Source organism: Symsagittifera roscoffensis, chromosome 10 (genome assembly GCF_963678635.1).
Source record: "Symsagittifera roscoffensis chromosome 10, txSymRosc1.1, whole genome shotgun sequence".
Taxonomy (NCBI): Eukaryota; Metazoa; Xenacoelomorpha; order Acoela; family Convolutidae; genus Symsagittifera; species Symsagittifera roscoffensis.
Window position 1 is genome coordinate 20,875,859 of NC_087071.1, and position 72,089 is coordinate 20,947,947.

The window sequence follows — 72,089 nt, forward strand, 5'->3', positions numbered from 1 at the left end:
ACCAATGAGATTTTGTCCAGATTGGGGAAAACAATTCGAATTTTGGAGTGGGAAAATATATTTATAAGGCAGAACAAAAAATTATTTGGCGCACCATGTTTTCTATCAATAAAGTGAATATTTGCAGAGTGAATAGTTTTGGAGACAAGAAGCACATTTAGGTTAAGCTTATGAAATATCAAATTTATTAAAAAAACTCCAACCATTAGCTAAGTCTGAAACCGTAGATTAGTTATTATTAAAGCCGGGTTCAGTAGAAAAAGGGTAAGCGAGAAAACTGTTCGCACTACCTCTATATTGGAAATTTTAGGAAAACTAGAACCCAAGAAACTTGTGATTTCGGGTGAAACTTGTGCCCTGGAAAAATTATATGGGAGAACAATAACATCAGAAGCAAGGTTGCCGCACGTAGGTTTTTTACAAGCAGTAATGACATAACAACCTTCCTGGCTACTGATGATTGACAAAATCACACTGAGAATGTTGCAAGAATGAGTGGGATATCACCGCCGCGCAAAAAGTGTTCACGACAAAGAAGGTCTAAAAAATGTCTGCCATCGTTAAAACCAAATTTTTGATTGAACTAATATCAAAGTGGTTCACAGAAGTAGTGGACTTGAATCGAACAGGCATCTTAACATTAGGTTTCGGAAGCATCGTAGATTTTACTACCGTCGACTAACATCTAAAACCGTGTGGAGGCAAGATTTGAACTCATAGTTAACTTAAAATAGCATTGCTCACTTCACCAGTAATTTTAAGTTAGCAATGTTGGAAGCGCTGCCTAATCGCAAAAAGCAGCCAGTACTCAACACACTTAACAAATTTAGGAGCAAGGAGCTGCCTGTGAAACTAAATGTACAAACTCACAAACCCGTTTGTATTTTCATTCGATTTGATTTGTAAACAAGAAGTGTTTACCAAATCTAAACAAATAAAAAATGAAACGGTCCGTAAATAAGTTTAAACAAAAATGGTCATCTAACAGAAAAATATCTATTGATTTTTGACAATTACAAAAAACTAAATCTATCAATCATGTTCTTGTAAAATTAAAATTTGCTTCAAAAAATTATATTTTTAAATCTAATCTTGCTAAAAATCCAATACCTTCAATTACTTTCATTGTTTTTTGCCTAAAAAAATTTCGATATGACCCAAAATTTTTGTTCCGAAGGGTAAACCCATTTGTCTTCTCTGGGGCTTTAGGACGCACTGGGAATAGTTTAAACATCTCTTTCTGTCGACAGAGGACCTGTTTGACCGGATGCTGGCAGCTGATTTGGAAGCGGCATCATGCTCCAGGTATCAAGAGAATTCAATTGTCTCGTCCACCACGCAGCTGAATTAGATAGAACCTCTTTCGGAGACTGATCAGACAAAAACCAATGGGACAAGAAGCTTTATTTTCACTACCCGAACCAATTGAGTTTGAATGTGATTTGCCCGAAGCACCACTCATTGCTAACTTTGCAAAAGAGGAGGAAAATCACATGAATTAGCTTAAAGAAGAAAAAGAAATACTTTATCCAATAAAAATCGAAGAAATTGAAATGTATGAACATTTGCTAAAACAAGAATAAGTTTTTTTTATCAAATAACATCTTACAATAAATTGAATTAAATGAACAATCCTATTTGTTTTTTAAATTTAAAATTATTCCACCCAATCTTTCTATAGACTGCCACTGTTTCATATTCAAGGTACATTTATGAAAGAAAATTTTTTTTTAGTCTGAACTCGCGAGTATATATCATGTTCTTGTATATTGTTCCAATTTCGTAGATCTCTCATAAAAATTAATTTTTCAAAAAATTTAGTTTTTTGTTGCTGTTTCAAGATGAAATTTTGGTTCGATAGGGTTCACTTATTTGATTATTAGGACAATCCAGATTGAAATAGGCTGGTAATGAGTTTTTCGAATTTTCCAGGAAGGGCATGGCAATTTCCAATCTGGAAAAACATCATTGGCAACAGTTTACACAGAGAAGCCAATAGTCAATACACGCAACGAGTTAAGAAGCAGGGAGCTACCTAGGAAATTGTATTTTCAAATTTAATTTTTTTTTGTATTTTCAACCGATTTGATTTGTAAGCAAGGAGTTTTTAACCAAACACAAAATCAAATGGCCGGTAAATAAGTTTAAGCAATATTGGTCAACTAAGATAATAAATCAATTGATTTTTGACAATTACAAAAAACTAAATCTATCAATCATGTTTTTGTAAATTTAAAAATTGATTCTACAAATTAAACTTTGCTTATCTAACCGTAATAAAATTCTGTTACCTTCATTTATTTTGATTGTTTATTGATTTTAAAAATTTCGATATGTCCCAATTTCCGTTAAGGGAACATGTCGTTTCTCCATTTCCATTTTTTTAAAACCAAACAGTAATTTCAGTGACAGAAACACTGTCAAACTGTAAACAATAAAACTATACTCCAAACTTGATTATTTTTTTTGAAACAAAAGTTAAACAAAACTGAAATGAAAATTTGATAAGTTTCTTAAATTTAAAACTAGACAAGTTATAAAGTTTTAAAAAATACAGAAACCTAAATTAGGTTAATCAACTTTGATTAATAATGACAATTAATCCAGTTTTGCAAAAAAGGTTGTTTTTAAAAACTGTTACCTGCTCATTAAATGTCTCAGATATTTTTATGATCAATAATAATAAGTTTGTAAATATTTACTTTTTTTGAGGCTGATGATGTGACAAAATTGCAAAACCATTGGAGTATTTTCGTTTTGATTCGTTATTTTTCGATTTAAAAAATTGCGTCAGAAAATGTCGTAGCAATTAGCAAAAGTTTTAAGCCAGCGCCGCCTCAATTAAGAACCAATAAGACGTTTACATACAAAAGTACATGATTTTGTGCAGAATTTTTTTATGTTAATCAAATTGTCAATGTTATGGTTTTTTTATTACATTTTACAATCTAATCTTGTTTTTTTTTTGTTTTATTTAATACATTTTAACATCTAGTTTTCTACAAGTTTAGAAAATAGAAAAACTGCAGAAAATAGGGTTTTTTCAAACCTTGTGAATGCTATTCTGAGGGCTATCACTCATCATAAACAACCAATTTTGGGAGATCTTCAAATTTTTTTCCTAATTACCAACCCCCTACACACAGATGAAGACTTTTTTGTGGAATGATACTATCAGCATTTCGATCACTACCCACAGATCTAAAAATTACCGACCATTTGTGCCTCCTGAATAAAACTAAAAGCAAAGAGTGAGCAAATCAGCGCGATGGTGAATTAAATGGAAAAAGCATGCCCGATATCGAAAAAACATTGAAGAGTTAGGGATAATTTGTGATTCGCATCAAACATTACCTTGTATCAAAGAGGATGTGACAGCTTCAGCCAGGGCTGCTAAAAATCATCCGGAGCTTCCTCAAAATAGGTCCTGCAGTTGAAGTCGCTCAGGCTGGTAGTGGAGAACCAGAGCAAAATAACATGACTGATCGGGAAGACAAGATCAACAAAGAACAGCTAGATAAGATGACAGAAGAGGAGAGTAATCAAGTTGAATTTACTCAAAATTTTGGTTTTGAATACCAGTTTCCTTTGAGTATTTTTGAAAAGTTGCCCAGAAACCAAAAATGTACACGACATTTTGTAACTCAGGGTACGCGATGATGTTTTTGAGGATGATGCGGTCCACATTTTCAGTGAATTTTTTTTCAAAAATAAAAAAAAATCGGCTACCAGCAGCCCAAACAAGGAAATCATGAATATTCACCCCAAGACCTATGCTTGTAGTGCAGCATCGGGACAACGCAAGTCAGATGTTTGCAAATATGGTGCGGAGCATAAACAATTCAATCAGTTTTTAACACCAAAAGATGAAATTTCATCATCTTTTTTTTGCGAACCAGAATCAAATGAGTTATAAAAGTTTTCAATTTGTGATATAAATTCACCTGTGATTCGACATCTCACCACTAGGACAGAAGAAAACCCGAGATAGGACATATCCGAGGTCATGTCATTACCTGGTGCAGATTGGAAATGAGAGTACGAGCGCATGATTGTCATAGGAGATTGTAGATGATTAGCATGGGAGCTAACAATAGTTTTAGGCTAACGGCAATTGAAGTAATTCGAATCTCAAGAAAGAGACCGAGACGAAGCATGGGCAACAAAAAATACTTGTTCGCAAGGATGGTGCCTCGTGGTTGCAAGGTAATAAACTTCAAAGTTCTCTACCTTCCATAATACGATGGGTATTTTCAACGCTAGTGATAGGCTCGTAAAAATGAATGTCCTAAACTCAAAACTAATTTCGATAAAACAAAATTTTCGACAAAGATTGCTCGAAAACGAAAGAATGATTTTGGAACTCCAGGTAACACATGGACGGACACCTTTGGATGAAGTGATTCATAATTTTAGCAAAAATTACTCAAAAAAAGAAATACTTAAGACTAGGACTGACGAGAAGATTATTATGCTTAATTGTCGTCGGATATTGTAGACTGAGCTAACACAAGCCTCAAGCTACTGACATTGGAAACACTTCAAATCTGAAGGAAAAGACCGAGAAGAAACACAAATATTATAGTTCCGAAATCCAAAATTCGACTCAAAAGAAAAACTAATAAAATGTTTTATTAATCGAGGATGAAAAACAAAACAGAAAAAAGAATGTCTTAAATTTTATATCTTTTGATAAATTTCATTTCTATAAATAAAATCATTGCAGAAAAACTGATAACGGATTTTCAAAGTCACGGTTCTCAAAAACAATTCTCGTTAAGCATGAGTTCGAAAAATTCAGCTAAAATTGGATTTGAGAAATTTAGGGCAATTGTCAAGAAGAAAAAAGTATAAACTGATATTACAAAAAGTCCAATCGTTCATAAATCAATGAAGATTTCGGTTAAGTTAAAAAACAATGAACTCTTTAGGACATACTTTTCTATTTTCTGCAAAGTTAGGTTGCTTTGAAAATAAAAAGCATCAAAAATCCATTGAAAAAAAACAGTCACCACAGAGAAAGTGACATTTGGGAGGAACGATAAATCGGTAAGGTGTTTTATGTTATTGATCTGCTTAAGTGAGTGGATGAAAAATGGTCAAAATGTGCAAAGAATCTAATTTGTGGCAATTTTAGCAACTCATCATTTTTTAGCAGACATCGATGTTTTTCTAAAACAGCGAAAACCAACGAAAACAGTGGGGGAAGCTTTATGTAACATAGAAAGCGCAGCAACAGCCTATACAGAGAAAGTATGTCATACAACATAAAATAACATTGGATCACTTGTTTTTGTTATTTTTTCACAAGAGAATTTTTAAATAAGGAAGAAAAAACTTGATGAAGTAAGCCAGGTATTGTTTTCAAGCTTTGCTCATTTTTTTTTCAAACCAGAGGCACTTGCTGTCGAGATAATACGAAAATAAAGAACAATTTGTTGCATTTTTTGGCCATGATCAAATAAAACGAGATAAGTGGGTAAAAATTTTTTAGAATAAGGTCAAAGAATGGACATTCTAATTGTTAGTAAACTTAAGCTGGAAACACAAGGCTGAGAAACGCCTAAAATCTGTTGTATCACCTCTAGGCAACTCGCTTGCTAAATTTTTTGACAAGATTGATTGATAGAGCCAATTTGAAACCAATAAAACCCAAGATAACTAAGAACTGATTGAAAACCTTGTATCAGGTACTGATATAGCTATAATATCTTTTAGGTGAAATTTTTTTAATCCATTTTTCCCCTGATGAATGCCATAAAAAATTGCAATACAAAAATTAAGAACTACAAGGAAAAAACCTCTGATATCTGCGGTCAGGAATGCATGTTTCAAGTGTAATTTTCATGTTGTTTCCGGAATGTTGGCTTACCCGTTGGCACTTTCCTTGCAGTAAATCTTGCAAACATCTGGCTAAAGTTGTTGTGAATTGATTTTGAAACACGCAATGATTGGGGATTCACATCCAGTGGCGATCATCAACGGTTTGTGCTCACGTTGCAAAAACAAAGTCACAGACCGAAACAGGCGCCATCTCAAATAGTGAAAATGATCCGATGAAAAATATGCCGCAGAAAAAACAAGAATTTTGGTTTTGTGAAAGTTGCTGCCGCGCAAAGAACAAAAACAGGATAATTCATAATTTTCAAATGAAGTAATGTTTTTTTTTCTACGGTCGCAGGTAAGTTAACTCGATATACTTCAGGCAACTGATTCTGCTCAGTAGAGTTTTCATAAAATTTAAGAAAACGTACTCAAAACGCATTTTTGCTGTTCCTGGTTTATAAATGTTACATAATGGTATAAATGGTATAAATGGTATTTACATAAAGGTATCAAATGGCAAAACTAACATGCTCATGGAACCAAAAACCAACAAGCATAGGATTTAAACTGAAGCATAGGAGCTGCTCTTCAACTGATGTTTACAATCAAAGTGTTATCCAAGGCACAGAAGCAGTGTTTTGTTGGAGTCTTTGAGATTACATTCAAATGGGAACTTATTGATAAAGCTGAGGGTGCAGCTGTTGACATTTCAGAAAAGTGAAATTTGGTCCACTAATTTCACAAAAAAGACATGAAGCAAAACCCTGCAAAATAAAGTTAAGTCAAAGGAATGTGAGAAGAGTTCTGTAACTCGACCAAAAAATTGATGAGAAACTTTGAAAGCTGAAACTTTGAAAGCTGATGAAAATCAAGGTAACCGAGAAAAAAATTGTGACGAAGCTGCAAATTGATTGGTGTCAAAATTGTTTTCTGCGAAATACAACCAAGAAACACAATCATGCTTATTTGCGCTGAAGTCATCTTTTTAATTGACCTCAAGTCCAGATTGGTTTATAAAAAGTGGGTCAAATAAAGTGTTCGGCAATTGAACACTTGAACTGGAGAACATAAAAAACGGACTCACCAGCAGATGTAAACCTTCAGCACTATAAATTTGGGGGAATTAGCGCAGGATTTTGTTGGAAACGAATAGATAGGTCATAAAATTACTGACAAAACACTGGAAAAAAGAAACCGGCTATGATGACTGGCAATTATTTTTTGACAGTAGAAAAACAAAACTGAAACTGTGGTAGTGCCAAAACAGTTCGTATTGGTCTAAAATGAAAATAAAGACTTAAATGAAGCATCACTTGCGCAGTTTTCATGTTCAAATTTTTAATTCAAGACTCCCATGTCCAGACTTAGTTCTTTTTATGATTTTCAGCATAAATCAACTTGTTTATTTCAGCTTTCGCTCAATTCCAAAAACCTTGTCATCAAATAATTTGAAAAGAAAATTTTGCCATTCCAAATCAAACTAGTTTTTAAAATTCCATAGAAATTTGGTAGAATTGATTGGTGCCTACAAGAGGACAAATTATTATGATGAGCTGTAGTTCCCATCCTTCATTGATAATGCGAAGAAATTAAGTCCAGAAGGAAAAGCAAACCTGTCTCAGTGAACAAGAAGGAGATGCAATCTCGGCAATTATCAATACTGTTTTGCAAGATAATGCTTTGCAAGAATTTATACTATTGTGGACCGTAATTCTCGCAAGTAGTAAAAAAAAAAAAATTTGCCATCAGTAAAACTTTTATGACAAGCATGCTACAAAAGAAGACGAGTATGTCTCATTGGCTAGTTGATGCGCTGAAAAGGAGTTTTTGCCATTCCAAATCAAACTAGTTGTTGAAAAATCCATAAAAATTTGGTAGAATGGATTGGTACCTACAGGAGGAAAAATTATTATGGTGAGCAGTGGTTCCTATCCTTCATTGATAATGCGAAAAGACAAATCCAAAAAGAAAAACAAACCTGTCTCAGTGAACAAGAATTAGATGCAATTTGGGCAATTATCAGCACTGTTTCGCTAGTTAATGCTTTAACGACTTTTTCTTTTGTGGACATAATTCTCGCAAGTAGTCAAAAGTAGATCAAAAATTTGCCATCAGTAAATTTTTTACGACAAGCATGCTAAAAAAGAAGACGAGTATGTCTCACAACCAAGAAAAACAGAACCATAAAAGCCCTACCCTACATGCAGATTAGTCTATTCACTGCAAAAAAGAATGAAGCTAACAAACAATTTTCCATGTTAATTGAATTTGGATTGGATTCAAGAAATTGACTCAAAACCTTAGTGACTCTAAATTTGTGGAAGTATTCAAAGTTTCATAAATACTACATTTTTGTTAGATTTGTTTTTTTAATTATTTTATTATTTTTTATTAAACTAACGTTTATTAATTTCTGCAGTAAAAGCTGGAAAAATTATTTTTTAAAGGTCAACAGTGAAGTTTAACTTAATTTTTTTGGTCAAAATAATTTCAAGTTTCAAGTGATTGTAGTGTTTTCATTGAAAAATAGAATTTGATGTTTGTATCAAAAACAAAGACTGAAAAAGTAGAAGAATCAGAACAGTAAGTTTTCTTACATTTTTTTTGCTGAACAGTCAGTTCAAGTTTCAATTGTTTTTAGAGTTTTAATTTATAAAATAGAATCAAAAAACGTATAAAATGTTATATTTCTTGAATTTTATCTACATATCAGAACGTTTTTTACGGTTAAGTCAAAGTTATGATGGATAATTTTCTTAAATTAACGAAAACTCAACCTATTTGTCTAACGGTTTCATTCTTTAGTGCTGTTCTGAATTTAACCTACAGTTTTTCCCTTCTAACTTTGAGACAGGGTTGGCTGCTTCAGTTTTCTCAAACAATCTACCGATTCAGCAAATTGAATTTGGGGGAATAAGCGCAGAGTTTTGTTGGCAACGTATAGATAGGTCATAAAACCTCTGACAAAACACTATAAAAAAGAAACAGGCTATGATGACTAGCATTTATTTTGAGAGTAAAAAATTGACACTGAAACTGTGGTAGTATCAAAACATTTTTATTTTTTCTTTCAATTCGCATTATTCTAAAAATAACTTATAATTAACAGAGTATCACTTACGCAGTTTTTTTGCTTAAGTTTTCAATTCAGGACTCGCATGTCCAGATTTAGTTCCTCTTATTGTTTTCAAGATGATTCAATTTGTTTATTTCAGCTGTTGCTCAATTTCAAATCCTTTTAACTATTTCATTTACTTGATCATTTGCTTTGTTTTTCAAAAACGCGCTGAAAAGACAATTTTGCCAGTCCAAATCAAACTGTTTTTTCAAAAATCCATTAGAATTAAGTAGAAATGATTGCTGCCTACAAGGGGACAAATTATTATGAGGGGCTGTGATTCCCATTTTCCATGGCTAATAAGATAGGACAAATCCAGAAAAAAAAACCTGTCACAGTGAACAAGAAGTAGATGCAATTTGGGCAATTATCAACACTGTTTCGCTAGATAATACTTTAACGACTTTTTCTTTTTGGGGAATATAATTCTCGCAAGTAGTGAAAAGAAGATCAAAAATTTGCCATCAGTAAAACTTTTACGACAAGCATGCTAAAAAAGAAGACGAGTATGTCTCACAACCAAGAAAAACAGAACCATAAAAGCCCTACCCTACATTCAGATTAGTCCTTCACTGCAAAAAAGAATGAAACTAACAAACAATTTTCCATGTTAATTGAACTTGGATTGGATTCAAGAAATTGACTCAAAACCTTAGTGACTCTAAAGTTGTGGAAGTATTCAAAGTTTCATAAATACTACATTTTTGTTAGATTTGTTTTTGTAATTATTTTATTATTTCTTTTTAAACTAACTTTTATTAATTTCTGCAGCAAAAGCTGAAACATTGATTTTTTAAAAGTCAACAGTGAAGTTTAATTTTAATTTTTTTGGTCAAAATAAGTTCAAGTTTCGAGTGATTGTAGTGTTTTCATTGAAAAATAGAATTTGATATTTGTATCGAAAACAAAGACTGAAAAAGTAGAAGAATCAAAACAGTAATTTTTCTTACATTTTTTTGCTGAACAGTCAGTTCAAGTTTCAATTGTTTTTACAGTTTTAATTTATAAAAATAGATTGAAAAAACTTATGAAATGCTATATTTCTTGAATTTTATCTACATATCAGAACCTTTTTTAGGGTTAAGTCAAAGTTATGATGGATAGTTTTCTTAAGCTAACGAAAACTCCACCTATTTTTCTAACGGTTTCATTCTTTAGTGCTGTTCTGAATTTAATCTACAGTTTTTCCCTTCTAACTTTGAGACAGGATTGGCTGCTTCAGTTTTCTCAAACAATCTACCGACTCAGCAAATTGAATTTGGGGGAATAAGCGCAGAGTTTTGTTGGCAACGTATAGATAGGTCATAAAACCTCTGACAAAACACTATAAAAAAGAAACAGGCTATGATGACTAGCATTTATTTTGAGAGTAAAAAATTGACACTGAAACTGTGGTAGTATCAAAACATTTTTATTTTTTCTTTCAGTTCGCATTATTCTAAAAAAAACTTATAATAAGGACAAATCCAGAAAAAAAAACAAACCTGTCTCAGTGAACAAGAAGTAGATGCAATTTGGGCAATTATCAACACTGTTTTGCTAGATAATGCTTTAACGACTTTTTCTTTTTGGGGAATATAATTCTCGCAAGTAGTGAAAAGAAGATCAAAATTTTGCCATCAGTAAAACTTTTATGACATGCATTCTACACAAGAAGACGAGTATGTCTCTCAATCAAGAAAAAAAAAACCAACAAAAACCCTACCCAACATTCAGATTAGTCTAATAATTGTAAAAAAGAAAGAAGCTAAAAAACAAATTTTCCAGGTTAATTCGACTTAGATTGGGTTCAGGAAACTGACTTAAACCCTAGAGACTCTAAAATTGTTGAGCTTTTTCATTTTTCATAAATATTACGTTTTTGCTAGATTTGTTTTTGTAGTTATTTTATAATTTTTTCCAAATTAATTTTAATTGATTTCCGCAATAAAAGCTGCGAAACTGATTTTTTAAAGGTCAACAGTAAAATTCATCTCAAATTTCATTGTAAAAATGAAAGTTCAAGTTTCAATGGGTTGTGGTGTTTATTGAAAAAATTGAACTTGATGTTTTCAGTAAAAAAATGAAAGTGTAGAAAAAACAGAACGGTAAGTGTTTTTCCTTTTTTTGCTTAAATGTTTCATTTCTTGATTTTTATCTACATAGAACTTTTTTTACGGTTTAGATAAAGGTATGATGGATAGTTTTCTTAAGTTAACAAAAACTCCAACATTCTGTCTAACGGTTTCGTTCTTTAGTGCTGATCTGAAATTAACCTACAGTTTTTCCCTTCTAACTTTGAGACATGAATGGCTGCTTCAATTTTCTCAAACAATCTACACCTTCAACAAAGTGAATTTGGAGAATAAGCGCAGACTTTTGTTGGGAACGTATAGATATGTCATAAAATCATTGACAAAAACACAAGAAAAAAGAAACCGATAAGGATGACTAGCACGTTTTTGAGAGTAGAAAGCTGACGTTGACACTTAAACTGTGATAGTGCCAAAAAAGTTTTAGTTTTTTTACGTTCGCATTATTCTTAAATAAAAGTTTATCTAAAAGAATATCACTTACGCAGTTTTCTTGTTTACATTTAAGGCTCTTGGGTTGAAGAAGGGTTATATGTTTGGACAAAATTGTTTATTCCAGATTTGATTGGTTTTAAAAGTTTTGCTCTGGCACAATAATGTTTCTTTAAAAACGAAAGTGCTTCTCATCTCTCAATGCCCGAGTCGGATAATCAACAGATTTAAAAAGAACTATAAACAAAAAAGGAGTAGTTGTTATTTGACGTTGATTGAATACTAATTTTGATTGTGTAAAATAACAATTCACTCAAATTTTTGTTTAAAAATGCAGACCAGAATGCAAAGAAAAATTTTACCTGTTTTTATCACTAATGTATTTTTTACGAGACCTGTCTCAAATTGATTGATCGATCAAAATATCAAAATGCTATCAAAAAAATGAAAAAAGAACATCTTTTCGGTTACTGTTTCAATTTGTTTCTGATACATTCAATTTGTTACTGACTCTTGAATTGTAAGAATGATTACCGATTGATTTTCTAAAATTAGAAGGTTTCCAGTTTTGTTTATTACAATATATCAGAAAAATAGATGATTTTATTTTGCAAAATTGTTTTTCACAGATTCAATCTGGAAAAAAACAGATGCATTTTTATTGAAAATTATAGTTTTGCCCCAAAATTCGAAGCTGCCATGTAAGTAGCTTAGCTTGACAGTCCTATTTATCAAAAATTTCAGGTCCATCTCGTCGCTTTTAAATAGGCATGTGAATTTTAGTGTTTTATAACTACTTGAAATCTTCTAATGGTTTTTATATTTTGAAATTTCAAGCTTTTAAATTTTAACCCAGTTTTTTCAAAAAGTTTTTGAAACAGAAGAATTATTAGTTTTGAAGATTTGTATCTGATTGATTAAAAACAAAATTGTAAAAGATTTTATTTTTTGGAAAACTTAATTCCGGTTAAATCATCATATCAAAATTTTTTGAAACTCCCCATTGAACGATGCTCGATACTGATTAGTCGATTTATCATTAAGCTACCATAAAAGGAAATATATCTATTTCGTTTTCGTTTTTTAATTCAATAAGTGTTTCCATCCACTAAAATTGTTTGTTTGTTTTTATTTTGCCTATAAGTTTTTCTGGTCTAATTTTGCCTACGATTAATGGTTAATTGTCCCAATTATACATTTTTTAAGAAAATGCAAAGTTTATTTAAAACAGAGAAAGCTTTCCAAGCATTGTTGAAAGTGAAAACTAGTAGAAAAGTTGAGCAAATAACAAATTTGCTTTGACTCTAACTGCAAATAAAGTCTTAACTCATTTTCAAAAATGATTGTTTCAAAGATACAGTTAACTCACCACACTTTTTTAGAGGCGATGTTTTTGCAAAAGAATTTTTTCGGATCAAATTAGACAAACCAGAAACCACAAGTCTGCGTTCAATACGTACACTAAATTAAAATAAAATATCAAAAAACACGAACATAACAATCTTCCTCCGTCAAACACAAACAGCCACACTTCTTCTTTCTCCAAGTCAAGGCTCGCAACTTCAAAAAGAAACTACATCACCCTTCCTTCACTACATCAAACAATTAAAAACTAAAAATTCTTTAAACCCCGGATGGGTGGAACCAGTTCTAAACTAGTATTTATAGACCAATTAAATTTATGTTGGAGGAAACCCATCAAAGTTTTGAGAGTGTTGATAGATTTTCGCTCAAAACGCTAAGAAAAAGTACGCAAATAACTTCTCATTGCCATCATGTTTTTACATAACAAGAGTCTATTCGAAAAAATTTAAATTAATAAATTTTGGTTATCTTCAGTATTTTCATCTTTTGAAAAAATAAGTGGAATCTGAAAAATTTACAGGAAATATATTTTTATAAAAATTATTGTTTAGGATTTAAAGTTTCAGTTTTTTTCATACAATTTGTTACTTATGTTCTGTATTCTGAACCAGTTTTCATTGAAACAAAGTTCTATTTGAAGATTTTGGACAAAGCCAGTACATTGCTTACATCTACTAGCATTTTAGTGAAGAACCCAACAATAAGTACTCTCGTAAAAGCAATTAAAACGTTTTTCAGATGTCAGTTAGGTTTGCTCTAATTTTGATCACAAACAAACCGGAAAAAAATTAGACTTGAAAATTACACTTTGACATAAATATACATCGGATTTTGAGCGTTGTACTAGCCCCAATACTCTCTAAGTCAAGCAGTTTTGATGAAAACTTGTTAGTTTATCTCCAGAAGAATTTCAATAAAAGCTTGATCAAAGGATTTTTATCTTCCGTGTTTAGTTGAGTGTTTATACAGAGGCTTACAGCACTAAATTTTCATTTGGCTGCTTATTTATGGTTCAAATTGTACATTTAGCCTAACATTTTCAATTCTGACTAATTTTTATGGAACGTGCGATTCGCAAGATGCTTTCGAGACATTTAGCGAAACCGCAAGCTCGAAGTAGTTCTTAAAATACATGAAAAAACGGAAAAATGGATCAAAAAAATGTAATACTACGATTGTAATTTAATCTAATTTAATTGATATATAAGCATATATTTAACAAACTATGTTTTTTTTTCACAATTTATTCTTTTTAATTCGAGTACTCGGGAGTTTAGCTACGTATCAGCTAGATTTCAGCATAACTTCAGCATTAATTTTTCATTAAGCTGCAATTGTTTTCTTCAAATTGTACATTTTTTTGCCTTAAACGTTTAATTCTGACTAAACGTTCATGCAAGATGGTATAAATATCAAGATGAGTTCGAACCTTTTGCGAAACAAAGCTGGAATTAGCTCTTAAACTATAAAATAAACTATAAACTATATAAACTATAAACTGAAAATTGCCTGATAATTTTGTAGTAATACATTTGAAATGTAATACTAATACAATTGATATGTACATATAATTTTTAGAATATATGGTTACTTTCGCAATCTATACGAGTACTCGGAAGTTGAGCTACAATTCAGCTAGATTTCAGCATAACTTAAGCAAATTTCAGCTCGCAAACTAACAAACGGTAGCTCGCTTCGTTCTAACAATTTTTAGTTCAAAGTAGTACAAATCTTGTTGTCTTTGTTGAAAATGTTGAAAAAGCTCAATTTTGGGACAAAAAACCGTAAATACTCGAAACAAGATGTTTTTGAGATATTTAGCAAAACCGGCTCGAATTAGTTCTTAAAATACATGAAAAACTTAAAAAGGCAAAAAGCAAATTTTTGCAAATGACAATTCAAATTTGCAAATGACAAATTTTTTGATGAAGATATTTTCGTTCTGAATGGTATAAGGGCAAATTAAAAGTTTTTATGAAGGGGCTTTCAATTACACTATCAAGTACCCAATTCAAATTTGCAAATGACAAACTTTTGATGAAGAGATTCTCGTTCTGAATGGTATAAGGGCAGATGAAAGTTTTTCATGAAGGGACTAACAAAAACAAAAAAAGTGCCCAAAACCAATCTTTTAACAATGCGCCTTGACAATATTGAAAAATGAAATAAGAGGACGCTAACTCTAAAAAAGTTGCAAAATATCCAGTGGTATATCAGCCTATATTATCTATTTATGTTCTAACCAAAACGAGGAGCTGCCCAAAAATTGAAGCCAAAAAAATCGGTATTCAACTTTGGTATGTTATAATTTAGCTTTCCATGCTTATATAACATCCCAGGAATTCGATCAATATATCAGGCAGGAAAAATTATTTTTCAATTTTTTAGTCCTTGGCGATTCATATTTCATGGAAAAGAGCAATGAAAGCAAGGACATTGAAAAAAAACTGACTGGTTCTTTTAAAAACCTATTTTTGAGTTTCAAAGAAAAAAATAGGTCTTTAGAGCTTTTTTGAATTTGTAGATCAATTTATGATGGAACCTTTGTAAAATTTGACCCAATTTGAGAAAATTGGATTAAAATGTATAAATTTTATTTCGCTGGGAAATCTGATTAACAATTTCCTTTTTCAAAATCAGAAGTAGATCTGGTTTATCGTAAGCTAAGCAATTTTGCTTTGCGATAGTGGAGTTTGCCTTCCTTTTAGCACTGGAAATGCAGCAATGCACTGACTGAAAAAAATCACAAGTCAAACCGCGAAAAATCAAAAATTGAGCGTGAACAAACTTCAATACTTTTTCTTGAAAAAAAAATCACCAAGACCTATATTAGAATACTCACTGCGTTCATTACTATAAATCAGAAAAATTTTAGATTTCCTTTCAAAATTTAGAAAGACTCAATTGACAATTTCAATCCAATAAAAAAACTAACACGGAGGATGAGCAAAGGGATTACACTGCGCATCACTTGCGATACAGCGCAAGCGCAGCATTGAAAGATAGCATATACAACAAAAGACTGAATTCACCAAGTTGAAAAACTTAAATTTTTTGTTCAAACGAAAAGTGTTTCAGAAAAACAGTCAAAAACACAACTACCAGGTATCAGTCAAGAATCATAACCATCACCACTTGTAGTATTACCGGTCTGTTTCATGCGCAAACAAAAAAAAAAATCCAAAAAAAAACTTGTCGAAAAAATTTGAGCGATTACGTTTTAAAACTCTAAGCAACCGACCTGCATTATTTTTGAGAATGATATTTAAATTTTGACGATCAAGAGCCACATCATAAGTTGAATAAGCCGATAAAACAAGCGTAAAATACTATTGTCGAATGAAGCTTAAAAGCGAAAAAAGTCAGGGGTGGTGGTAAACTTAGAAGTTACCGGAGTAAACCAATAACACTTGCAAACACAATCAAAATTAATGGCAGGTCCAGAAACATCTGCGGCATGGCAACTATGTCGTCAAAACATGAGCAGGCAAACGAAAGTCCGACTGATCAAATTTTACCGAAAAATAATTTTGATTTTCCCGGAAACCGACCCAGAAAATGCATAATAAAAAGGAACCATGAGTCTGGATGATGTTAAGATTCAAAATTAAAGCATTAGGACTCTTTCTTAAATTGGTAAATTTTGCTTGCCGTGAAAATATCTGGTTTCCGATTTTCAGACGCCTGATTTTGCAAGTTTCAAAATTTCGTGTATTTTCCTATTTTGAGACAAATATTAATGATTTTTTTTGCAGGAATGGAACCCACTCGAAATCAGCACTGTAATTTACATGTGACAAAAATATAGCTTTGAGAGTGTTTAACTTGTTTTAACATAAAACTCAAGTGAGTCTATCGATAAATTGTTGTCAAAAAAGATTTTGAACGAAAGATGAATTAATCAGAAGCTTCATTAATTTATCTCACGAAGTCAGGCACCAATTCAAATAAATTTGCACATATTTTTAAATTTAAACTGCCTTTTTCTTTACATAACATAAAAAATTATTCTGCAACAGAAGATATTTTCAACAATAACGGTACTGCTTTAGCGCTTTCTACTAAAATTTTACATCCAGATTAAAATTAGGTATTTTCCTCATAAACAGCAAGTTTTAAAGCAAAAGGTCAATTCCATAAAACCTATTGAATTCTTCAATATCTGAAAGAGTTGGGCATTGTAAGCATTCATCGGCGGATAAACTTTTGAAAATGAATTAAACAATGATACGATGACATATTGCTCGTATATTAACAATATAATTTGTTCATTGGGTTCGCAGCTCATTAAACCACCCATAACCTGAGCAACCCCCTCCTCCCGCCCCACCAGCAAACTTCCCCACTTAATCATTTCGTCAAGAAATCAAAAACTATATTTAATTTGCAAGCGCATTTATCTGTAAAAACAAATGCATTCCCATTACCAATTCGCATAACACATTTAGCCTTAGCTGCCATTAGGAAAACGAGCGTTCAAGATTTTGAGAGCAAGATAATTTACCAACGTAAGCAAAATCGATCTTTGAGTTTCTTAACCACTGTAAGTCAAGTCCATTTTTCAGGGTATAGTTTCTCCTTTTACACTTATCCTTTGATGCTGCTTTTGTGTATGTTGTTGTTCCTTTTGTTTACTTTCCTCCGCCCCACCAGCCTCTGAAGTACCCACCCAATCCTCCTTTATTCTGACTAGACGCATTGACTTTCTCCTGAACTGCTGTCGGCAAACTCAAATGATTCGACGCAATGTCAAAGAACAAAGGCTTCGCAGGCACTGCAACATATTCGGGAGGCATACTTGTTATTTTCAGATTTTTCAAGCTAGCTGGTGATAATTTAACCCACTGGTTTAGGTTTTTGTCAAGCGGCTGCGTTGTAGATGCGTTCGAAACTGCTGAACTCGACCCTTGCGGAGGAATTTCTTTTGCAAATTGATTCGATATACACAACGTATACGCACTATAAATCTCAGTATCAATACACGCGAGTAAATCATGTACCAATAGCTCAATAAGAGTCCCGTCCATTTCTGGAGCATTTAAACTTTTTAAGTCCACAGAATTTGCTAAATCTTTCGACCTACTAAAGAGTGATAACGAACTTTTCCATTCATTTTGCGCACTATAGCACCTCGCTAGCTCGTATATGCTAAACGCCGAAAACGCTGATTGTTGCATCCGCAAACTCTTCTCGAAGCTATCGAAGCTTCCGAACGACTGTACGTATTCTATACTAAGAATTTCGTCTATGAACTCCGAACACGACTCGAAGAACTTCAGGAATGTTTGGGGTTTCAGTCTTTTCGCGGCTTCGCCAAAAAGACTTTTCCCTGATTCTTTTGACACCAAGTTGTAGAGAAATAGCAGATTCTTTTGCACACTATTGGCTAGTTTGATGAATGTTACGTAACCCAGAAGGAACATGATTGGGTTTTCAACCGATGTAGTTCCGTTGGGCTTCGAAACTGAGTCGCCTTTGTAGTCTTTTTGTTGTTTCACTTCAGCTTTCAACTTAGCTTGAACTTGACGAGTCTCATCTAAATATGAAACATTTTAACAGCACATACTTATTAATCAGAAATGATTAAATTTAGTTATATTGATATAAATTCTAAAAGTAAGACCATCCTACGAGAAAAAGAGCATTAATAAAAATATGTTCAGCTCTAAGTGCAGAATCGCTGTTGTACCCATGATTAACATCTATTTGCAATTTTGGTAACTTTTCTGGGCAGCAAAAAGGTAGCCTCTGCCTGTAAAAACAACCACGAATCATTTTACTACGCCTTCAATAACTGAGAGGCAGAGAATTTAGTCGCCGCCTCCCAAGAAAGTGAGCATGCTTTTTAGATTTTTCCAAGTTAAACCATTTTTAGAAATCGACAAAAATAGGATATACCAACTTTTGATTAAAACTTTATGAGTCGAAATATATACTCAAACCCTCATCTTTTTAAAATCATTAAAAACGACTAACCCAGCAAACTATCCAACAGCCCAATCTTTGCCTCATCATTCAGGGCCTTGCTTATCTCCTGTTTGTAATTTCCGATCGAAGTCAAGAACGTACTCCAAAACGGGAGCTTAACTTGCACCGTTTGACCTAACCATGCAAAACTCGTCGCTTTGACGTCGCCTTCGTTCACAACGTTACTTTTCGACATCATTTTCAATTTATCTTCAAAGTCCAGCTCTAACTCTGTAACTGTAGTTGGATTTTCGTCCAAAGATTCGCCCAAATTGTACGCACAGAAGTTGATCAAAGGCTTCACCTCGGAAATTTGTGCGTCATAAGCCTCACGTTTTTCCTCAGTCACGAGTTCTTTAATTCGCTCATACAAAGCGAGCGCACTTTTGAAACTCTTCAGCGCGTCCGACCAATTTCGTTTATTCTGGGCTAGAACTCCCAACATGTACTCATGATAAGCTTTCGCTTCGATCGAAGTCCGCGCATCCACTTTGCATTTTCCACCTTCTGCAGAGCATATTCTGAGCAGCACTCCTGATATTTCGCACGCGTGCATTAGTTTGCGCATTGAATGGTGCACTCGACGGGGTTCCAGTTCGGATTCGTCTTTCAGTTGCATGGCATGAGCCCAGGCGCGTTCTGCGTTCAACAGCAGGATCTCCAGGTACCTCAGGTCCCTATGAAACAAAACTTCCATCTTTAAGTAAGTTTAAGTAGGTATAAGTGTGTAACTAAGTATAAGTTTATGATTACATTTTAAAACAAAGAGTCCACACATAAGAAAGATAAAAAAGGATCTGTTCTTCTTTTTCTTCATTTAAGTCTAAATTTTTAATGAGTTTATTGTTGTAGAATTATTTTAGAATTCAAACCACGGCTGAAAGAGCTTTAATATAATACCACACGTGATCCCCTTCCACTTACCAGCTTTTTTGAGGTAGTCAAAATCGACTGAAAAACCAGCGCTGTAGTCCCTCTCACTTCGTGAAGTGATCGGGACAAAAAATATCGTCGAAGACATATAAAAAATGTTCTTGTTAAAACGCCGTGTTCATTGCTCAGGAACAGATATACTATAGCTAGTCTTACTGAAAGTAACTAAATCATCATGGGCTGAAAACAAAATTCCCATCATACACTTTCGGGGACCGACCTTTTATCAGACCGAATTTTTACCAGAAAAGTTATAACATGGACCTTTTACCAGACTCGATAAACAAATTTGATTGACAGATGTAATGACGCCGTTTAGTCTGGTTAAAGACAATAATTTCGCGGTTTTTCACCGAAGTTTTGTTTGTTCTAACCGCTTCCTTTTCTAATGGTTACATGTCAGTATTTAGACAGCCGCGTATTCATACTGGTCAGTATTTAGACAAATACTGTTTCAACCAATCAGAATCGAGACAAAGAAGAAATTAATAAATAATTATTATTTATTTTGGATTATTTATGTTTTTTCTCGATTCTGATTGGTTCATACAGTATTTGTCTAAATACTGACCAGTATGAATACGCGGCTGTCTAAATACTGGCTGCACTCCTTTTCTAATCTTCCACTAATTTAAACTAATCTTAATTAAATTATTGCATTGTGATCTGGTAAACGGTCGGTATGGTAAAAGGCCAATCGCCAACAATTTCATAGCATGGAACGCCAAAGCAATTTTAGTATCAATATCGCAAGTGTCACTCACTTGATATTGTCTTCGTTCACCTGTCGCTTCTGGAAATGCTTCTTGTGACTCGACTGTGTGAACTTCAGAGCCTTCCTTATATGTTTCAGCCTCCGCGAACAGTATCCTCTATACCTAAAACAGTTTTAAAAATGGTTCACCTCATGATCAAATAGTCAAATCTCCAAATTAATTTGTTCTCGTATTATGTTTTATATCACCGGAGATGATTGCATTAAAACAACAGACGAGAACAAAATAATTTCGCAAGAAAAAATAACTTCACGATAATAATTAGGGAAACGACTTTCTCATTTAGCACCACTTACAAAAAAAAATCAAGCCCCCAAAAGACTCAATATTATTTGCACTAGTTGCTCAATTTTTCTTGCAGCAATTTAGCTTGTTTTTTTTTCGAACCTGAAGAAATCTTGGTGACGTAATCCATGCTTCATATGGTACTCATGAACCACAGTTTGAATTGGCAGAGATAGTTTCTTGGAACCCGTGTTGTGCTGGTGGCTTGCAGCTGCTTTCGGGTGCGATTCGCCAGCGGTTCCGTTAGGAATAGTGGCAGATTCTTTTTCAAGGGTAGCCATTTTAACCTGAAAAAAAAACATTATAATCAAAAGCATTTGTATAGACACCATCATGTAAATAACTCCTGGCTTATAGTTCTTGGAAACCCGTTATAAATTGAAAATTTGTACATATTCATCTGAGCAGATCAAAGACTAGAGTTCAATAAAAGAGTGGTTCTAGGATCATTGGAACGGAGGTTAATTGTCAAAAACTAATTCTGCTGATATTTTTTTTACTCTCAATAAATCCGCCCCAGGACTTACAAACAAGCGGCTTTGATTGAATGTTTGATGTTCGCCCCGTTGATTCTGTTTAGCAATTAATTTCATCAATTCTGATAAACTGACCTTAGGAGACGAGTGCTTTCCCTTCATTTAAACGTCTTGGCGTATTTTTTGTTACAAAAGTGTTTAGGCTAGACTTTGACTTCTTCAAATTTCGAATGCGTAATTTGACTTCTAGCACGAATTCCGAAAAAACAAAGCAAAATCACATATAGCTTAAGTAGTAGTTTCGCAACTGTTTTTTCCGCAAGAGGGAATGAATTCATTATCAGAGGTGCGTGAAAAAACAGTTGCGAAAATGCTTTAATTAACAAAAACTTTAAGTGTTCATGCGTGTTTATCACATGCTAAAACAGCTGTTCTCTCACTCTAAAACATGTTCTCAAACAACCTCTACAGCTCATTTGCAGAATTTTTTCACGCCGATTGAACGCACGCTGCAGATTAACTTGTTTTGATCATACAACAAATTTCACATACTGATCTTTGCATGAACGCACGCAAGGCCGGTTAAATTATGCAACATTTTTTGCACTAAGCATGTGCATCTCATTAAAAGTTAAAATATTTTTAAATCAAGTTACACACAGAGGAGAAGCTGAGCTTCGCCTCAATTCCGATACAGAAAAAAATAGCACCGCTGAAAGCACAAAATAATGGACGGGACACGATTTTCTGATCAGAAAGAAATATTGATCTGTTACTTTTGCCCGGAATGCGGTTCCGGCAAAGCAACAAAACTGAGAAGCGGATTTAACCAATTTAACTCTGACAATTTTGTGAAAAAAATGTATATTCCGATGTATCCGAAGCACAAATAAATTTTAAAAAATTTGGTCCTTCAAAAGACAAATTATGGGTCAACTAAGCAGATGTAACATCAATCGAAACCATTTCAACCGAAAAAACACTTAAAGTGGAAAAAACAATCAGCGAAAAATGAAATTAAAACGAAAACTAAAGGCGAAGTTGAGGGTAGCACGACTGGCGATAAAACTAGATCTGTCAAAATGAATGCCGATAGTTGTAAAAAAACATGCCCGAACAATGGAATGCGAAATCAGCATTGCAACAAAATTAATCAAGCAGTAACAAAGCCAAAAATATCTCTGCTGAAGCTCTTCAAGCCTATTTTTATAAATTCAAAACTAATTCAACTATTTTACGTCCCATTTCCCTTCATGACGCGCACACATGAACACAAAAAACTCTTTTGAGCATCAAAAAATGCAAAAAAGAGGCTATTAAGAAAATAAAAAGCAAGTCAGATTTCGTTATCAAGGGAAACAAAAAAAAGCGAAAATTTACAAGTGAATCAAACAATTCTAGTTCCCGATTGCAAGACCATTGCTTATCGCAAGGGAAATAAAAGTTGATTTACAATGAACAAGGAAAACTCGAAAGGAACGGCCATTTAGAATGACATGCTCAGAAAAATTATGTTTCCAGACAATCTGTTGTGCCGATATCATGACACTAACTGGTTCAATTGATTTTGTTTAACTAGTTGTTAGGCCGAAAAAATTCTATATTCCGATTTGATAACGCTTGCTAATCGCAAGCGTTATGATTTAACAACTACGGACGTGTTTAACTTGGAACTAGATTTCGATACGTATAATCTGACGCAGTCAAAAATTTTTATTTCCAGCAACAAGTGTAACAAAATTTTTGTCAAGGCTTAATTTATTTGAATTTTATATTCCACCTAGCTTGATTTTTTACGCAGCACACAAAACAGACCTGTTATTCGGTGCAGATTTTGGCTTGAACCGCGCACCTGGATACTAATTAGTTGAAGGTTTAACACCTATTATAGCATAGATCTCCAGCTAACTAGCTCGAGACTATGCACTAGAGACTAGATTCACGTTTAAGCAATGTACTAGATAAAAACAGAAACAAAAATAATCTAAAAAAAAAGAAAACCAAAGTAAATAGTGCCAAATTTACGGCAAATAATCAAACTAAAAACTGATCAACCTCCAATTGTATCCCTAAATTTTGTATCCCCGAATCTATGATTAAGGCAAATAATCAAACTAAAAACTGATCAACGTCCAATTGTATCCCCAAATTTTGTATCCCCGAATCAAAATTGGTTTTTTATAGTCTGCGCGGAAACCTTCAGCATTGAACCAACTTCAGAAAAATTTAAGCGCTTTTCCGCTGTAGAGACTACGGGGTTTCTACAGCAGACCTCCCGCCAAAGATTCAATTGTCGTCTTGATCATTCATCTACTGCTGGCTGGATAAATTACTGCACACATACTCTATTAGTTTTTCCCCGCAGCAGAAAAAGTCCAACAGACAGTTGGAAAAGTGTCAGTGACCTTAAAAAAACATTTGATTTTTTTAACACTTCTGAATTTTTTTAAATGATTTATGACTACTGTTTAATTATTTCAATTGAATATTTACACAAAGGCGAAGTTGCACTTCGCATTTAAAAGCAAAAATATGACCGAACACGCTATAGGGAAAAACTGAATGAGTAAATTTTGAGTCTACAAAATTTCTTAAGTGACGCACGCCAATTATGACGAATTAGCAGTACCAGTCAATTTGAAAAAAAAAAAGAAAATTATCAACTAACATGCCTCCATTTATAGTCTATGGTGCTGTAATAACATGAAATAATTAAATGTAATTAAAATGCAAAAAAATTTTATTCGAAATTATTTGTGAAAATCTTCCCCCACACGCGCCATATTAAGTACAAAGTGATAAATTTCGCTCCTAATAACAAATCAATTCTGACAAATGAGCTTCCTTCAACCAATTTGGAACCATTTCTATGACGGATTAAATCTCTGCTTACGCGTTAATAGCTCGAATTATATCGCGCGTTAATTGTCCCAAATGGGTCAAAATGGCAATCTTTAAACCCTCATAACTTTACGAAAAATGATCACAGGTAAAAAATCTTTTCAAATTTAAGCTCACGACAACAATAGCTTTCGAATGATGTAAAAAATTTCCGTCAAAAATGGCTAGTTAAAAAGTCGAAATTTGTCTGAAGAAAAAAAACCCACCCCGAGCACAAATATTCCGTTACTTTCGTATCGAAAGTCGGAACAAAAACCCTATCAAGTTATATCTCTTGAGTTTCCTATCACGCATATTTTTTTGCTGTGAAATCAATTGAATACTTTTCATTACATTGGTCGTATGAGCAGCCCTCATAGAAGAAAAGAAGCAGAATTATACGACCCAAATACGTGATTGTCCATTAACACATAAAAAGTGGATGTAGCTTATACTTATTGAGCTACCAAAAAACATCGCAAACGACAGTAAGAAAAGTGTCAATGAACGCAAGTTAACATAAAATATTTAAATTGTTCTGAAATAATTCAATCTTTTCAATCTGAAATAATTCAATGAAAAAACAGCCCACAGAGATTTGGAAAAGAGCAACGAACCTAAGGAAGCAGAAAATAAAAACTGACTTGCATTTTTAAAAATTTCAATTTTAGTTTCAAAATAAAAAATATATGGCTTTTGAGCTCTTTGAAATTCAAAAACAATTCATGCTTGACATTTCTCTGATAGAATTAACTCAATTTGAATAAACTGGATCAATAGGTTATTTCTCTAATCCGCAGGGAAACCATGAAACTAAAATCCACTTTCGAAACTAGAAGTCGGTCACGCTTTTCTATAACATTTGTAAATTCTTAAACTTAATAAAAAATTAGTTAATAAAAAATTCAAAACAAACTAAAATTTGAGCGTTAACAAATTTCGAACAGACAGTAAGAAAAAGACTCAAAGAACGCAAGTAAACAAAAAAAACTGACTTGTTTATTGAAAACTCAACTTTCGAATTCCAAAGAAAAAGAATATATGGCCTTAAGGCTCTTGAAATTTCTAGAACATCTTATGATTGACACTTTTTAAATAAAATTAACCCTATTTGAGAAAATTGGACTAATAGGTAACATTTTTTATTTTTGGAGTCTCACGTTCTGCCCGCTCGGCCACGAACGCTTAACAACCGACAAAAACTAGTCAAAAACAAATCAGCTAAATATGCTAACAAATTGCCAATTCCATGCAGCAAAAGTTACACCAAATACAAATAGACAGAATTTCGCATGTTAGATGTAACAAACTGAAGGCATCCACGATAACTTAGCATGTAATAAATTCGAAAGCATACACCCAAATTGTCTAAATTAACCATTTCAATAAATTGCATGTTATAATGTGTTGAAAAACTTCTGAAATCGAGTTTTTATTATCGTACTGGTATTTGCAGCAAATAGCTTTTTTCGGTTCTTTCGAACAATGAGAAAACATTATTTGTGTTCACTTATTACTAATCGAATGTCAAAGCACATGCTATAAAAAAAGCTGTAAGGTGCCCCAAAAATGGCACCAATTTTTGTTACTTAGGTTAGAAAAAAAAGAATAGACCTACTATTACACTACGCTCACAAAAATTCGCTAGCGAAATGAACTGAACTCATAAAGAATCATAAGTCAAACCGCGAAAAAGTAAAGTTAAGCCTGAAAATGAAAAAAAAATCATCGCGACCTAGATAAGAAACTATGTTCATCGACTCTTAATAGATTTTACTAACAAAACAGCAAAAAAAAATTATCACGAACTATATCAGTGTCCTCGTTACTTTCATTGACACTTAAAAACTAAACTGTATAAAAATTGAGCACCGAAGTTTGCTACTTAGGCTCAAACAAAAAACAAATTGATCGGATCTTTTAACACAAGCGTTACTTTTCTTGAAACTGTTAATATTATTTCAATTCAAACTACGCTTGCACAACCCTGAGAAGGTTATCAAGAGAAAACGATTCAAACACGGCTCATAGTTTCTGCCTTAAAGGCTTTGCCTAGTGGATACTTGTATGGATCGGAACAGTATGTTTCACAACAACTGGATTAAGCTGTAAGACATAAACTTGTACGAAAAACGATCATGTTAAATTGATACATTTAAATTAAGCACATTTAACTTCTTTCAATTATATATACACAATGATGAGATAAAACTTAATTATATTTAGCAACCTGACATATGTCTAAGTTTAAAATGAACAACAAAAATAGTTTAGGCAATCCAAAGGCTCTTTTTAACGTAAAATCCTTCCACGCTTCCTCCACCACAATGGAACAAAATCATTAATGTAGTCGTAATCAACCGGGTTGACCTCCATACACGAAAAATGCTTACCATACAATTCAATACACCAAAAATTTTATCATACAATTCCATTAATTAAAAGTATGGAAAAAAAGGCTTATCATACAATTTCCATATACGCAAAATGTATGACAAGTATTTTTTCCATGAACACTTCATATCATTTTTTTCAAATAGTCTAAGAATGAACCTAGTAATGGCAGAAAAAGCAGACAAAGTTACTGAACTTCGAAATAGTTGATAGCATCGATTTTTGATTTTTTTTGGAAAAACTGCTTATCATACACATTTCATATACGGAAATTGTATGACAAGCATTTCTTCCATAAACAATACTTACATCATAAATATTTTCAAATAGTCTCCTATTTGCCTATTTGGGTGCCATCGTTATTTGAGTGCCAACTAATGATGGAAAAGTTGTCCAAGATAAATTAAAAGAGCGCGCCTGATAAACGGAAGCGCAGCCCGATATTGTTTTTAAAAACGTCAGTTTTATTGAGTAAATATATTTTAACGTTGATTTTCAACTTGAAAAAAAGTGAAAAACAAAATCAAATAACATTACGTTTCAAAATTAGTGATTTTTTTATTGGCCCGGGGAACGTGATTCTAACAACGAGAATGTTACAAGTGAATGCACACAAGAGCATGTCAGTTTAGCATCTTTTGATGAAGCGTTGACATTGGGTACCACCAAAAGAGAAGAGAGGCCGAAATCAATTCAGAGGACAATGAAATGCCCATAATCAACCTGCTAGAAGATTCAGTACCTATTCAGCGGGCTTGTATCCGGAAAATTTGATTAGGATTTGCCAACTTGCTAAACTTTTTTTGAGAAGGGCGATCAAGTTTACTTTGTTGATTGGTCAAACTTTTGAAACGATAAATGGTGGATAAAATGACTTTAATTAGTCAGTGTTTATCAGCAGATAATAAATAGTGTCAGTGCTCGGATACAAATAAAATGGTTGAAATAGTATTGACAAAACTCATCGAAACAAAAAAGTCAACGCAGATCGCAGCTAAAATGTCTGCCGCAGCCAAAAAAAATTAAAAGATAGAGTTGCCGCGACACTAAAACAGTAAACCTTCTTCATCCGCAAAAAAACGTGAAAAAAGGCCTTTGTCACAACGTGAAAACAAAGAACCCGTATGATTTGGCAAAGGAAGTTATGCTTTAGACTTGATGAAAACCGACCCTAGTGAGGGAGCCTCAATATGCGAAAAGAAATTAGACTCCGCGGTTTTCTCCGAGGACAAGTTTCAGCTAATAAATCAACGATTACAAATGAAAATAATTGAGAGAAGATCAAGAAAACGAACCTCAGCAGAGTTGAAAAACTTGTCCATAGAGGACGTAAAACGGAAATTTGAGGTGGGAACACAAGAAGCAATACAAAATTCAAATAGAGGCTGCAACCATTACGGTAGCGAAACTGTGAAGATTACCCTGAACTGGTCACCAAAAGAAATTGAAAATGGATGTTCCATTCATTGTCGTATTATTTTAATATTGAGTGTATCGTAACAGCCAGTTTGTTGTAATCAATTCTGATGTGAACTAGTCAATTAATTTTGAAGGGAGTTTTTTGTTTCATTTGATTTAATAAGACTAGTTGCAGTGACGATAAAATTGAACTAATTAAAAAAATGACTTCAATAACGCCAAAAGAAGGTTCAAATGTAGCTAAACCGTCTGCTATTAGGGGATCAAACCAACTTAATGTCACCCCAATGCACCCAAGTTTCACCGTCTACGCAGATGCTTCCGATGGGATTGTCCAATGATGCAACAGTGGTTGCGTCCACTGCTCTCGAAACTCAAAGCAAGAAACATTTGGCAGACAAACTCGAATAAAAAATAAGCGAAAAATCGAAACCACATGAAAAAACGTAGATCGACTCGCTTTCAGGAAAAAGACAACAACTTGGAGTTTATGAGGAGTAAATGTCGATTGAGCTGATTGGTGAGAAAATATTGCCTTCTTTACGAATCGGAAAAAAGCTTTGTGGTTCAAAGAGACGGAGAACGGAACAACCTTTTGTCTATCTACGCGGTCCCTCAACCCAGCAAATTCAGGCGACATCTAGCTACAAAGATGTTCGGAAAACACGAGGATTTTCAGTTAAAAATGAATAACAGGGCAGCCGTGGTGGCCCTCTAATTCTAACTACTGATTATCACTACACCAAATTCAACAAACCTGGTCTCTGGGAAAACAGCTTCTTCCTTCTTTTCTCCATCTCCAGTAACAGCTGAGTTCTTTTCTTATTTCCTCATTTTTATCTCTGTTAGAAATCATAGCCGCAAGTTCCCTTTCTCACTCAATCGAACAAGGTCTAACCCCTGAACAGAAAAATATAGCAAAGCAAATTGTCTACGCCGAGGGGGGATTTAACCTGAACCCAAGGACGAACTTTAAATTTAAAAACGTTACCGATTATATACGAGCAACGAGCAAATCTATTATACTGTGGCACGATCAAACCCCTTATGACTCAGCAACTCCTGGATACTCTCAGAAGCTTTAACAATCTGTTTGCTATTGTCTACTGTCAGCGTACGGGAACAGAAAATATATTCGACGAGCTACGAACTCTTGACACGATTGTCATCGACGTTACAAAACATCTTATCAGTAAATCAGAGAGTCTAGACGAAAACATCACAGGACTTTATCGCGAGCTTCACCAGTCATCTGATCTAGAACTACGATCTCTCTCGGTTGTCTTGCACTACTATCCGAACCTTCACGCGATCTTCAAAACCCGCTCCACGAAAAGCAAACCATCGAAGAATCGACGAAGAGCCAAGAAGAGGCAACGCTCAGCAACCCCACAATAAAACGGTTATTAAAACTCGTACTGGTTGTACTCTTTGAGTCCTTTGACTCGGAGTCCCCTTTCTAGTTTTACTACATTAGTATATAACTGAGTGTACTCTTTGAGTCTTTTGACTCACCAAACAAATATGACACGAAATCGTGAAATGACCACTGATTCCGTATGCGAAACTTGCCAACAAAAAATCAAAAAGAATGAAGATACTTTCTGTTGCATCGTGTGTAATTGCAAAATGCACCTGACGAAAAGCTGTACCAGCCTAAGCGATACAGCAATCAATGGTATTACGACACTGGGAAAAAACATTGCTCTACTCTGCAACAAATGTGTGGATTCCAACGGATATGAGAGACTCCGAAAAGCAGTCAGTGACGCTGAACAAACCTCGCCGAAGCAATTCAAGAAGATTGAAGAGGACATGGACGAACTCAGAAAGAACGTACAGGAGATTAAAACGCTGTTCTCCCAAACCACAATGAAGCCAAATGAGATCAAATCAGAAGCAAAAACCAAGGTACCGATAAACGCAACGCCGAAACAAGAAAATCAAAACGGAATCCGCATCCGCGGCATCCCTGAACTAAACGACAAAGATCAAAGAAAAAGACAAGAAAATGACCTCCAACAAGTAAAGGAAATCTTGGAGCACATGCAAATTGTGCCAGAGATAGTTGATCTGTTCCGGATGGGTCAACGACAGGAAGGCAAGGACCGAACCATACTGGTAAAAGTCGCAATTTGGCAGAAACGACTAATACTATCATCCGCTTGCCGCCTAAAAACATATGACAAACCTGTGTATGTCAGCCGCGAGCTATCAGTGGATGAAGCAAAAATCGAAAATCAAGCACTGCAAAAACGGCGGGAGCTCATAAACGAAAACATCGATAAACAAAACCTGCGCATCCGCGATGGAAAACTCTACCAGAAAATAGAAAACAGATGGACAGCAGTTGCAACCGAAAAAACGGAGAACTCAATGTCCAATTGACTAGAACTCTTTCCTAGCCTACTCATCTACAACGTCCGAAGCATACTCGACTACAATCGAAGATCAAACTTCGCAAATGCGATAAACACAAGCTGTCAATACCAACTACTTTGCCTAACCGAAACATGGTTAACCAACGACATAACAGACAACTCCATATTCTTGCCTCAATTTGAACTCTATCGATCTGAAAGAAATTCAAAAGCCGGTCTATCAAAACACGGAGGAGTTCTAATTGGCATCAACGCCAACATGCCACATAACCGCATTGATACAGGCATGCAAGACTGCGTAATGGTTCAACTCAAGATATCTGTACCAATACTTGTCTGCTGTATATATTGTGCCCCTGTGTATAGCCCATACCGATGGTCGCTAGATCAACTTAACTCATTGCTGAACTTAATAAAAGCAACACAACGCGAGCAAGGCATATAAAACCTTGTCATTGTTGGAGATATCAACTTCTCGTGTACAAATTGGAAATCACTCTCATCAAAATGCGAGTACGAACAAAGCATCCTAGACAACTTCCAGGAATTAAACCTGGAACAATTCATCATAACCGATACTGGAAAGAGCCTGGATATCCTGCTCTACAACAATCCTGATATCATACTAGACGTATACATGGACAATCGGCTCAAAAACGACTTCACCTCAGATCACCCACCTTACGGCTCAAAGTTACATATGAATCACAAAATAAATCACGAAATGGTCCCTCTACCCTCCCAAAAGTACGACTTTTCAGGCTTTGCCTTCAAAAAAGCCAACTGGAACGAAATCAACGAATATGTGCGAGAGCACCACTTCAACCCATACTGCTACAGCAACGTTGATCTCCTGGTTAAATAACAGTTAATGGAAGCCACGTAGTCAGTCTCATGGGTGATCTATGAATGTGAGTTCAATGAATACCAGTAACTGGTCAAATTTGGCTGAAGCTCTCCTCTCTTTCTGTGTTCGGACTTGTATTTTGTTCGAAGTTCCCGTTTACTACCCCCATTGACGAGCAAACTGATGTCCGTCTGGATAAGGCTTTCGGTGTCGGACAGGCTTCCAATTCTCCTTGGGTCAGGACCATATACTTTTCACGAATCTTTGATCCGTGTTCCACAAATTCATTTCGATGCGCTGCTGCTACTGACAGAACCGGTTTCAGCTGTATGTTTCCGGCATTGGACTTCAAGAATTTTGGAGTCAGTCTTCTGAAGATCGCAAACCGATGATATAGGTACCTGATGAGTGCATGCAGGACAAGATTCCCCAAAAAGACAATTGCTGTCAATGTAAGGGAAAGCCGTAATGGTATATACTGTTCCATTTTGTCCACAAGGCTAAGTTTGAGCAATCGCATATTGTGTGCTATGGGTTTTGCAATCTCGTTCAGCTGATCGACTTTTGTCAGGTGTGGACTGTCTATGAGCTTCGCTTTAACTTCTCTGAGTAATTCTACTCCGGCGTCAGTTTTGGGTTCGTAGTATGGTAGGTCTGATAAGTCTGACAGTTCTGAAGTCAAGTGTGCTGAAGGGTCCGGTAGGGATACGCTGATTCGTTTGGCAGGGATTTTGTCCAGCTATCTAAATCTAAATCTGATCTTTATGTATTTGCTTATTAACTGTAACCCACAGTCCAATGTTATTAAGCAGATATTACAGCCGGGGTGGTCTTCTCGTTTGAGAGTATTCAGTTCGTCAAGACTGTACTCCCGCAAGGAGAACGCAGCACTGGCTGAGGCAATTAACCAAATTCCATATCCAAGGTTGGTCGCTTTCTCCGGCGTTGGGAGGAGGATCTTTTCAGTCTCGCAAACCGTCAGCGCTGTCATCGTGGAGTGGAAATATAGCGTTGCCAGGCATGATGATTGTCCCAAGTGTGTCTCCATTGTCTGGTGACAGATCCGGTACGTCGAGGTTCCAAGGCAATTAGCGTACTGCTCTTCTGTCAGAACTGTTGTTTCCATGGAGTCCTCCAATATGGCCGGATAGGATCCTTCAGTGACCCATTTTATGGCTTCGGTTGGATCGGCTTGTGGCATAGGTATTACCTGTGCCCGGTACATCTGGAAAGCTGTTTGACTCGATGCATATGGTATTGCCAGATTGAGCAGAAGTCCTGCCTCAATTGTCGTGACATCGCGAAGCAGTTTCGCGTCATAATATGAGTGGATATCGCTTGGCGGTATTGCAAGGGTCAAACGGTGGTGTTCTTCTTTTTGACTTTTATATACAGCGTCTATATACAGTCCCCTTTCTAGTTTTACTACATTAGTATATAACTGAGTGTACTCTTTGAGTCTTTTGACTCACCAAACAAATATGACACGAAATCGTGAAATGACCACTGATTCCGTATGCGAAACTTGCCAACAAAAAATCAAAAAGAATGAAGATACTTTCTGTTGCATCGTGTGTAATTGCAAAATGCACCTGACGAAAAGCTGTACCAGCCTAAGCGATACAGCAATCAATGGTATTACGACACTGGGAAAAAACATTGCTCTACTCTGCAACAAATGTGTGGATTCCAACGGATATGAGAGACTCCGAAAAGCAGTCAGTGACGCTGAACAAACCTCGCCGAAGCAATTCAAGAAGATTGAAGAGGACATGGACGAACTCAGAAAGAACGTACAGGAGATTAAAACGCTGTTCTCCCAAACCACAATGAAGCCAAATGAGATCAAATCAGAAGCAAAAACCAAGGTACCGATAAACGCAACGCCGAAACAAGAAAATCAAAACGGAATCCGCATCCGCGGCATCCCTGAACTAAACGACAAAGATCAAAGAAAAAGACAAGAAAATGACCTCCAACAAGTAAAGGAAATCTTGGAGCACATGCAAATTGTGCCAGAGATAGTTGATCTGTTCCGGATGGGTCAACGACAGGAAGGCAAGGACCGAACCATACTGGTAAAAGTCGCAATTTGGCAGAAACGACTAATACTATCATCCGCTTGCCGCCTAAAAACATATGACAAACCTGTGTATGTCAGCCGCGAGCTATCAGTGGATGAAGCAAAAATCGAAAATCAAGCACTGCAAAAACGGCGGGAGCTCATAAACGAAAACATCGATAAACAAAACCTGCGCATCCGCGATGGAAAACTCTACCAGAAAATAGAAAACAGATGGACAGCAGTTGCAACCGAAAAAACGGAGAACTCAATGTCCAATTGACTAGAACTCTTTCCTAGCCTACTCATCTACAACGTCCGAAGCATACTCGACTACAATCGAAGATCAAACTTCGCAAATGCGATAAACACAAGCTGTCAATACCAACTACTTTGCCTAACCGAAACATGGTTAACCAACGACATAACAGACAACTCCATATTCTTGCCTCAATTTGAACTCTATCGATCTGAAAGAAATTCAAAAGCCGGTCTATCAAAACACGGAGGAGTTCTAATTGGCATCAACGCCAACATGCCACATAACCGCATTGATACAGGCATGCAAGACTGCGTAATGGTTCAACTCAAGATATCTGTACCAATACTTGTCTGCTGTATATATTGTGCCCCTGTGTATAGCCCATACCGATGGTCGCTAGATCAACTTAACTCATTGCTGAACTTAATAAAAGCAACACAACGCGAGCAAGGCATATAAAACCTTGTCATTGTTGGAGATATCAACTTCTCGTGTACAAATTGGAAATCACTCTCATCAAAATGCGAGTACGAACAAAGCATCCTAGACAACTTCCAGGAATTAAACCTGGAACAATTCATCATAACCGATACTGGAAAGAGCCTGGATATCCTGCTCTACAACAATCCTGATATCATACTAGACGTATACATGGACAATCGGCTCAAAAACGACTTCACCTCAGATCACCCACCTTACGGCTCAAAGTTACATATGAATCACAAAATAAATCACGAAATGGTCCCTCTACCCTCCCAAAAGTACGACTTTTCAGGCTTTGCCTTCAAAAAAGCCAACTGGAACGAAATCAACGAATATGTGCGAGAGCACCACTTCAACCCATACTGCTACAGCAACGTTGATCTCCTGGTTAAATAACAGTTAATGGAAGCCACGTAGTCAGTCTCATGGGTGATCTATGAATGTGAGTTCAATGAATACCAGTAACTGGTCAAATTTGGCTGAAGCTCTCCTCTCTTTCTGTGTTCGGACTTGTATTTTGTTCGAAGTTCCCGTTTACTACCCCCATTGACGAGCAAACTGATGTCCGTCTGGATAAGGCTTTCGGTGTCGGACAGGCTTCCAATTCTCCTTGGGTCAGGACCATATACTTTTCACGAATCTTTGATCCGTGTTCCACAAATTCATTTCGATGCGCTGCTGCTACTGACAGAACCGGTTTCAGCTGTATGTTTCCGGCATTGGACTTCAAGAATTTTGGAGTCAGTCTTCTGAAGATCGCAAACCGATGATATAGGTACCTGATGAGTGCATGCAGGACAAGATTCCCCAAAAAGACAATTGCTGTCAATGTAAGGGAAAGCCGTAATGGTATATACTGTTCCATTTTGTCCACAAGGCTAAGTTTGAGCAATCGCATATTGTGTGCTATGGGTTTTGCAATCTCGTTCAGCTGATCGACTTTTGTCAGGTGTGGACTGTCTATGAGCTTCGCTTTAACTTCTCTGAGTAATTCTACTCCGGCGTCAGTTTTGGGTTCGTAGTATGGTAGGTCTGATAAGTCTGACAGTTCTGAAGTCAAGTGTGCTGAAGGGTCCGGTAGGGATACGCTGATTCGTTTGGCAGGGATTTTGTCCAGCTATCTAAATCTAAATCTGATCTTTATGTATTTGCTTATTAACTGTAACCCACAGTCCAATGTTATTAAGCAGATATTACAGCCGGGTTGGTCTTCTCGTTTGAGAGTATTCAGTTCGTCAAGACTGTACTCCCGCAAGGAGAACGCAGCACTGGCTGAGGCAATTAACCAAATTCCATATCCAAGGTTGGTCGCTTTCTCCGGCGTTGGGAGGAGGATCTTTTCAGTCTCGCAAACCGTCAGCGCTGTCATCGTGGAGTGGAAATATAGCGTTGCCAGGCATGATGATTGTCCCAAGTGTGTCTCCATTGTCTGGTGACAGATCCGGTACGTCGAGGTTCCAAGGCAATTAGCGTACTGCTCTTCTGTCAGAACTGTTGTTTCCATGGAGTCCTCCAATATGGCCGGATAGGATCCTTCAGTGACCCATTTTATGGCTTCGGTTGGATCGGCTTGTGGCATAGGTATTACCTGTGCCCGGTACATCTGGAAAGCTGTTTGACTCGATGCATATGGTATTGCCAGATTGAGCAGAAGTCCTGCCTCAATTGTCGTGACATCGCGAAGCAGTTTCGCGTCATAATATGAGTGGATATCGCTTGGCGGTATTGCAAGGGTCAAACGGTGGTGTTCTTCTTTTTGACTTTTATATACAGCGTCTATGACCGCCAACAGTGATTCTCGAGGTACTAGAGACGTCGGTAATCGTTGATCCAGCAGAGTTGGGATCGAATTTAATACATTTGTCTTAAAGGCATAGAGGGCAGTTTTATAGCTTGCTATATCTGCATAGACTACGTTTAGTAGTGATGCTGCCGTATCAAAGTTGAAATTTATTTGCTGATTTGAGAATAGCGTTTGTGTGCAGTCTCGCAGAATGTGGAAATTTCGTTGAATTGTAGCAAACTGTTTTTCGATTATTTTCCAGTTCCTATTTTGATTTTCTATGGTTTGTTGTTGAATCGCTCTGATTTCAGACAACTCATTGGAAATCATAAAGAAATTCTCATTGCTTGATGATTCAATTTCAGACACATAGTCAGTGAGTGCCATTGAGTACTGTTCCAAAGTCTCGATGTTCTTTGCATTGGCTTGGGCCTGGTCCTGGAATGATCCAAAAATTCCCATAATTCCGCATCCTCCTGAATTGCCCATCATTACTCCAGAGCCAAATAGGCCAATTCCGGCGATGGCCGCTGCTGCAATTAGTGGAGCTTCTCGGCGGGTATGTGTGGAATCTGGCTGGTTTTTGTTGAGGAAGCGGGACGTGTCCGTTCTAATGGCCTGAGCTTCTTGCTTTGCTGCTTCAGCCTTATCCTCGATCATGTCCAGTAGCCAGTCGAGATTGAATGGGTCTGTCGTTGAATTGAAGTTTGTGGAAAAATCTAGAGGGCACTCTATAGAGGGTGTTCGCCATTTCTCCGAAAGTTTGACGAGGTACTTCCTCATTGCTGTCTTCAGCGTGAAATTGTACTTTGGAAAAGGGATAAGGAACTGGACATTTACAAACTTCTCTGCCAGTATGATCTTACTTTCCTTGTGGAAGATTATCCCAGATGAAAGAACATCGTCGTAGGATGCCAAAGTACTGCCTATTTGTAGGAAGAGTAGCAATAATTGCATTAACCCTTCGTGGTGTAGAGTAATGCTCCTAGTTAGTTTTGGCAATGTGACCTTTGTCTATGGGGTCTCGTAGATGGTTGAGTAATTGGTGTCGTGGTGTCCGCACCAGACGTTCGATTGTAGTTCTGAGATTTGTGAAAAAGGCTACTGTGGTAGTTCGAAAATTACAGAGTAGTTGATGTCATCGAGATCGAAGTAGGCGCTTGTCTGCAAGGTGAAAATCGTTTTCTTGAGTTCTGCGGTCGTATTGAAACGACAGGTAACTATCATGCGCAGATCACTACCCAACAAATATGCGATTATGATCAGAACTGTTGGATCTTCACTAGAAAAAACAGAGTACACTTCTCCGCATATGTGATTCACGTTGATCTCGCCAAAACCGATTAGGTCAATATTATATGGGATTGCAGAAAGTAGATCTGAGTTTTCGATTGACTGCAATAGATTTTGGAATTGCTCGCTATTCATGAGCAAGGTTTCTGTTAGTGTAGACGGGAAGTTTGTTCGTTGGTTGTCAAGTTTGATTTGAATGCTTATTTCACTCTGTGGGCGTCGTGACATTTACGTTTGTATAGGTTAAACAGGATGTTCAAAGAGCAGGTTTCAAGTTTGAGTCGAGTTGGCATTTAAGTTGGTGAAAATTTTCGGTGACCTTTGTTGTTTGAAACGAATTGTCATTCAGGTTCAGTTTTTCTATTTAATCATTAAATTCAAGCTACTGAAGAAATAATGCAACTCGAAAATGTCTTGCTGTTGGGATTTGCCAGCATAATGGAGTTTTGGGCCGACACTCTGCCTGACAATGTTACTCAAAATGAATTGCACGTGGTCTTAGATGAAATTAGAATTTTTGAGGGGCATTTGGAGGATATGCTTGCCATATATTTAGGCCGGGATGTGCTTTATGTATGCCTGGCAGTCCGCGGGGTGGGGTATGGGCCCTCCTTCTTCGATGACTTGAATGAGTCGCTGATTCGAGCTGTTGCTCCGATTCTGCCGGCTGATACGCTGAGTCAGCTGGAGACTGAACTAGAGGAATACCTCTACATCGCGGATGTAGTTTCAGAATTGTACGGCGTACGTGCGCGACAATTAGAATAACTCAAAACTCTTTAAACTTCATTTAACTTTTAATCTGGATTTGGTACATAGTCTTCAATTTTAATTTATCTTCTATTTCTCATGTTTTTTGTTTCTGTTGAGTCAGAATAGACGATGGTATAGCTTAAAGTGTTTTAATAATATCCATGATTAACATTTAAACAAAATTAACTCGAATTACGTAAAATTCAGCAGCTAAATGAATTGGGCTAAAGTTCTGTTTGTTAAAACGAAGGTTCGCGTATGTTTCCGTAATCAAGTGTTTTTTTTCCGGTGTTTCTTTTTAAATTGAGTTTCGACAGGTAAAACGTTCTTTTTACAGTTCTTACAAAAAAAAGAGTTGAGTAAGACAGTGAACAACCTCTTCTTTTTCAGTTTGTGATATGTTTTGCAGTTGCATTTGGCAACACATCGGTGTTTTGTTGCCAAAATGGCAGTTTCGTTGAGTCTGTTGCTGGGCCTGTATGGTCGCAGCGGTCTGCTGTGTGTCCTCCCTTAGGAGAAGAATCTTTCTCGTGGAAGATGTGCTTCGTCGCTATCTTTGGAGGCAGTCTTCTGCTGCGGTGTTTGCTATGCTTTGTGGCTAGCGTTGTGCTTTATCTACTAGATGAGTAGATTGAACTTGTTTACTTGAACTAGATTGAACTGGTCTACTTGAATTAGTACAGTTGTAGAGTTAAAATTAGCCGTTATGTTAAATCTTTGTGGTAAAATGTTTTGAATTTTAAATTTGTTAAGGCGTGCCTATTAACTTTGTTTAATTTTCTTGCAGTTACTTTACCGTTTACTGTTAATTCAAATTTGTACTTTTTCAGATTGATTTGTTTCGAAGATGTTGACACGAAAGCGGAGTGTTCCTTTGAAGGAAAAAATTATGAAGTTTTTGAATGTTCATCGGAGAGAGCGGCTTGGGTTGGAGAGAAGTACCTTTTCTTCATGCGAATGGTGTCACGTCCTGGGACCAGCTGAAGATCGTGGCCAATTCGGAAGGAATGGAAAATGTTTTTTCGGAAAGTGGATGGTGTAACAATCCCGTTGCAGTTGCCGATTCAAAGCTCTGCGAAGTGGATGAACATTTCCTTGAGTGCGTTGCTGGTATTAGAGAGAACTGATTGCTTTCCTCTGGAGGATAGGAGTTCCAGGAAGTATCAGGATCTTCATTGCATTGCTACAGATTTAAATACAGATTCTGCCGCATGTAGTTTAACTCTCAGGGATTTAATGTCATTTACTGCCCCCAAAAATCTTATCGTCGTCAAACAGGACGCCATTGTGAGTAATGGTTGCTGGTGGACCGACGGACATATTGAGGTGGGAGGAGGAGACGGTATTTCGTATACGCCTCTGGGTTCGAAATTATTTCTGATTTGCCGGCGTGGTCATTTTTCTGCCAAATTCGAGCGATTGATGCGTGATCCCTGGTATTTCATGCATTACATAGAGACTGGACCTCAAAAGAACAATATTCCACATGTTTGGTTTTATATCCCATCGAAAAACCATTTTCTGTGCCAACCTGCCTGTTGTAGCCACGCTGTGTTAACTTCTGACTCTCCCGCGATTGTAACTGGCTGGGAGGCCCTGGACTTAGATGACAGCGCACGGATCAATACCGTTTTGAGTTGTTACGGACAGGGGCTGAAGAGAGGGACTTGGAAGAGTCTGATTACCAAGTTTGGCTTGGAGAAGATGTTAACTGAATTGAGGACCCTCATGAAGTCAAACACGAACGTCTTTGAACATCTCGAGTATTTGAATTCGTTGCAGATCGATGTTGGTACAGCAGCTGATGAAGCGTCTTCGAGCTCTGGAATTTCAAAGCGAGGCAGGCCTTCCGGCCCATCAAAGAAAGTCAAACGTGCATTCAACCTTACCGGAAGAGAGGAAAGTTATTCAAAGAAACAGAATCCGTTATGAAATTGTTATGTGATGTTGAACAGTAACTTGTCAGACGTAGAAGAGTGTTCTGTATTGTTTTTGTTACCATTTTTGGCAGTGCTTAACTTATAATGTCATCATGATGTTTCATAAATTGGTCAGTAAACGTGAGAGTACTTTGGTTAAAATTGATTGTTAATGTGCATTTAAAGTAAAATTGCTTATTAGTTTACTTTATTAGTTTACTTATTAGCTTGCTTTAAAGTAAAATTGCTGCAGCAGTTTATCGTAAGAGTGATATCGCAAAAGCAAAGATCGTCATCAGTGAGCCGCAGGAAAAAACCAAAAAGAAAGTAAACGCGAGTAGAAGTCTACACGGCGACGAACCCAAAACAAAGTCAAAGAAGAAGGAAGTGGAGATTCAACCAGAGAGTAGTGACTCAGACGATCTTCCAGAATCACCAGAACTATCCAATTTGAAGAATGTGGAAACGCCATTTCAGGACAGTCAGTACTATGTCACATCAAAAGACACAGAAATGAACGGGGGCATAAACCTTGCAGGAAAACGCGCGAAACCAAACAACGCGGGTCCAGTGCTCGAAAACTCGAAAAATTTGGGTAACAAAGGAGCTAAACAAGGCACTAAGAAACAAACTGGTCAAGAGGCGAGGAAGAAAAAAGCTGTTGAAACAGCCCAAGAAGCAACACTGTCACGTGACAATGACTTAGACTTTTTGCCACCCACTGTAGAAACAGGACTTCCTAGTACGTCCACACCGAAAGAATCTTCGAATGAAAGTAAAGACATCACGAGACACAGACCAGATGATAAAATCCTAGAAACGTTCCAAAGCCGAGATCTTACTACTAAGGATTGGAATAAATTGGCGGACCATGTGTTGACAAGGGGGGTCCAGAAAGCTGTGGAGGAGATTTTAAAATCCTCTAATACGGAAGAAGAGTTCAACATTAATGCTCCCCCAGGAGTTTCGGATGAGTCCGGGGATAGTGAAGCTCCGGTTAGGCGAAGCGATCGGTCCACTAAGAACAAAGGACCAAGTAGATACGGAAACCCCTATAAGCACTCAGTGAAATTGGTTACGTCGGAACAAGATCTCGTAGACCTCAACATGGCAGCTCTCGAACCATATCGAATCAAATTGGCTAACTTTAGATCAGATGTGAACAAACGGGAGGAAAGCAAATTGGGACTCCTGGAGAAACATCTGTTCAGGCGTAAATTTGGTAGTGAGGCGCTGGATATTTCGAAAAGCTGGATAACGACAGCCCGAAGAAAAAAGGGAAAATGAATGACAGACAGACAAGAAAAAACATGGCTATGATTTACAAAACTAATTAAAACTGAGTGTAAAACTCCTAGTTATTTATAAATTTTATAATGTAGTATATAAAACTTAGCTATCCCAGGGGGAGTATGGTACGGCACTTACTGCAAGTGCAGTAGTAATTGTTGTTCTCTTTGATCACTGAACTTGGGACCTATACTGTTATGTATAATTATGCAGTTATATCGTTATTATCATATTACCAAGGTCATTGGATGTAGACCATCGTTTGCCTTCATATTATTTATCTTAAGCTCAGCGTACAAACGATACGGTGTTTGAGTTGGTTCATGGAACCGAAGAGAAAAATTAAAAGTCAAAGATCAAATTAATAAATTAAACTAAATAAGATAAAAATAAATCTGAGTTGTCCAATTCCTTTCCTTATCACAATGATGATGAGGTAGAAAACTAAAACTTAGTTCCTACTTGCTTGAAATGATTTAGAAGACCAACATAGGACTCGTGTCTGAGAAGACCAGGTCAAAAAAAGGCAAAGCGATGGCAACGAGAAGCACCTAAATCAGTGCAGCATTGTGCTTCTGAGCGCCGTAGCTTGATCAATTTCTGAGCCGCTCATATTATAATCCGGGCCTTAAAAATTGATTTTTCTCATTCGTTATAAATTTAGATCAAAAACCATCATATCAACGAAACTTCGTAATTTTTAGGGTTTCTCGCACGTGTGAAACTTTGTATTTTTAGGAAAAGAAAGTGAGTTGATGACAGAGCTTGCAAAAACTTGGGGTTGATCACGATAAGATGACAGTACTGGAGGATGTATGCTTGGAGTAGGTGCCCCTATAAGATAAAAAATTGTTTTTTACTTATATGTGACAACTCCTCCATCTCCATATACGAGAAAATGCTTATCATGCAATTTTCATACATGGAAAAATGCTTTCATACCATTTTCAGATATGGAAAAATGCTTATAGACTTCCTGCAAACTTCTGCACGTACGGAATTGTATAGTAAGAAGTGTCTCATATATGGAAATGGTATAATAAGAAGTTTTGGTCAACCCGGAAAACTATCATGATCAGCGGCCGAACAAGAATCCAAAAAATCTACCAAAAGTTTTAGGGCAAACCTACCAAAATGGGTGTCGTAAGAGTTTCAAAGAGGTTCCTTTAACAGATGAGGGCGACTAAATTCTGCGGCAGTGCGTCAAAAATACCCCCTTCCGCAATCGGCAACTGAATCTGAATCAGTAAATCTACTTAAGTATTTGGTAGCTTGGTTATCTACTCTCGACAAATACGAATTTTTGTTGTTTTTGATGTAACTTTTAAAAGAAAGATTAAAAAGAGCCAGTTCATGTAACTATAGCAACCCAATATTTGTAAGTCTTCACACTTAAAGTCTAATAGTAAAATCATCTTCTTCGATTTATGATAACAAAAACTAAGGCAGACAAAACTCCAACAAGAATAGTTATCACATATATATCCCAACTTGACCCGAGCCAAAAGTCGGGTGAGAAGTATACTTGATATTGCTCTTTTGTATTTTCATTGTAAAACGGTTCCCATCCGTACAATAAGGCCAATTTGATGAGCGCCAACAATACTGGAATATAAGCATCATTAGATGTTTCGGCAGCCATATCGTAGTATCTTTTAGCTAAATGGATATCTTTTTTCATTCCCAATCCAAGTTCATGCATATAGGCAAGGTTAAACATTGCTTGGGCATTTTGAAACTGATCAGAAGCTTGTCTATAATGAGTGACCGCTTCTTCAAAGTTAGGTTGGGTTCCCAAACCATAATAATGGTAATCTCCCACTTTCACTCGTGCTTGCGTGTAACCTTGAGCAGCTGACCGTTCCCAGTACATAAGCGCTGTTCGGCTTAACTCACTGTCGCTTATAATGTCAGTCTCTCCGTGCTCCAACATGAAGGCGACATTAGAGATAGCAACTTCGTAACCCATTTCGGATAATGTGGCGTATATCATAAAGGCTTCGTTCTTTTTACTGGACATATATGCTTCGTGTGCTGTCATAAACATTTCAGACCATTTTCCTCTCTCGGCTACGTTTTTGTACAATTCGACCGCGACATGACAAGACCTTATCGGTGATAGATTACAATGGTATAACTTTCATGTATAAGAAAAGAAATTATAAAATGGCTGTTTATTAATGCGAGGAAACACTTCTCTTTCATTTATTTCGATTTGGAGCTACAAAAATAAAACAAACTTCGCGCCAAATTGCCCAGAAAAATAACTTCGGTTAATTGAAACGAACGTATTTCATCCGACAAAAAAAAATACCCCAACTCTATTTCAGGTTTTATTTAAAACTATTTTTCGCAAAAAAACGTCCCCACTAAAAGCGTAATTGTAATCTATCGCAACCTTAACATCCCAAGACCGCTTTCTTGCATCTGAGCTAAATAGTAGAAGCCAAGAGTATGTCCATTCTGAGAGGCAAGATTGAAGTACTTGACAGCCTTTTTGTTGTCCCTCGGCACTCCAAGGCCTCTGAAGTACTGCACTCCTAGATTCAGTTGACCATCTACGTTTCCCTGGTCGGCCGCCATTTTGAAATACCGGAAGGATTCTGTGTAGCTCTGAAAACATATTCTTAGAGACAGTTCACAACATAGCCCACAAAGATTGGAAAAGCGTTTAACAGGAAAATCGAAAAAAAAAGATTGAAAATTTTAACATTTTAAGCAAAAAATAGACCAGGTTAAAGATCTTTTAATTTCAAGAAAGAGTATGATTGACCTTTTAAAAACGTTAACCCAATAGAAAAACTAGATGATTGGGCTAATTTTTCACTCCGCGGGGAAATCTAAAAATTGCATTACACTTTCGAAGCTAGAATTCGATCACAATTTTTTTTCGCGTCATTTCGCTTTCGTTTTTGGAGAGTAATTTGAGCCTATGACTAGAAATTGTCTAATAATAGGATTTTATTTAGATCAATACAGCGGCGAAACGTAGCCAAGCTACCACTATCATCCGTGCTCGTTGCTTGGTCTAGCGATATCATCTAGCCCATAACAAAAACAAAATATAGCCAACAGAGATGAAAAATGCCAATGAAAGCAAACAAACCGAAAAAAAAATGACCGAATTGTTCTTGGAAAAAAAACCGAAATTGAGCGTGAACAAAATTTTAGTTTTTTTTCTGAAAAACAAGAAATCAATTCGACCTATTTACGAGTCTTCACTACGTTCATCGAAACTTAAAAACTCGCATGCAATTTTTTACCACGAGCACAACAAAAGATCTCCGCAAAGAGCGGAACAGTTCGTTTATTCTTCGTTTCCCTCGTGGATAAATTGTCTTAATTTCAATATACTGGTCGGAACATTCGAGTCTGAATAACCAGCAACTACTGTTACCTTCATCACTCCGTATCCGTTCATGTACAGTTGTCCCAACCCCGCTTGGCCCATTGCGTTGCCCTGATCGGCGGCGTCTTTGAAGTACTTGAAGGCCAAGTCGTAATTCTTTTTGATGTAACTGTTATCTTCCATGTACATGCGACCTAAATGTCATTCATGGTTGCAAATTGGAACTCAACTAAGCCTGAAAAAAACTTGCAAAAACTCTAGGCTTAGCAAAAACTCGAATCAGCAAAAATCTGCGACTTCGCAAATTTGAGTCTCACGCACTGGCCATTCAGCCACGGATGCTTAAAAACCCCAAAAACTAGCCACCAATAATGCAGCTACATATACTAATAAATTGCCAATTCGATGCAGCAAAAGCAGCACCAAATACAAAAGATACAAGTTTGCATGTAATAAATTGCAAATCATAAAGCCACATCATGTCTAAATTATGCATTTTAAAAAATTGCGAGATATATTGAGTAAGAAAATTTCTGAAATCGAGATTTTATTGTTATGTTGTTTGAAACACAGCTTTTTCGGTTCACTTGATGAATTAAAAAAGCATCAACTGTGTAAACTTTTAGCTATTCGAATGCCAAAGCACATGTTATCAATAAGCTGTAAACATGCAAATAAGCTGTCAAGCCAATTCGATGCAGCAAATTCGATGCATCGAATATTGTTTCTTTAAGTCGCAACAATATTTGCGACTTAGGTTGGAAAAAAAGAAAGTTTGTACTATAACACTTTGCTTCGCAAGTGTAAAAAGCGAATAGACAGGAAATTCATTTTTTGAATAAAGTATCTGACCCTTTTTATTAAAACTCTCAGCACATTTGAGCCCGCTTCACAAAATTCTGATTGCATCCTAAACAAATTTTGCTTTGAGTCTATTATGCTTTCAAAACATGCTGTAATGTTTATAATTTTTTATATTTGCCCAAGGAACATGTTGAGTAAGCTTTTCTTCTATCTTGATTGAAAAAAAAAACATTTTAGGATTTTAAAGACTTGCCCAAGGGACATATTTGGTACGACATATTGAAATTAAACAATTCAAAGCTGTCGAAATGTTCGATTCAGAAGATCCACTGCTGCCTTACCCAGATACGCCTGAGCATTGGGGTTGTTGCTCTTGTCAGCTGCATGTTGGAAGTAGTTGTAGGCTGTCTTGTAGTCCACAGTCACGCCCCTTCCTCCCTGGTAGTGCAACTGACCCAGCCCAATCTGCGCTTTGGTGTCTCCTGTCCAAGAATTAAAGACAAAACTGATTCCTTTTGACTATTTTTTTTTATAATGACCTTGCATCTTTAATGTTAATAATCATAATAATAATAACAAAAATAATAATCATTATAATAATAATAATAATAATAATAATAATAACAATAATAATAATAGGGTTTTAGCACCTACACTGAGAGAGACTCCTTACAGTGTCAATCAACAATTTCACTTTTATATGGCATACTTGGTACAATCAATCCCATGTTTCTATCTATTATCCAATCTATCGATATACCATTTAATGACAACTCCGAGGGTTTTTTTATTTAACCTCATTACAAAAACAAGAAAAAAAAACATTTTCAAGTCACGACAGTTTACAAAAATCTTTCAGGATGACACTTTTTTTTGATAAAAATAAACTTGAGCAATAAATTGTTAAACTCCGCCGAAAGCCCAATTTTTTTTATAGACAACTGGACAGAATTATAAGTACAAATATTCTGTGATAGCTTAAGAAAGCAGCATGAAATCTGCTGGTAGCAAAGCAGCATGGCGCCTGTTATCTATAAATGCTTTAAAAATTGTAAAGGAAAGCATGCTGATCAATTTACTTTTTTTTTTGCAAATTTCTAGGTGCTGTCTAGATTGAATGAGTATGTTGCATTATCACGAACCACTATTACTAACTTCATACGCACAACTTAGTAATCAAGTTAACTAAATTTTAATAGTTAAAATTTATTTATTAATATTTTTCTCTTGTGGTCCTTTAATATCTGTATAAGTAATGTTTATCATGCTTGTTTCACTAAGTGTACTTAGTGTGTTTCGGGCAGACCCCTAATAGGCATACAAAATGCATTTCTTCTATCCCCTCCGTATCGTAAAATATCGTGATTCAACTTATGTATGAGTTTCGTTTGATATTGGACAATTAACTTTCTTTCTTCTTTCTATAAATTGAAGCTAAAAAACTGTCGATTTCACGTATTCCTCCATCTGATATGCAACAGATCTAACACGCCAATCTAGCCGAGAGGAAAAGAAACAAAAATCGCTAAGTCAAAAAATGGCAAAAACATTAGATCAAGCAATAGTATCATGTATTGAAAAAAAAACAAATCATTTAAAGACTCTTTTAATGCCCCTCCTGATTTTTTCCGAAATTCAATATATAAAAGTCTACTTGAAACGACTCAAGATAAAAACTGCATCAAAACGTGTCAGTTTGAACAGGTGACCAAATTTTTACAACAATTCTCACATGCACAACGTGAACAATTTTTGAACAGCTTTGAAATTTTACAAGGAGGTGGAAAACTGGAAAAGAGCCCATTTAAGAACGTATGTCAAATGCGAGCAATGGAAAATGCGAGCATGCCTGATGCGAGCAATGGAAAAAAGACTTCACAAGCGGTTAGTTTACAAAGCCAACAAAATTGAGCAGATAGCCATTGAGCCGAAACAAAAGTGTTTTCATAGTCCCCACTCAAAACAAACTCATAATAAATTTTATGCGTAACTTTACAAACAACAAAAGCAGTAAAATTCAACGCAGAGTCTAAGCTGCGCTTATCAAACACTAGTCAGAACACGACAAAAAGCAGCTCTATAAAGTGCAATAAGAAAAAGTAAGCCTCAAATTAGTAAAAATGCGGCTGCGTCTCGGATTCAATCTGTAACCTAGAGTTTATGAGCCTCACGCACAAACCACTCAGCCACGGATGCTCTAAAAATCACAATTACTAGCCACCAAAAGCAGAGAACCAATGCTATGAAATTTCATAAGCTACAGATCGTGATTATAGCAAAAGTGCCAACAAATAAAGGAACACTGTTAATGAACACTTTCAATTGCGAGTTCGGTTAGGAAAACTACAAGAAGGTTCGTACTATTACACTTTGCTCGAAGATCACGAGTATAATAATGAATAATAATAGGCTTCTACATGGATAACTGGAGACGAATAGAGCCATGATGCCACTCTGATCCATGTTTGTTGTTTATTGGGGACGGAAAACCACCTGACACGGATATTAAAAATGCATTCAATGCTTTCCCACGAGCACAACAACCTCTCGTATATTCTTCGTTTCCCTCGTCGATAAATTGTCTTAAATTCAATATATTGGTCGGAACATTCGGTTAGGAATAACCAGCAACCACTGTTACCTTCATCACTCTGTATCTGTTCATGTACAGTTGTCCCACACCTGCTTGGCCCATTGCGTTGCCAATACATTGGCCTATTAAGAAGCTTAATAAGTCACAAACACTGGCCACAAATAAGGCAGAGAACCAAAGCTATGAAATTCCATACGCTACAGATCATGATTATAGCCAAAGTGCCAAAAAATAAATGAACACTGTTAATGAACAATTTCAATTGCAACTTAAATTACAGAAAAACAAGGAGGTTCGTACTATTACACTTCGCTCGCTAGAGTAAATAGAACGGTTGACGTCAGTTGGATGACGAAAGTACAGATTTGGGGATGATCGAAAATGACACCGAAAGCAAACAAGGATAGCCGGTTGCTGTGCAAGTAGCACGAAGTACGGTCGACAATAATAAAAACCTTATATCGTTTTTTAAATTGTTTCGTTATTTTTTACCAGCTGTGTGGTGAGAGGAGCCGAAGAAAAGCCTAAGCTTAGGCATGTTCAACGGAGATAGTAAAATAGGTATACTCAACAACAGTTCTTCATAGACTTCTTCATAAACGAATAAAAAATATTAAAATCGATGATTTTTTTCTCCCAAGGTGCTAAAAGAAACTTCGAACAATGAGTTTCAGATTAAAACTAAATTTTCACAATTTAAAGAGGCTCGTATTTTTATGAGTCTGATGACTCGCTTTATTTGCTCGAAGTAAGGTTAGCAGTCGAAACTTTCCAACCGGTTTTTCTAGACAGTGAGAAAACGTTTTGAAATACTTTCTGTGTTTGAATTACGACTGAGAGGGCTTTCATATGATATATCATTCGACCATAGACGTAACTGTTTGTGGCGGCTAGGTTTGCAAAAAAAACACTAAAGCATACCCGAAAGCAAAATTTCTTCCCACTTTCAGTAGTCGGAACAAAAAAACTATTTATTTTTTATTAAGTTTTTTGACATGCTGGGGCTCTTACAACGTTGACCTGTTTCTTACCTTTATCGGCTATGAACTGGAAATACTGGATGAGATCCTGGTCAAAGAGGGATGAGAAGAAGTTGGGATTCTCGAACTGGTCCTGAAGTCTCACTCGAGTGATCACTGGACTGCCCAATGTGACGTCTTCGGCAACTCTGTCCGCCACTCTTCTGTACCACACTAGGGCACCTTCGCAGCTTTGAGGCACTCCGATTCCTTCAATGAAACCAGAATATATATTATTGAACCTGACTCTAACCACATTGTTACAATTTAAGTGTTTCTGTTCTTTGTCTAATGTTATTTATGATCTTGAGACAAACGATCTTTTATTCAAACTATACGTGATACTTAATTGAATAGTTATCAAAACAGCCAAAACTTTAGTTTTAATTTTCATAGTTTTGTAAAGATATAAGTTACAAATATACAACTTAGAACCATCTCGAAAATCGGATTGCTTCTTTAATGTTCCGACCATTTGAATAATGTGGAGGAACTTTGTAATCGGGCGTGTTTCATTCTTTTTTCACGCAAAACTTGGTACCACAAATAATCATTGGAATGGGTCGAGTAATATACCAAATTGAAGTTCTTAATTATGCTTAATTCAAGCCCTGAAAACATGTCCAAGACCAAAAATTTTCTTTCGTAATTTGTTCTTATTGTTTTTGTTTTCATTCATTTTTCTACAAAAATTTTTGTTCAATTTGCTTGTATTACTATGACTGTCTAATATGCCTAAATTATAGTTTTAGATCAGATCCTTCTATCACACCACTCAGAAAAAACTAATTTGAAAACAAAACATTGTTTGGTAATTTTTTAAAGACTATGGTAGAACATTCTGTGCTACTTGCACAATAACCGGCAATCCGTAATAATGATTGATTGAAACAGAGAGACGAAGCTGAGCATCGCACCACTTGCGATACATCTGGATCTATCGAAATGAATGAGAAGATTTATGAAAAAACCATGCCCAAACAATAGAATGACAAAGCCAAAATTATATATTTTTTCAAAATTTCAAAACTAATTTAAAACTTTTGCGTCCCTCTTCCCCACATAATCCAAATATCAATTTTTTACGCACGTTGAAATTCGTATTCCCGTTAGTAAAAAAGATTTCCAATATCGGATTTCTCGATTGATCATACAACCTCTTATTTTAATTGAACGCAAAAACTTAGATTACATAGGGTAGTTTTCGAGAAAATCAAATAGTTTCTAAAAACTATTAAAAAACAATTATTTTCTTTTTCGAGGGCCCCAACTTTTGTGTAAAAAAATGGGCTTAGGCGATTATGCAGGGGCGCTTCCCACATCAGGTTGCTTCGATTGAACCTAAAAACTCAATTTCTCAAATTGAACCTAAAAACTCAAAAATGGTCCGACTGCTTTTGAGAAACAATAAAAAATTTCAAAAAACCGTCAAAAATCAAAAAGTTAGACTTTTCCGAGAGCCAAAAGTTTTTTTATAATGTAGGCGACTTTCCCAAAAACCAAACCATTATTTGAAACATAAATCTCAGATTTGAGCGACTAATTTTCGAGATAGGTCAAAAAGAAAAAAAAATGATTAAAAAATTAAATATTAGTTTTTTCCGAGGGTTCCAACTTTTGAGTTAAAAAAAGGGCTTAGATGATCATGCAGGGGCGTTTCCCATAACCAGTTGTTTCTATAGAACCCAAAACCTCGCCTCGTACTTGATTTTATTGTTAAGCAAGCAATTTAGAAAAATTATATACTAATTTAATACATCACGGCCCACATTAGTTAATTTTGAATTTTCATGAAACTGAGCATGTCAGCTGCATAGCAGCAATTGATTCAACTGATTTTGTTAAACAAGTTTTTAGCTCAAAAAGTCTATATTCCGATTTGATAACGCTTCCTAAACGCAAGCGTAACTATTAATTCACAGATGCATTCTTTGACCAGCAACGTCGTTAAGTAGCTTACCTTGCCAGTTTTTGTAGGCCATTGCCATCATCGCAAGTGGATTTTCTCCAAGCGCTCCAAAGGTATAATACACAAGCGACTTAGCCAGTGATCTGTTAAATCCATTAATGCCCAGAGAATACAACAAAGCTAAGCCAGCTTGAGTTCGTGGTTCTCCAACTGCAGATAAATTGACAAAAAGCTCCTGAGCGTAATTTAGATTCTGCTTAAAATGGATTCCAAATACATGTGCCATTGCAACAATGCCTCCAGCTTCTGAATGATTCAGCTTCCAAGCTTGTTGAAATAAAGCATAAGCTTTTCTGATTGCTTTTTTATCGTCAACTTTGTTCAACATTGAAACTGCCTCGTTAAAAAGTTGTTCAGCTTCGCTAAATTTTTTCAGCTGCTGCTCAACCTCCTCTAAGCCTTTATCAATAGTTCCAAGTTCATCCAGGTCCATATCAAAAGTACTTTTCGCTTTTCTCATTCCAAAATCGCGCATTAGCATTTCTTTGTTTTTGGTCTGTATTGTCGAGTCGTCAACAAAGGATCTTTCAAAATATTTTTGTACTGGCTGTTTTCCAAGCCCTTCTTGAGATTCGATAGGGCTACCGGCCTCTAGAAAACTCAAAAATTAAAACTTATGTTTAAGGATCTGCTGAATATATGAAAAGCTAACTTCTTAATAAGATATCCAAACTCAATTTTTTGACCTTCCATTCAGATTTTATCCCAATAAGTCGTAAATCTGCTTTAAAAACTTAGATTTAACATCTGGTCGGTACGGGTAAGAATTAGACGAAAAAAACTTGGTCTGAAAAATCTAAGTGCATCAAAAAAAACCTTGCCTGATTTTGGTTCCTTTCCCCCTTCCGTCCCGGAACTTTCTTTGGACTGAGTTTGGACGTTTGGAATATCGGGTTGAGCTTGTGAACTGGCTATTGTGCTCAGCAGAGCACAAACGAGTAACTGATCAAGGATATGTTTGGGCAACATTATGATTTCATAGCAAATGCGATTTACAGGGTTGAATTAGAGAAACTTCATATCTTTATCTATAACTGGAAAGATATGAAACAAAGACAAGCATCAATCCTCGACTAAGGATAAATGAAAATGGGCCCTTCCGTCATGCGACGGTACGCGCACAGGTTGGATAGGGCCGTACCAACGCTATATAAATACATCGGCAAAAATTCATAAATAAATCAAAATGATTTTATTGCATCCAGAGAGTTGTCAATTAAAATCTACCCTCCTCGATTATAGCACAGATAGAATTGTCTATTGTGTCATGCCCTTAATGGTGAGTTCGAGGAGGTCCGAACGTTCATAGGACCCAAAATAAAAATGCGTTGCCTAAGTCCCACAATTTTTCTTCATGTATTCAAATCAGATTTAATTAGGAGGTCGGAAGTATCAAAATAACCAAGGTTACAGTCAGGAGTCCCTTTATCACATTATCCAGTCAAAATCCTCAAAATTTTCTAGATATGGAAGAGAAAAGTATAAAGTGGATAGAAGTTGAGAAAGTAAGATGGTTGGGAATCAAGCCAACCAGATTGAGAAAACTATGACCTGCACAGAATAAACCGCGTAACATTCGCCCCGAAAAGCATACCGACGTAAAAATAAAGCTAGGTTCTAAAACGACTGGCTAGCGTCTAAACACAGCTTTACATGCTTTTGACCATCTACCAAAGCCAGTTCAATGTTAGCGTGACATTCTGTTAATTGTCAAGTGTTTTGATTACTCAATCTACCGTTAAAGTGTTCCAATGCAGTATGTAATTCTAATTTTCAGAGACCTGATAGTATCCCGTTGTGCCTCAATTAAAGTATCTTTCAAGACTAATTTCGTGTAAACAATGACAGCAGGAGGTAGTTAGTAATGGCCTCTTACAAGAATCCACCATCTCTGAGTGTGGTGTATCCTACGACAGTTATGGTTCTGAAGTCGACATTTGGCGAAGAATGACGGATATGGCTAAAGCGAAACAAGCACTTGCTGTTGTTGTTGTTGGGGATTCACAGCACTGCTGTTGGGATTCTTGGTCCCGGCGTCTTCTCTAAAACAATGTCCACTTGTTTCTGCACGTGATACAATCACAGAATAATTGCCACGTGCACGTTGTCATTTCTGAAAATCTCTCGTTTACAAATTTCCACATCGTGTTTAAAATTCTCGTCTTGAGGCCGATTCGTTTATCAAAATGAATATATGGTTCTAATCGATTTACAATCCTACTGGTTCTGAAAACAAATTCGTTTCTCGCTTTTTCCGTTCTCACTTTTCGCATCTCAAAAATTTCTGTATTTCTAGCCCGTGTGGTTCGCCTGTTTAACACTATTTCATTTCGTTCATTAGAATCAAGACTGGCAAGAAGTAAGATGTTATTTAGCTGGATGAACATGGGCAGGGGTAAAATGTTTAGCAAGCGTAGTTCGTTGATGTACACTCCCGTTTTATTTCCAGTGATCCAACGGATTACTTTCTTTTGAAATCGCTCCAACTGCAATTGATCCCCCCTCGATATATGTGTACATGAGAGTCCGTATAATAACACTGGGAGTATTAGTGACTTATACAGGCCTAACTTTACAAACATATTTATCTTTGCTGATAGGTTTCTTCTCAGGAGGTACAGTACTTGGTTTGCCTTCTTTAATCTTGTTTCAATGTGTACCTTCCAACTTAAATCGCCCGACACAAAAATTCCCAGATCTTTCACAACCATCGATGTTCCAAGCACTACACCAAAAAGCATAGAGTTAGCGTCTCCGCCCCTAAAACTTACTTTTTGCACATTTATCTAGTGCTAATTCCATTTTGTTCTCAGTTACCCACTGCTGAATTTTGTCCAGATCTTCTTGAATTTCAATTGATGTTTTTTTGATGGAGAGTAGTTTAAGATCATCCGCAAAAATATATGGTTCAGAGAATTTGAGTACTTCAGGTAGGTCGTTAATAAAAATGCAAAAGAGCAGTGGTCCTAAAAGTGATCCTTGGGGAACACCACTAGTGACTTCTAAAACTTTTGAGCTGATATTGTCTACTCGTACAAACTGTTTCCTGTTTTTCAAATAGTCATAGAGTACCTCTAACATGCAGCCTCCTATTCCTATAAGTGCAACTTTCTTAAGTAGATCAAAATGCGGAACTTTATCAAAGGCTTTTGCAAAGTCAGTGTAGAATGCTACAATTTCTGCGTTTGAGTCATTGTCAAGCGCTTCATATATTTCTTTCAGGAAAGAGAGCATGTTTGTCAAAACTGATCTACCTTTAGTAAAACCGTGTTGTCAAGTTGTCTCTGACAGGCCAGTACAAAGAAGTAGCCATATCTGTCAGTGTCGATCAGCCTAACAGCGACAAAGGAACGGACTCTATCTTGGCTGTGATGGATGCCAATTTTCAGAAAGAATCAGTGGAAAGTGCCTATGAAGCGTATCTGAATTTGTTCAGCAGAGGGGATTTATCGATGTCTTCTTTTCTTATTGAGTTTGAAAGACGCTACACGAAGTTGAAAAGTCATAGTCTCTCGCTGCCAGAAGAGATGCAGGGTTGCAAGCTGCTAGAAGTTGCTGATTTACAACAGTCCCAGAAACAAATGTTACTTTCTGCTGTTACTTCTTTGAAGTACTCCGAAGTTAAACGAGTTATTCGCCGTACGTTTGTCGGAATTGGCGAGAGCGCCGATGAAGGCGAAATACGGATGGAGCAAGAAGCGTTTTTTGCTGGTAAGCACAGTAGGAGAAAGTGGGATAAGCGCAAAGAAGATTGCAAAAGTGACACGCAGAAGCAAGGTGGTGGTGTGGAGAAACGAACCAGTCCACGCAACAAACAGGGACATATCACACGTTGTGTGACATGCGGATCGATTTTTCATTATGTCAAAGACTGTCCAGACTCGAATAATGCTGGAAGTTCCAAACGAGTTTCAAGACATAAAAGTGTGTCTGGAGGAAGCCCTGGAAGCTCAAGGGGAAACTGAAGAAGAGTCCGAGTCAATGGTGATTTTTGCTTTTCTTTCTGGACAGCGAGAACCCGACATTGATGCCGCTTTTGCAACAAACTCAAAACTGCCGAATGAGTCCCTAAATCACGGCATAATTGACACTGGTTGCACTTCCAGTGTCTGTGGAGCGGTTTGGTTTGATTTGTTCATGCGTAATTTGTCTCCAGAAGTTGTCGTAGAAACCTTTGATTCAAGTACTCAGATTCTTTTTGGAAACATGGGTCGCCAGACAGTTGTTTTCAGCGTTAAAATTCCCAGATTCATCAGAGCTGGAAGGCCTCGTGTTGTCTCACGTGGATGATTTTCGGATCACAGGTACTACTCAGTTCAGGAACAGGTTTGTCAGTTCTTTGAAACGTACTTTCACGATTGGTTCAGAATCGAGACTGCCTCTGATTTTCACTGGACTGGCATTCAAGAAAGAAGCAGACGGTACAATTTCGGTTTCCCGAGAAAAAGTTTGTTGAAAATTTGGTTCAGATGGATTTTGAACCAGATACTTAGATTATTTATCAGAACGTGAGGTTGAAGTGTTCAGAAGCCTTGTTGGTAAACTTCAGTGGCTCAGCAGTCAGACAAGGCCGGATCTCAGTTTCAGTGCTAATACATTTATCAGTTGTGATGGCATGCATGTCAATTTCGCTAAACTCGCCAACAAGCTGATACGCCGGGTGACTTATGAGAAAGACTGTAAACTGCTTTTCAGACCACTCTTCTTCACAGAAAAGCGGCAATTACGGTTTCTAAAACTGTGCACTTTCTCCGATGCTGCGTTTCAAAATCTTCCAGATGGTGGCTCTCAGGCAGGTTATGTCATTGGACTTTTCAGTACTATTAGTGAGACTTTTCATCTGATTGGCTGGAATTCTAAGCGTGTTAAGCGCATAGCAAGAAGTACTCTAGCAGCAGAAACGCTAGCTCTTCAAGATGCGATTGACAACGCTTTGTTTCTGAACAGCATTTTTCATAAAATTCTGGGTGTAGAGTTCGATATGATAGCGTACATTGATAGCAAGCAACTACACGATTCATTGAAGTCTGCGAAAGGCGTGACTGAGAAGCGGCTCCGCGTCGCTATAGCCGCTATACGTGAAGTTATCGATGAGAAAAATCTCTTGATAAAATGGCTGCCAATTCGCTTCCAGCTAGCTCACTGTATGACCAAGAAAACAGCTCCAACAGACCAACTTTTGAGCGTCATGTAGAGTGGATCTCTCCACAGAATAATCAGTGACTGATTGAGACGCGTTTGTGGCTTTATATAGCACTTGAGCCGTTAATTACGCGGCAAACAAAATAAAAAAGAAAACAGTGCAGTTTGTTAATTGTCAAGTGTTTTGTTTACTTTATCTACCGTTAAAATGTTCCAATGCAGTATATAATGCTTATTTCCAGATACATAATTGTGTATCCCGTTGTGCCTCAATAAAAGTGTCTTTCAAGAGTAATTTAGTTTTAACACATTCGACCGGAATGGTCAAAATGCATGACGACTTCAAAATTGTATGAGGAGCAGCCCAGTGGGAAAATTGGCAGTCTCGACGAATTAACAGAGTTAATCGTTCAATTTAACGAATTAGGAGAGTAACAATTTTGATTTTCACGAACACTGAAACCGCAAAACCAGAACAACGATTTTCGTTGATATAACACAGACGTGCGGTTAACAAAAGAGACGACAGAAATTATATTCTAAAATTATAGCGGAAGAGCAATCCAAATTGTAACGATCGTACAGCTAAAATCGTTACGGAGCAGTTCCCGAGAGTTCTGAGGGGTATTGGGAAGATTTTGCTACCCTTCCTGGACTAAAACAAGACCGCTCTTCGACCACTTTCGACAATCCGGAAGGGTCTTGGGAAGAGACTGAAACTGGTTTTTAAACAACTTTTAGCTTCCGGAGCTCCCCTGAATTGAATTTAGTTAACATCCAATTCATTTTCAGAATATGAGAAGCTAGGAGTTGAGGAAAGGATTGATCCATCTCCGATGGATATGATGATTTTTTTCTACTGAACAAAAACAATAGTAATATGATAATAAGCAGTAGCCCTGTTTGTAGGAGTGACCTCGTGGTCTGGGGATAATGAGACCCAGCCATGAGCCTACCATTTTTGCATGTAACTAAGTTAATTTGCGCAATCCGGCCGATAGTTTTTCAAATTAATGAGTTTGTCGACCCGATGTTAATGAACCACACACAAAGAACTGGTGTTGGTAGAGAAGGTTAAAAGCATGTGAAGCTGTGTTTAGACGCTAGCCAGTCGTTTCATAACTTAGCTTTATTTTCCATTGGTATGTACTTCCGGGCGAATGTTACATACATATTTTTTCATGGCGCTCCTGGGTTTTATCCTTTTTAAATCATGATCGGCAGATCCTTTAACAAGCACTCCGCACCAATCGGATGCTCTAAATAAGGCCTTTAACGAGGAGCCGGAAGGGTGGTACGGAACGCGGAAACCTTCCCGGACTTAGCTTTTTAACCTACTTAAGACGGAAAATTCAAGTATCGTGAAGGTTTGTATGACCAGAAACACTTAAAATTATACAAGAAGCCAAACAAAATGTAGTACAAGTCCTAAGAAAAAATCAAAACATAAAAAACAACCAAAAAAACTCAAAAAAAAATATATAAATTTAGTAGAAACCATCCCACCAGACGAGATGTGATCCGACTCTCCAGTTTGTTGTTGTTAGCTATATTATTGTTACAAGCAGTTATATCAAGCAGGATCGTTAAGATCAACGTTGTGGCCCTTTGCAGGTGCCTTTACTGTAGGGTTGTTTGAGTTTATATGCACGTTAATCCTAATTTGCGCTCAATCTGGAAGGGTCTCGGGATAAGAGCGGAAGTCTGATCCGGCAAGCAGTGCAAGGAGCAGCAGGAAGGGTCTCAAGGACAAGAAAAACCGACGGTTGGGTTCGTTAACAAAGTTTGTATCCCTTTTGGTACAGAAAGTAAGATATGAAACTGTGGGTGGCTCGACAGTGACTGCACTGTAGTGACCCTCCACTGAGTTGCGAACTTCCGAGTTAAGCACCTTATTTCGGATATCGAACGGACACGGAGGGGTGCAATAATCATAGCATTACTATTCATAAAGCTTATTTCAATACTCCTAGATCGTTTTTTAGCGAAACAGACCGGTTTTTAGGGTCAAAATAGTGATATTTTGATCCATCCACAAATCGTAACTCAACCAATAATACTAATGGAACCGGTTAAATTTAGTTCGGATTTGGTTGGAACTAATTGGGTGCCGAAATCCGAAGTTTCGTGATTTTTGAAAAAAACGAAACGCACAAAATAGGAAAATTTTTCGAAAGTTTTCAGTTAGGGTGATAAAAAAAGATGTTTGGACAACATACACTAGTGAATTGACAGGTTTTACAACCCGTTTGCCATCAAATTTCGGGGCCCCAGTGAAATCGAACTTAACTTGTGTGATTTAGTGGATTCATCAATCCGGAGGGGTCCAAATAGCATTTTTTTTTATAAAACTTTTTTCAGCTGAAACGTTTTAGACGGGTTTTTGCATTGAACTAAAAAATTAAAGGCCTTTTGAACTCGGATCAAAATTTTTTAAGTCAACAAGACAAGAATAGCGGAAAAAGTTGGGCGGAACCTACATCTTGAAAACTTTTTGAGTTCTCATAAAAGACGTTTTGCTTCATAACTTTGGAACAACTGGACAAATCCAGTTCATCCCAGTACCATTAGAACAAAAATTAAGTCGACTTACACACACTTAAACTAACTGTTTTTTGAAAAAAGTAAGCTTAGAAAAATTTCTTGATTGTTTTTAGCAAAACTACTGATTTCTGAAGGTAGATTCTTAACTATATGTAATTTTTTTGCTAAGCCCTTACACCCCTGCTAAACGGTAGCAACGGTGTAATAGGGCATTGCTACGTTGTTCTCGACAATATGGAAGGGTTAGGGAACCTAGAAAACGACAGTCGAGTCAAAAGTAGGCTTGTAATAATACCCCTCACAGTTAAAAAAAATTGTTAATTAAACAGCTTAGCTTCAATCAGGAGGGTATGGGGCCAGAATACACCCTTCCTAGTTAGATGATTTTTCATAATAGGCTCTAAGACCTAATCTGGAAGGGTCTCGGCTATTGTTTTCACCGACTCGAAAGGGCCAATTTTTGCCAATCTGGAAGGGTCATAATTTGCCAATCCGGAGGAGTCCCAATTCGGAGAGGTCCTGTTTTGGCCAATCCGGAAGGATTATATATTGCCAATCCGGAGGGGTCCCAATTCGGAGGGGTCCTTTGTCTGTCAATCCGGAGGGCTCCCAATTCGGAGAGGTCCTATTTTTGCCAATCCGGGAGGGTCATATTTTGCCAATCCGGAGGGGTCCCAATTAAGGGGGGGAGGGGGTCCTGTTTTTGCCAATCCGGAAGGGTCATATTTTGTCAATCCAGAGGGTTCCCAAATCGGAGGGGTCCTGTTTTGTCAATCCCGAGGGGTCCCAATTCGGAGAGGTCCTCTTCTTGTCGATTTGGAGGGGTCCTAGAAATGTATTTTTTAACGAACGCTATCGTAGGGATCCTAACACGTACGTAGACGAAAGTAAAATTTATAATGAATAGTATTAAATTATAAGGAAATAAGTAGATCAGGAAAGACAAGAAACCAGTGACTGCACTGGTAACTTGCAAAAAAAATATAGAAAGACAATAGTGAAACAAAAGCAGGTCTAAGCCCGGAGATTCCCGTCTATTGCTCTAATAGAAAACAGAATTCGCCACTGATTTCTTTCGGATCAAAATCCATTTTTTAATGAAGAGTGGTTATCCTGAGAGTTTCAGTAGGTCTAGCTCGGGCAAACCGAAAGCAGATTGGTAAAAAAGAACTCGATGGGTGCACCAGTCACCCACTGGAGAAAAATTATGCCTTCAAGTCTTGGCTGTTTAGTGCGGCACTGAACAGGGAAAGCTCTTTCTTGAGAAACCAGCTCGATTATCAAATTGGGACGGACCAGTTGCAACACACATAAGTTTTTGTGTTTATATATTTTCTTTTTTCTTTTTTGGTTTCAAATCTTTGAGATTTGTTCTCGATTGGGTAGTGGACACAATATCAAATATTTTGACATCATCAGTCTGTGCTAGCTTTATATCCAATAACCAATAACAAACTGCTGTGCATAAACTGTATACACACTGAACTGTGAGAACTCCTTAAGATTCGGGGTCACTTATTAGTTAAAATTTTTGGAATTTATCGTGTTATAAGAAAATTATCAGTTGTCACACAACAAAAACGGTAGCAAGGGAATCCAGTGTGTGGGCAAGAAGGAGCGATGAATTCAGATGAGTCTAGACAAGTCGAGGATATCTAAGCTAAGTGATGGCTCCATAAAGTTTATACCGAAGAAACAAAGGAAATCGATGAATGATCCTTTTGTGGAAAGGACCGAGAATACTCGTAACCAGAAAGGGAAGAAAGTTTCAGGCGGGATGGTTGAAGCAAAGAGTCAAAAAGCCTCGGAAGTCAAAAAGGCAATGTTGCAAGTGGAGATCCATCCAAACCAAGCTCGGATTGAGAATCCGGCAGGACGTGAAACAGAAGCAGATGGTGAGAGAAGGTTGACGAGTAGAGCAAGGCCACGATTTCGCCACTTCGACCGGGACTCTTGATCGAGAGGAGATGTCGGAACTGTCCGACATCTCAACTGAGAATCCAGCGACAGCAGGTTTACCTACTGATAACACCATGATGCATGGCGTGACAGAGAGAGCAGCGATGTCATCCTCGTTTTCGGAAAGAGTTAAGAACACAGTGGAAAACTTCTTTCCATTTATAATTGTAACCGTAACAGGCAATGAAGTAGATACCCAGAAAGAATAAAAAGAAAATGAAAATGGGGAAGTCGATGACTTTGAGTCTCAAGTGAGCCTGAACAGTTCGACCCATGAAAGCGAGGCATCTATGAACATGGAGAATAGCTTTTCGGATCGGTTTGGCGCGATCAGAACAATAAACAATACTGTTGATCGAAAACAGCGTTCAAGAGAGTTAATGAAAACGACCGGCTCGGACGTGCGCTCCGAAATGACTAGAATCACAGGGTCAGGGACCAAACCAGTGGAACCAGAGGCGAATTACGGAGAAATATCGAGACAGAGAGGTAAAACTCGAGTCTCGACCAGCACTAAACTGACTGCAACCAACAGGGTGACGCCACCACTAGTGACTCCCTTAGTAGACAACGGGGCATCAATGGAAGAGGCTTTGACCAGGATTTTGGACAGCATGGATGAGCAGAGTGAACAGATGTCACAAAAAATGAAAGAACTAGAAAGAGCAGTTTATGTTGAGAGAGAAAGCCTGCGGGAAGAAAATAACCGCAACGGACAGTAAGTCAGTAGAAACGAGAAACACTTAAAAAAAGGACGGATGAGTACTTGGCCAGAAATTTGCCGCGAATGATAAGGGAAGCTGAGGAAAGAGAGAAAAGATTGAGAGCTGATCTGGAATAACTTTCAAGTCAACAATAGCAGACTCTTGGGACTCTCGATTCAAGGAAAAATGCGATGTTCGAAAGACCAACTCAGGCTATCATGGACATATTTGACGGTCTCATGGGAAACAGGAGTGGATCTAGGAAAAGAGGAACACACTCGGGAGAGGCTAGCAGAGAGCCTAGAGTGAACTTCAATGAGATTCCGAACAGAGGAAGGACCTATGGATCCACAAGAGGAAGGGGTAACTCACCCAGCAATACCACCGGGAATAATAGTCCGAGGAGTCCGACAAATGCCAAAGGAGGTTCTGATGGCAGCAGGCCGATCTCGAGCGAACGACCTTTGCGAGACACGAATGCGACTGGGAGAAGTGATTCCACAAACTGGAACCACTCGAATCAAGGAAGATCTCAACCCAGCGACTCGGACAGAAGGGAAAGTCAAGAGCCTCAATCAGCGGATAATAACGATCAAGCGGGACATTCACGTGATGCAGCGGCACTGGCCACAGCGTTTGAACCTCTGAACAGATCCTTGGAAACTTTCCTCACGAGTTTATGTAAGACCAGTGAACGCAGCGAGAAGTCCAGAATGGTATTTAGGAAACGAAAATGCTATAAGGACGAGTTTGATGGCTGTATAGATACCTGGACAGAGGTCATGAAGGTGCACTTTGAGGAAGAAGAGTTGACAGAAAGAAAAGAATGCAGAGCGCTCATCAGCAAATTGGAAGGGACAGTCCTGAATTGTGTGATGGTCAAAAAGTACTACCAGCGGGACACAGCCGAGAAAATCTTTGAAATCCTGTTGAGTCGTTTTGGCTCTGTGGTGCAAGGACACCATCGATGAAGCGCTTCGAGAAACAAAGGCAAGGTGAAGACGAAACCATAGACAACTTCTTAGATGACTTAGAAATGCTTAGAAGGCGTAGTCAACCGGACGAAACAAATAGAAGGATTAACTTGGCAGTAGCCTCCAAATTCATTATTGGTGTTAAGAACGATGAACTTAGGACAAAGTTAGCAACGTATTATTCGCCTCTTTCAACCATTGCGCCTACACCGGAGGCACTGCGAGTGAAATCCAAAGAGTATAAGGAGCATTCTGAACGATTGAGCATAGCGAAAGCGGAACACATATTTCCTGCAGGAAAAATTTCCCGTGGGCAATCGCCGATGGAACTCCTGAACCCTCGCGAGCTGAGCCAGACAACTGAAGTGCGAGTCCCAACAGGATCTGGTAAAGTGACAATCCCAGACTCAAGCGAAATCCTTGGCGATCCAGGTGTGGAGAAAACGATGCGGCAGCTGGTGGAATCCGCTGGTCAACTCGTGGCCAAGAGATTTGTACCAGGTTCCGGGGTGACTGCACCCTATAGAACAATTGATGATACCGGCAGAGTAGATCTCTCATTGGTAGTGATAACGAAGACGTGAGCTGGAGCTGCCACGACAACGGATCCTGAAAAATTACTCCACCAAAAAATATCTGGAAGATGCCGATGAAAAAAGTGTCACGTGTGCTTGACATTCAGAAAAATAACCGATCAAGAATAGCTTCATGGGAATCCCCGAGACGGACATGCGAGCAAGATGCAATAGATCAACTTGGAGTCCGGCAATAATTAGGCAGCAACCACCCCTACCATTTGCGCATCTCATATGGCCACCCCTATTATATGCGCATCCCATACACGGTTGTCCCGGACGGATTGAAATTTATGTATTCAATAATTACGCTCCTCTCTGAAGGAAAGTACTATAAAATCATACTCCGCGAAGTGGAGAGAGAAATCTGAGACCAGTTTGTTCGCAATTACTTGCAGTGTGTTCAGATATCTCGCACGCCATGGGAGGATTAAAGGAACATTCGCGGCATTATGCTAGTGTTGGAGTTGTTGGGGTTAAAGCTGTCCAATCTCAGCAGAAAACTCAAGATGAAGTCAGGAATTGATGAAAATCATCAATTGATAGTGGACATATCAAGTGATCTGTGATTCAGACTAATGGAGGTCGAGGAGTAAGAAAGTAAGAGGTAGAAAGCAAAAGAACCAAAAACTTACCTGGAGGCTTTGGTTTTGCGAACGAAACTGGAGGCAAGCAAGTGGCTGCGCTTGACTCCTCGATTAGCAGCCTTGCGCAGGAACGCTTTTGAGCGGGGTCCACCGATGATCGCGAAGATCCACGCTTGCGTCGTTTGAGAATTGAACGTGGCGGAGAGCGGAGGAGAGAAGTCAACGGAATTCGTTGACAGGATGTGCCAGACGACGCTAAAGGCAATCTGGACAGAGAAGGTACAAGAAGAGGAAGGTTTTCAAAGGACGGATAACATGTTGTAAGTGTTGGGAGAAGGACGGACCGTGTCCTTCGTGGCGAAAATCTACCCAGGACTTATTCGCTATCTAATACGCGAATTTCTCAAGGCCGTAGCCGAAATGTCTAGCGTGGTGATCCTGGGACTGCTTGTGACGTTTGGATCAGAAAACTACAGAAAAGAACCAGCCGTGCTGCTGACTGAAGGAATACAGAATCTCCGCCTGGACGGACTTTTCACACTGATTGCCATAACACATGGAAAAGCTAGTAGAGTTGATGACCATAACCCGTTATCCCGAACAAATGAGGGAGAATGTGACGAATTTTGACAAGAAAAAGGCCGCAGCCTCTTGAAATAAATTGCGGGACTTAAGACACACCATAATTCAATAACTGTTGCAGCAGAATCGTTTTGGCACAGGAAAAGATAAGATGTTTGAAAGAGAGGAGGACGTGCGACGTCATTTAGAGGGACGTGCGACGCCCGTGTGCACCGACTTATGCCTAGCTATGAGGACAGATCTCATAGCATTGATAAGGGCGTCAGAGAGTGCGGGACAGTCATATACGGTCCTGCCGTGACGTTCGCGTTATCTGACACGCAAATAGAAGCTTAAAGGAGATCGGTGTTGCACCTGAACCTCATTTTAGCGGTGGACGGGAGTACACTCAATTGGTGCGAACTGGACGACTGCTTGAAGCGATGAGCGAAGATTTGCTGTTTGCGAAAGCAGCAGAGCCCGACATGACGTAGGTGAATTTCAATAACCACTTCCGCGATCGAATGAGTTAAGCGGACAGATGATATCTCCAAGTGATCCCAAAGCTCTAGAAATTGCGACCTTACAAAAAAAAACGAATGGCGAGATAACTAAGGTTCCTCAATTTATAGCCTCATACCAGAGAGTGAGGAAAAAACTGAAGACTGGGGCGATTATAAGAGGCTACCAGAAAAATACCAAAATTTCCATTATTTCGTAGGATATTGGTGGGAGCAGACTCCGTTTAACACACGCCCAGACTGAAGGCATACAAAAAGAACGAGAGAAAGATGCCAAAGTTCTCTGAGTCGATGGACCCGTGCTTTGTAAGCAGAAATGCTGCCGTGCTGCGGTTACCCAGTTCGCACACGTGGATGAGTTGACGAGGAGACGAATGAGCAACGCAGCTACTCCAAAACCTAGAAGTTTTGAGGAAGATTGGGCCAAGTTGAATCTGGCGCCAATGAACATGAGAGGGAAAACAGACTTGCAGGAAGCTGCACTGATAGTCCTGAATGTGAGGCGAAAATGACCATAACTGAGAATCTGTTGACCAGGAGTGCTCTAGCGCACTGCGGCTGCGAAGAGTTTGTGATAAGAGACGGGGAACATGAGAATCGGTCGCCAGGTGAACTAGTCATACCAAAGCCTCCAGTCAAAACAATGAGTGATCAGCAAGGACCTTCTGGATCCAAGAAGAGTAAAGAGCGAGACGACGAAGCACAAGAAGACCGTCAATCGGAAGAAATAATGGAGCAGGATGCCGACGAAACGGAAAATGATGAAGACAAAACTTCAGTAGGTGGTGCGTCGAGCCTGGACTTCAATTTCTTGGATGACGACGAAAAAGGAACAGAGACGTTGTCGGGGACGACTGAATCAGCGGATGATGAAACTTCCACTCTGGAACCCCCTCAACCTTTATGAGTGCAGCCCATAACTTGCAGGAGAGCAGCTCTACATGCAAAATTGAAACCACTATAAAGATTTTTTATTCGGAGTCTCTGCGCAGGAAAAGAATAGAAGGCGCAGCCCAAGTACCTTTCTTGGCAAACCTGCCAGAAATTGAGTGGGGAGTTTACCGCCGTGTAAATGAGAACAGAACAGGCAGTGGCATGGACAGAGTTGCTTTTATGGAGGAGTTCTGGTCGGTAGTGCAGTGCTACGGTACCCAGTCCATGTTGAAAACAATTCTCAACAGACCATTGATGCAGGAAATCTATTACAAACTGGACGAGTGCGAAGGGAGAATGAGCGAGTTGCTAAATGATTCGGCCATTGATGAAAGGGAGGCATAGCCTCCTATCAAGATAACGCATCAAGAAAGCAACGAGGAAGATGTTGTATCTGTCCAGAACTCGGAAAGCGACAATGCGATTGAAGATAGCGATTCATAAGATCAACGACATGATGATGAAGTTGAGCAGCAAAGTCACACTAAGAAAAACTGGAAAAGCAAAAGTAGATTTTGAACCTCCAGCGTAGACTGCCAATTCAGCTAAACGAAAACGAGTAGAGGATGCCATTGATATGGGGCAAGGCGATGAAATGTTGCCTGGCATATTGAAAAAGATGACCGATGTAGCGATGGTGCCACCCATCCTCAGGGCAGGGTTGAGATCAGCCAGCTATAAAACCAAGAGGAGTGGCGGCACTCCAACTTGAGCAACATTAGAAATGGAGATACTCAGCCAATGTGGTGAACGTACCCTCAGGGATTTCAAAGAATCATGCATGAACCACGGAAAGGGAGGCGTCACAGGACAGCTAACTCCAGTGGAACACAATCGATTGACAGTATCGGAGACAGTCTCCATGGACGAAACCGCCAGTGGGTACATGGAAAAGTTGGAATACAGGAACTCGGCTAGATAAAATGTCACCCGGAAGAAATCACCAAGGGCACGACTATGAGTCAGAAGGCTTGTGGAACGTTAGCCTCTTCCAAAAAGCACAGGGAGACTGTGGATCAACTGATGAGTTTGGCGTGGAGGGCACTGATACTACGCCATTTGAAGACGAAACCGCGAACTACCCCAAAAGTGTATGCTCTGATAGCAAAACCGTACGTCAGAACTGAGCTGCAGTTCAGAATTGCTTGGCGTATGACGGGAATGAAGATGGGAAAGAACGATTCGGAAGAAAGGAAAAGATCAAAAGAAGAAAAGATGCTCTTGATGACGCATTTAAGAGACCTAATGATTTGCGATGAAGCGCCAGTAGCGTGTGCGGAACTGAGAGACGCTCTCTGTTTCGTCCGGTTCATGTTGGAACAGATGTAGGTACCAGCGCTAAACACCTGTACGAAAAATCTGAGAGAAGGCAATGAACTGGTGAAGAAATTCCTCTTACAAGCGCTTTTAGACTTTCACCTAGGTAAGCCACTGAGAGTGAATATGGAAGAAACTGTGTAGCTAGAACCCTTGAGAACGATCAACGAATTCCTTAAATTATCGAATAAGGAGCTTCGGCTCATGAAAGAAATGATGGGAACACTGCTGAAGTCCAGTGAATACTGTGGATCGATCAGAAAAGAGTCATACCACTATGTGTCGGGAATTGTTGGAATGGCGTAAAATCCTTTCATCATTGAAGACATACGTGATTATTACTTCGGCTATGAACAGGCTTTGTTAATGAGATTCTATTGTCGAGATTAGCAATGATAAAAATATTGAAACTCAGCAAGTCAAGCTAGGACTTGTATTGGAAGAAAAGGTGACCGTACCTTCCATACCAAAATCCGATAACAGATTGGAGTTTGGATTGGGATTCTCATATGAGTTACTGAGTACAAGCTTGATGGTAGTTTATGAAGTAATGAAACCATCATGATGCCCTGTTCCACATGCCGATACGTTATTACGAGCGACACAGGACGTACAAAGAGAATTGAATGCAGATTGCATTTTGCGCGATCTCTACACCATCTACAATTTGATGCCTGCAGCTTCTAGGAACAAACGAGAGTAGATCGTGGAGTTGCCTGACTGGGGACCAGAAGACTGGATCAAACCTGGTAGCTGTCTGGTGAAAATCTTTGGAATAGAAATTCACATTTGTAGAGGTCTTGACTGCGTAACAACACTCGCGATACAACATAAACAACTGAAGACTTTGTATGGAAATTAATGATGAAAACGAGAACGGAAACAGTACTAATGGCAGACTGTCCTGGAAGAACTGAATTAAATCGAGTGACTGCGCTAGGATTTTACAGCATGTTTGGTTCTTTAGAGTCACTAATGAAATCTAGAACAGTTAGTTGAGATTGGCACGGCCACCACTATAGAAGCGTTTCCGGGAGTTTTACAGACTGAACAGAAGCATATCAGACAGTGGAGAGAAGCAATAGAAGTAGAGATCAACATCAGACAAAGTGCAACATATCGCAGACCGTCTGGAACCTGATATCTAGTAGGCTCGACGATAGCTCGAACAAGCAAAAGCCGATATCCAGTACAATTCGCGGCAGTGGATGTAAAGAGCACAAGGACGATAGTGGATCAAGCTTTCTCAATGCTAAAATGTGTAGGTTTTGGGAGAATATGTGAGAAATTTTATAAGTTTTTTGTAAGATATTCGCCGCAGTTCCAAAAAGAACCAAGGACGAATTAGAACCGATACTTGGAAAGAAGTTCATGGGATAAGCTAGAGGGAATTTTAGCAATTTTCAAAGACAAAAGCAAAAAGGATCAACAGCGACGGACTACAATGAAGTAGACAATAGTGACGAAATCCACCGAGTTATGCTGGAGTTTGAACCACTGCTGGAAGCGCCAGGAAACCGAATTGGAGAAGCATCATGCTAACGCAAGATGAGTTTCCATGCCATTGTTTTCTACAAACATGGTAGTATCCTGGACGAAGTAATCTGGTTTTGAACAGGGACTCTGGAGAGCTGCTCTCGATGGGCTTACCAGACTCATCAAAGCCCATAATAATCGTGATAGTTGGAGTTATGATGGCTATTAGACCTGGAAGCTCATCTTAGAGAGAACAACAGACAGGAAGCAGCGGCTAAAGAACAATTGGAAGACCTAGATCTACTTGAGACAATGTGCAAAATTTTGAAAATTCCTCTGGAAGTAACGAAAATTTTGGCCAGAAGACGACTGATGCCATAGTTCAGACTGCCTGGTTGTACGGGTATGCCGAAAAGCATTTGTCGATACAGCAGAGTATACAGTTGGTATCAGGTGGATATAGGATCAGAAGCCTTCAAGCGAGCTTTCGTGACTGCAGTAACTTTCGTGACTGCAGAATAGCATCGGAATGCAGTAACTACCGCAGTGAAAAAAAAACGTTGAAAACGATTGAATGTGACGGAACAGAAAGAGAAGAAAGGCTGAAGGAAGGTCCGCAATTTTTTGCTTCTTTTTATATGTACCGATAAAAAAAACATGGTAGTTTTTGAAAGTACGTTCATTATAAAATATGAGCTCAAACCAGGAGAAGCGTATCTTTTTTTGGTACCACGCACAATTTGGTACCACGCACTTAAAATTAGCAGCATGTTACTGGGGATTGAAAACAGAAATTACTCTTTCCTTTGAATGGGTCTATAGAAAACGAAAATGTAATCGTTTCTAATTTACACGATGTACTTGAGTCTTTCTTGCTTTGAACTTTGATTTGATTATAAATTAGTTGGTTGCACGTGTTTGGTAATTCAGTTTTGTATTTTTTTCAATTTTGTATTTTGTAAGTTGAAGTCATCTAAGATGGTTGTCAATTGTCAAATTGGCATATAACACTCGGCCTCATTTTGCAGTTGCAAAATAATTTAAGAAAAAAGGGTGGGGTAGTTCCTTTTTATAACTTTAAAACGCTGGCTTAACGGTCGTTTAAGTGTCAGTTGAAGTTATTGGCTATGGTTGTCGGCGCAAGGCAGCTTTGGGGTGAGGTTCTCATTGTCGTGAATCTTCGTTTGCTGGTTGATTGCAATAATCCGGACTAACAGGTGCTAGTCTAATGGCTGGTATTGACGCAATTTTGTCTCTTATTTTGACGAAGCAAACGCGGATCTGATCATCATCGGTTGGTTTGTTTCCTGTGATCCGTCCAATTGGCCAGAGTCCTCGTGGCCTCATATCCCGAAGGATCCAGACAATTTCTCCTATTTTGATAGGCGACGTCTTCTTTGTCCATCGTTGTCTTTGCAGTAGTGTTGGGATAAACTCCTTCATCAGGCGTTTCCAAATATGGGTTGCGAGTTGTTGGGCGAATTTCCATTGTCGACTGAGTGTTGAGGGCTGTTGGGTTTGTAGAGGTGGCATGCTGGCATGCGCTCTCCCGAGAAGAAAATGATTTGGGGTGAGGGATTCAACATCATCGGGCGATGCTGAAATTGTAGTGATGGGTCTTGCGTTCATGAAGTGTTCAACTTCGCAAAGAACGGTGTTGAATATGTCGCCTGTTAAAATCTGGCTTCCTATGATGGCATAGAACGATTCTTTGACTGATCTTATGAATCGTTCCCATACACCTCCGAAATGAGGAGCATAGGCAGGGTTGAAGATCCGTTCAATCTGATGGTTGGTATAGAATTGTCGTGTAACATCTGCGTCGAAGTGTCTGTTGAGTTCTTTTTCGGCTGCGGTGAAATTTGTACCATTATCAGAAACAATTTTGGCTGGTTGTCCTCTGCGAGCGAAGAATCGTCGTAAGGTATTGATGAAGGCGTCGGCTGATTGGTCCTGGCACATCTCAAGATGTACGGCTCGTGTTGTTAGGCAAGTCATTATAACGCCGTAGCGTTTGTTGTAGTTTCCTGCGGTTTTCGAAGCAAACGGTCCAAAGAGATCTAATCCTGTTTGTTGAAACGGGAAGGGTTTATCTTCTGGAAATCTGAAGGCGGGTGAGGCGCAAGTTGCGGCTGTAGTCCAGTTGCCTGTTGTCGTCGGCAGTCGTAACAGTTTTTTATGATCTTGTCAATGTGTGCGCGAACACAGAGAATCCAACACTCGTTTTGAAGAATATTTCTCAAGTGCTGGCGTGGCGAATGCTGGTTGTCTTTGTGGGTTTGTCCTATAAAGAGGTGAACTGCTGGGTGGTTTCCATCAAGGATAATCGGGTGTTTTATTTAATAGTCCATTGAGATTTCTCGAGGCGTCCACGTGCTCGCAAGAGTCCGTCTTCGTCTAGAAATGGTGATAGGTGTCGAAGTCTGCTAGTTGTGTTGATTCGTTTATTTTGTGTCAATGCGTTGAACTCTGGTTTGAAGCTGTCTCGTTGCGTCAGCTTGAAGATAAAATCCTTTGCGGCAATCATGTTGTTGCTTGTCAGTTCGGTGGTCGGGCTTTCGTTGCGGGACTGTAGTCCTTTTTCTTTAAAAATCCTGGCGGCACGCATCAATTATGCAGTTGTTCTGAGATTTCTTGTCCATTTGGAGAATATGCTGTAATCGATGAAGCTTTGTTCAGTCTTTTCGGTGGAAGCTTGAAAAGCTAGCATTGGGGTTGTTGCTATTTCATCCATTTGTCCAGTTTGATCGTTGAGTTGCAAGGTATCCGTATTGGCGTCGATTAACTGTAGCTTTGGCCAGTTGCATTCTGGTTCACATATGAATTTTGGTCCGGTGAACCATCTTGACTTGTTACTGAATTCTGATAGGGGTATTCCACGGGTTCCGTCGTCTGCTGGATTTAGGGGTCCTGGGCAATGATTCCATTGACTCGCTTGGGTGCTTTCTAAAATTTCTGTAACTCTGTGAGCCACAAAAATTTGTTGTCGTTTATCAGATCCCTGTATCCATTGAAGCGCTGTTGTGCTGTCTGTCCACATATGCGTAGAGTTGATGTCAGTCCTTTGTTCTCTGCGAATGAAATTTGCGAGGCGAGCACCAAAAACTGCGGCTTGTAGTTCCAATTTAGTTATTGTGTGTTGTTTTAAAGGAGCCACTCGAGCTTTTCCTAGAACAAAGGCGCTGCAGATTTGCCGAGTGGCACTGTTGCTGTAGACAAAATGAGCGACTGCTGCTAGGGCGCTGTAGGAGGCAGCTGAAAAAACATGAAGAGCGATGTTGTCGTAGCTGTATCCAAAATAGTGTTGGGGTATTCCCACTGTCTGTAGATCGTTTCTCTCGTCGAGAAGCTCAAACAGTTCAGGTATCATTTCTCGTGTCATTTGGTCGTCCCACTTCATTCCTTTTCTCCAAATTGCTTGCTGGATTATTGGTAGTCGAATTGTAATAGGTGCTGCTATTCCAATTGGGTCAAAGATTGAAGAAGCTGCGCGAAGTAGGTTCCGTTGTGTAGGTTTCTTCTGGAAGAGTTCGTGTAGTTTGTCAGTAGTGAAGCTGAGTGTATCGTTACTTACTCTCCATCGTATTCCGAGAATTCGCTTGAAGATTTTGGGGTCGTTGATTTCGTCTATGGTGATGGATCTATGTTCCTCTGCTATTGCTTGCAGAATTCTATGATCCGTAGTGATCCACTCCGTCAGGTTGAAGCTTCCTTGTTGTAGTACGTATCGAAGGTCTTCTATGATTTTCACTGCGGTGTCGATGTCGTCGGTGGCTTCGAAGAAGTCGTCCATGTAGAAGTTCTCGTAGACAAGTTTTTTGATGTGGGGATGGCTTTCAGCATTGTCGTCTGCGCAAGTTCTTAATGCGTAAATTGCACAAGTGGGAGAATATATGGCTCCAAAGACGAATCGAGTGTACTCAAAAAATTCGGGTTCTTCCGCTCCCCAGAGGAAACGAAGAAATTTTCTGTCTTCGGGGTTAACAGAAACCTTGCATATACATCCCTTCAATGTCGGCAGTGATGGGATGCTTTCCTTCGCGAAA

At 37.9% G+C, this 72,089-nt stretch overlaps 4 protein-coding genes across 4 annotated transcripts; all 4 read right to left on the bottom strand.

Annotated features, from left to right (window-relative positions):
* Nucleotides 1-16,692: 16,692 nt before the first annotated feature.
* On the bottom strand, nucleotides 16,693-21,057 carry LOC134855474 (signal recognition particle subunit SRP68-like). Its single transcript, XM_063872007.1, has 4 exons — nucleotides 20,877-21,057; nucleotides 20,478-20,591; nucleotides 18,790-19,457; nucleotides 16,693-18,349 (listed from the first exon to the last, which is right to left on the bottom strand). Exons 1-4 carry the CDS (start codon nucleotides 21,053-21,055, stop codon nucleotides 17,445-17,447), a joined length of 1,866 nt encoding a protein of 621 aa, XP_063728077.1. The 5' UTR covers nucleotides 21,056-21,057; the 3' UTR covers nucleotides 16,693-17,444.
* Nucleotides 21,058-42,164: 21,107 nt separating this feature from the next.
* On the bottom strand, nucleotides 42,165-51,776 carry LOC134855166 (protein sel-1 homolog 1-like). Its single transcript, XM_063871584.1, has 7 exons — nucleotides 51,572-51,776; nucleotides 50,742-51,341; nucleotides 48,794-48,991; nucleotides 45,511-45,651; nucleotides 44,414-44,559; nucleotides 43,415-43,629; nucleotides 42,165-43,124 (listed from the first exon to the last, which is right to left on the bottom strand). The coding sequence occupies exons 1-7, from the start codon at nucleotides 51,717-51,719 to the stop codon at nucleotides 42,428-42,430; spliced, it is 2,145 nt and encodes a 714-aa protein (XP_063727654.1). The 5' UTR covers nucleotides 51,720-51,776; the 3' UTR covers nucleotides 42,165-42,427.
* Nucleotides 51,777-69,207: 17,431 nt separating this feature from the next.
* LOC134854998 (uncharacterized) lies at nucleotides 69,208-70,005 on the bottom strand. Its single transcript, XM_063871378.1, has one exon. It carries the CDS (start codon nucleotides 70,003-70,005, stop codon nucleotides 69,208-69,210), a length of 798 nt encoding a protein of 265 aa, XP_063727448.1.
* A 649-nt stretch (nucleotides 70,006-70,654) lies between these two features.
* LOC134854999 (uncharacterized) lies at nucleotides 70,655-71,836 on the bottom strand. Its single transcript, XM_063871379.1, has one exon. The coding sequence runs from the start codon at nucleotides 71,834-71,836 to the stop codon at nucleotides 70,655-70,657; it is 1,182 nt and encodes a 393-aa protein (XP_063727449.1).
* Between the last annotated feature and the right edge of the window lie 253 nt (nucleotides 71,837-72,089).

Excerpts from the sequence above, each read along its gene's own strand:
- LOC134854998 (XM_063871378.1), bottom strand. The coding sequence starts at position 70,005 with ATGTGCCAGGACCAATCAGCCGACGCCTTCATCAATACCTTACGACGA.
- LOC134855474 (XM_063872007.1), bottom strand. The coding sequence starts at position 21,055 with ATGGCTACCCTTGAAAAAGAATCTGCCACTATTCCTAACGGAACCGCT. Across the intron at positions 20,592-20,876 it reads CGTCACCAAGATTTCTTCAG|GTATAGAGGATACTGTTCGC; the intron begins GTTCGAAAAAAA and ends AAACTGTTTTAG. Across the intron at positions 18,350-18,789 it reads GCTGTTGGATAGTTTGCTGG|ATGAGACTCGTCAAGTTCAA; the intron begins GTTAGTCGTTTT and ends TTTCATATTTAG.
- LOC134854999 (XM_063871379.1), bottom strand. The coding sequence starts at position 71,836 with ATGGACGACTTCTTCGAAGCCACCGACGACATCGACACCGCAGTGAAA.
- LOC134855166 (XM_063871584.1), bottom strand. The coding sequence starts at position 51,719 with ATGTTGCCCAAACATATCCTTGATCAGTTACTCGTTTGTGCTCTGCTG. Across the intron at positions 44,560-45,510 it reads CAATGCTCAGGCGTATCTGG|GTCGCATGTACATGGAAGAT; the intron begins GTAAGGCAGCAG and ends AATGACATTTAG. Across the intron at positions 43,125-43,414 it reads AGCGGTCTTGGGATGTTAAG|GTCTTGTCATGTCGCGGTCG; the intron begins GTTGCGATAGAT and ends ATCACCGATAAG.